The sequence below is a fragment of the Triticum aestivum genome, chromosome 4D, assembly GCF_018294505.1.
Source record: "Triticum aestivum cultivar Chinese Spring chromosome 4D, IWGSC CS RefSeq v2.1, whole genome shotgun sequence".
In the NCBI taxonomy this organism is placed as follows: Eukaryota; Viridiplantae; Streptophyta; class Magnoliopsida; order Poales; family Poaceae; genus Triticum; species Triticum aestivum.
Window position 1 is genome coordinate 500,773,432 of NC_057805.1, and position 72,089 is coordinate 500,845,520.

General features: G+C 48.5%; 1 protein-coding gene across 1 annotated transcript; it reads right to left on the bottom strand.

Moving 5' to 3' along the window:
- Positions 1-50,307: 50,307 nt before the first annotated feature.
- On the bottom strand, positions 50,308-53,689 carry LOC123100596 (protein SMAX1-LIKE 3-like). The gene is made up of 3 exons (XM_044522501.1): positions 53,140-53,689; positions 51,263-51,425; positions 50,308-51,150 (listed from the first exon to the last, which is right to left on the bottom strand). Exons 1-3 carry the CDS (start codon positions 53,655-53,657, stop codon positions 50,386-50,388), a joined length of 1,446 nt encoding a protein of 481 aa, XP_044378436.1. The 5' UTR covers positions 53,658-53,689; the 3' UTR covers positions 50,308-50,385.
- Positions 53,690-72,089: the final 18,400 nt, after the last annotated feature.

The following is a 72,089-nucleotide window of genomic DNA, read 5'->3' on the forward strand; positions in this document are numbered from 1 at the left end:
ATACCTCCTAGATAAAAATATCTATGTCAACTTGATGGGCATAATTTGTCATGAACACGAAATGCAACAAATAGTTTTAAAAGAGAATATACCACATCCGAATCATAACACAGACAAGGGCCGACGGGGACGGATATCAAAAATATGGCACTATGTATAACAAACAACATATGGGTAAGATAATTATACAAGTAACTATATATCTAAATCACACAAACATGATTTTTTTATATATAAAAAAGATAAGAACAAGAGGCTCACCACAAGGTGGTGCGGGCGACATGACGGTGCGGATGATCGACAGTGGTTAGGACGGAGACGGGAAGGCACTAAGTAAACCACACCTACATATGCAAACTAAGAGTTATTTTGAGCTCAAATTGCATATAAATCAAATAAACTACCACATATAATTCCTCCCAAATGACTAAAACCCACAAATTAATGACTATATAAAGCATTGCAAGAGCTAATCTAGCAGTGAGAGATGAAAGGACAAAGTTGCTTACCTTTGTGATCACTTGAATGGATGGGGGCCTTCAAATCTTGACAAAATTTGTAAAAATGTGTGATGAGCTCAAGGGTAGAGGGGAAGAACAGAGAGGAGAGGGGAAAGGGGAAAAACAAAGCAAGCTAGGGTGGACGAAGGGTTTATATAGGACGCCCTTTAGTACCGGTTCGTGGCAAGAACCGGTACTAAAGGTGCTGGAGGGGCCCCAGTCTGACAACATCCTGCCACCACTCTCTTTAGTACCGGTTTGTGGCACGAACCGGTGCTAAAAGGTTGGCACGAACCGATACTAATGAGAGCGGCCCACCTAGCCATTGGAACCGGCACTAATGGTCACATTAGTGCCGGCTCAAATACAAATCGGGACTAATGAGCAAAAAATTTCACCCTTTTTCTACTAGTGGTGGGTTCAAAAAGGCGCCAAATCTATCGTCGGTGAGCCTGTTCCCGCGCTACCATGCTATTTACCATGCAAGCTTCCCGCCCGGCTAGTTTGGCCATGCGTCGGCTAGAAGAGGGACAAATCGTGGGCGTTTATTGGCAAAAAGCTTTGTACAAATGAAGTGTGTGGAATGACTTCGGTCATAAGTTTACCCTTGGGTGATGAGGTAAAAGTTACACAGAAGGGTGATGATGGACACTCGAGTGCGATAATTAATTCTGCGCTCTACAGTGCACACGGTGGAAGAAACCAGCTGTGTGCAATAATGTCGAAGAACGCAGTCGAGTTAGCTATACAGATCGTGTGCTATGAGATCGACAAGGTAAACTGATTCGAGAATGGTTAATAAAATCTAAGACCGTTGCATATTAAGGTCAAAATAGTTCTAGCAATATACGAGTCTCATACGATGCCATTTGAACGATTGTGCCATAAAAGCTCGAAATGTTACAAGATTCAAATTCCAGAGTTATATGGCTCAAATTCGAAGATTACAAGGTTCAAACTGATATAAGAAATGAAATTCAGCTCATCAGCTGCAAACGCTCACGCTGATCCGCTGAACATGGATATCAGAGAGGTTCTAACTAATATCACCGCTTCTAAGTCTGGCTTCGAAACCTCACAATTTTTGCAAAGGGGTCAGCCACTGAGAAGTCATGTATGGGGTTGACACGATGACTTCCGATTACTCTATCATCTGAAGTTCCAAAATGAAATTCAGCATTTTTGGAGCCTACTCCATTCTGCCACAGGCGCCGATGCTGATCAACAAACCATTCATTTTTGCGAAATAAATGTAGGGCAAACCTCATTTCCTTCAGCACCCTTGCTCTTAGAACAAAGAACCTAGCGAATATAATCTTCGGTAAGGTCCCTCGATAGGAGTTCAAAGTAATTTCTGAGAGATGCAGCTCTAGGCATTTGACGTGATTGTTATATTGTATCACATTATCCACCACTGGGCCTAATCTTATCTGCAAAAGAAGAATACGTGTTAGTGCCTACATGTAGTTTTCAACATTACTATAGGCCTAGCTATTTGGTTTGCAGGATTTGTAAAATGCACTAACATGCCATCTTCGATCTGACATGATTAACATGGGCATTTGATTACATTCTAGAAAAATGTAGGCTTCTTCACAAGAGGTTGGAGTGGATGAAAAGTTCCCTAAGAAAACTAGTACAGATGAATCCAAAGGAGAAATGCTTATTGATTGTAACCATATGGATCAAGCAACCAATATGGGGGGGCATGTATGTACTAAAATCCTCCAAAAGAACCTTCAGAAATCATAGTACATTGTCATTGTAAACTTGGAAAAAGGTGTCACAAATTGAACTCCCTTATGGTTAACATTTAACAGGAAAGGAACATCACCTCGATATATAGCTTCTCCAGGCACGGAAAGCATCTCAGGAAACTGACAACTTTCTCCAGGCCAGGCCCGATAGATTCTAGTGCTAAGACCTTCATTGTGCACAGTTTCGGGGTCAAGCTTGTCGGAATCATTTTCTGAATGACAGACGAACAAACATCTTCAAAATTAGAAATAATGTTAATTTGTAGAAGGAGAGGTAGAAGGTGGCTGTTGTACCTGAACGGGTGTGGATCAAATAACAAGTTCAGAGTATTTGTCAAACGAGTAGCCCACCACTGTCAATTTCGGCACAGAACTAACATTGATTCTTGTTGGACCTTCTTGATCAACTACAAGTAATCTCTCAAGTGCAAGTGTGTCCTGGATGACCATACTATGGTACACATCTTGTGATGTCTTCCTGCTGCACCAGCAACACACATAAATAGTCCGGAGAGTCATGGAGGTGATGTGGAAGGTACTCAACCCATTGATCGCATGAAGACAAAGGTACTTGAGTGCAGTATAGCCACGGAGCAGGCGCTCCATGTCACCCTTTGAGAGGCTGACGACGACGAGCTCGAGGTGCTTCAGTCGGGGTAGAATAAGAGCGGGTGCGTCATTAAGGGGCGGGAAATGGCAGTCCTGAACTTGGCGATGCGCAGCGTGGGCGCGAGGCGGAGTGCGGACGTTGGCAGCGACCACATATGCCCATCATCAAAATTAAGCTCCTCGAGCTGATCTAGGGCGGGGGATCGGAACCAGTCGTCAAGCTTGGCTCGGTCCTTGCCATTGGAATGGAACTTGCCCATTCTAAGGCCTTTGGTTGGGCCAAGGTGATTGCCGAGGATCTTGGAGAACACATCCAAGCTTTTGCGATAGCCATGGCAGAGCTCGTGGGTGTCGATGAGGTCGAGACGGCTGGAGTTCCATAGGGGGTGCCACCGCCGGGAAAGGAGGATTGTTCGTGCCCCATATTTGATTGGGAGGAGGGAGATGATGAATATCAACATATCATCGGGGAGGCTGCTGATTAAGTCTAGGCCTGCTGGAGTCGCTTGCGGTTCTAGCTCGCCCCGCCTCCGCTTGTTGGTAGCCCCATTCTCCACCTCCGGAGTGTCCTTGTCAGCAGCGCTTTCTGATAGAAATGGGAGTACAAGGAATATTTAGTTAAAACAGGGCAATAGAAAAGTGTATTGGTAACTAGAAGTTATTAGGTAGGAATATAGTAAGAAAAGGGAATAACAATTGGTTGCTTAAATACTACACAATTCATTTGACATTGCTGGGTAAGTCAACATATGTAGACAGTTGAAAAGAAAACTTACTTCGAACAAAGTCTGGATGGATAATTTTGTCGGGGAAGTTAGCATATATCTCATGACCAGGCCCTTTATGTGCAGTGCAATTTTAGTGCCAGCTTTTAGTACATAAAACTTTGCAATTTCATTCCGAAAGCCAGTGCCAAAATAGGAGTCACCACGTTCATCAAGTCTTACAGTAGCAATGATTGTAAGTCCATGGTTTGTGTGCAGTATGACATCCGTGGAGCCTTGATCTATGTAAAGGGAAAAATTGTGCACTACATAATTTGTTGCATAGCGACGGATGTCCTACAGAAAATGGTAGGATTGTTAAAGAAAATATGGTAACATGCAAATATGGGCCCAAATTGAAAGAACTGTACAACAGTTGAAATCGAAGGACAAAAATCTATAATTAAACAGATAGGGTAAACATGATGTCATGGAAAAATGAGAGTAATCGAAAGAATAATACATCATTAATTTGCCTAATATAGAAAGAAGAGGGGAAAATCCCCTTTGACGTATATGGTGCATGTGGCACCTTTTATCCAAATGTAGCAATATTTAGAATATGTTCAGGAAAGTAGGCCATGCCAAATGATTTAGGGTGAGATTGAACATTCCGCGCGCGTCCTCAAGTTATCTGGTACGGAGAGATGAAATCACTGGTGGCGGTCGCAAAGTCCTGAAGTGTTGGCGCACTGTACATTCTATGAATGAAAGAAAACCCTCAAATCAGCTCGAATAAAAATGAATTCATGGCGATTTCCGCCGGGTGATTAAAGGAGGCGGATGAATTGGGATAAGAGATGAGATAATATCTCATTAAATTAGTTACCTTGAAGTCCATGAGAAAGAACCTGACGGGGGTTGGGTGCGACATATGCCAATGGATGGCTTATCATGGTGGGAGCGAGTAGAACGTCGCCAGTGCCTGGAAGCGGGATGAGGCGTAGACACGAACGCCGGCGCACTTTACCCAGGTTCGGGGCTCTCCTAGGAGATAACACCCCTAGTCCTGCTCCGCGGGGTCTCCGCATGATCACTAAGGCACTAGTGGATACAATGGTGCTCCTCGAGCTGTATGCTAGAGGTAGCAGAAGGCAGGCACGCTCTCTCCTTCCTCTAGGTATGAGTCTAGTTCTAACAGGTTGGGAACCCTTTACATGGGTGCCCTAGGGGGTTTATATAGGCCTACCCCCCAGGGGTACAATGGTAATCCGGCCGGGTGTAGGACCCGGCTGTCAGTGTCTCTGGTCGCCGGCTTCTCCGTCGGCAGCTAGGGCCCGCCGCCCGTCGTGGGTACGCCACGTGGCGTTAGCCAGCCAGGCCAGCATGCTAGCCCACGCGCGCGATGGGACGCGACAACAGGCTGGGACCGCCACCACCGGCCCTCGGCACGCGAGCGGATCCGCTGCGGCTGAGGCGGGCGGTTGAGCTTCTTCGCGGAGTTACTGCGCGCAGTAACTCGCGCGGTAAACGCGGGGACGTGGGGTCGTGGGCACAGTTAATCCCACGATCCCACGCCTCGCCCCCTCGGCTTCATAGCCTACCGGCTATAAGTAGGGGGGAAGGGGAGCGGCGGAGCACGCGTGACCTCCCGCCCCGTCCTCGTCTCCTTCTTCCTCTTCTTGCCGCAGCACCCCCGAGCCATGCTGGCGTGCTGCTGCTGCTCGTCTCCGTCGAGCCCTTCCGCTCTGAGCCCTCTTGGCCCTGCACCGATCCCCAGTTACCCCGCCGCGCCATTTTCCTCGTCGAGCTCTCCATGGCACGCGAGCGGGGAGGAGACTGGGACGGGTCGAACGTCCACGAGGACCACATCGCCTTTCTTCGTGACACACGGCGCCTTCCCGGCGCGGGCTTCATGAAGGCGCGCGTGCCTCCCGAGCGGGTGATTTCGCCGGCGCCGGGGTAGAGCGAGCGGGTCGTCTTCCGCTCGCACTTCATCCGTGGCTTTGGCCTGCCGGCGAGCGGCTTTCTCCGCTCGTTCCTCGAGTTCTACCATCTCCAACCGCATCACATCACGCCCAACACTGTGATGCTTCTGTCCGCCTTCGTCACGATGTGCGAAGGGTACCTCGGCATCCTACCCACCATCGAGTTGTGGGGAGCGTTCTTCTATACCAAGCTGGGCACCTCCGCCGAGAGGTGGCAGCCCAGTGCGGCGCCTTCGTCGCAGTGCGCCGTCCATCTCCAAGGAACGCCTTCCCCTCCATCAAGCTGCCACAGTCGGTCAAGATGTGGCAGCAATCTTACTTCTATGTGGAGAATGTCAACCCGGCCGTCGACTTCATCAACCTGCCAGCCTATGAAGCTGGCCCACCGGCTGAGCCTCGGGCCAACTGGGGCTACAAGCCGAAGCCTGTGTCAGCAGACGGCGCCGCCGCCATCAACCGACTCCGGGTGCTGACCGAAACCGAAGGCCTCAAGGCATCCGACTTGCTGGCTGCCTTTGTCGCGCGCCGGGTTCTCCCGCTCCAAGGTCGGCCTCACTTGATCAGCCAGATGAGCGGGCATCGCGACCCGTGCCGGCTGAGCACCAAGGAGATGCCGGCTGCTGAAGTGGCGAACTTGGTGAACGAGATCTCCGACCTCAAGCTGGAGGGGTCCTGGCAGTTCGGCAAGCAGCCAAACTCCCGCGCGGACCCGCCGTGTGCCGTAAGTTCTTCAATCCTTTCTCCCTTTAGAACTTCATCTTGATTCTGTCTTGTTGTATCGAACGGTCCGCCTCTTGCTTTTTGAAACAGATCTATATGTCTGAGGCGACGGCCGCTGTTGTGGGGGCGGGTGGCCCCTACGAATCGGACCGAGCTGTGAGCGACGTGGACGACCCCGACCTGGGGGCGGCCGCCTTGGAAGATGATCCACAGGCGGCGTCTATGGAGCAGGCGGCTCCAAAGAAGGGGGCAGCGTCAAGACGTAGTCGGACGACTTCGAGGAGGAGGAGGACGAGCTGCGCCCTTCACGAGGCGCCGGCAAGGCGAATGCGGTCCCCTCCGCCGAGCTGACTGCTCGAGGCGGCACGCGAAAGCGTAAACAGGGCGCCGCCTTGTTCGGCAGCGCGCCGAAGGAGGCCAAGAACACGACCGCCGTGACTAGGCGGAAGGAGGCCACTGCGAAGGCGGCCAAATTTCAGAAGCTCCCGAAGGCGCCTCCCATGGTGTCGGCGTAAGTATATTTTCTCGTGCTTTTCTTCCCTGTTGATTCTGTCTGAGTTTCTTCGCTTTACTTTTCTTGACTTAGGGCCCCGCTCTCTGTTGAGAAGTCGGCCGCCGCCTCCGTCATTGGGTCGGCGGAGACCTCCACCACCACCCGGCGAATCGATCCGGCAGCCGACCTCCGGGAGGCGCAGGAGCGAAACGCGCAGGAGGTGTGCGAGGAGCAGGAAGCCGCCCGTCTGGAGAAGGCGAAGGCAGACAAGGCGGAGGCCGCCGCGCTGAAGAAGCTGGCGGAGGCCGAGGCTGACGCCGCAGCGAAGAAACGGCTTGAAGAAGTCGCGCGCCGCCAGGAGCCGCTATTCGTCGTCCCTCTGAACTCCGCGCCGCCACCGCCAGAGTTTGTAGCGCCGACTGGGGGTGCCGGCGATGAGCACCCGATCATGGAGAGGGAAGGCCGCGACGTCGTCATGCCGTACGTAGTCGTGCCTCCACCACCGCCGTCTGAGGGAGCGCGGGACAAGCAGCCGGCTGACCCGCCAGTGCCACTAGCCGAAGGCGAGATGGTGACGGGCCTGACTCCCGAGGTCCGCACACCATCGCGCCGCCGGTTTGCAAAGGCTGCTTCGGCGCCACGCCCGCTGGAAGTCCGTGCCGCGAGCTCTTCTATCCCGGACGCCGAGGCGACCAGTGTCACGCCCGCTGATTGGGTGCGGGGAAGCGGGACGGGCCCTTTGAACCAGGCGATCCTGGACGTCCAAGGCAAACTTCGAGCCGAAGCCGACGCCCTGAAGCGGTGCAACCAGGCGTTGCTGGAGTCGCGAGCAGCCATCCGAGTATGCTTCTTCATCTTTGATTCTTGTATTTCTTATACTTACCTGTGGGGGCGCGCCAGCGCACCCACTTGGTGTAGTCCCCGAGTTCCGGGCCGGCTACTCAGCAGGCGGCTCGAAACTATAATTGGCGAGCTCCGAGTACTAACTTCATCTGTTGTCTTCATTATAGGACTATCACAACCTCCGCGCATTCGCCTTCAACTCTAACGTCCGAGAGCTGGACCGGCGGGCTGCCGACTTGTCAAAAAGCCGGAGCAAGTCTTTGTTTTCTTTCTCTGCGGGGGCGCGCTGGTGCACCCGCAGGCTGTAGTCCCCGAGATTCGGGCCGACTGCTGAGCAGTCGGGCCGGATCTCCCCAGCAACTATTCTTCTTCTTTGTTGACATTGATAACTTCTTTCTCTGCGGGGGCGCGTTGGCACACCCGCGGGCTGCAGTTCCCGAGATTCGGGCCGACTGCTGAGCAGTCGGGCCGGATCTCCCCGGCGACTGTACTTCTTCTCTGTTGGCTGCTGACGCCTTTTTCTTTCTCCCCTTTTTTGCAGAGGCCAATGCTGCCCTGCAGCAGCAGCTGGGTGAAGCTAACACCGCGCTACGTGCCAAGGAGGCAGACTGCAGCAAGCTGGCCGAGGAGCGTGACCGGCTGACCACGCAACTGGCGGAGCAGGCGGAGCTTCTCAAGAAAGCCCAGAAGGAGGCGGAGGAAAAGGAGGCCGGCCTCCTTGCTGAGTTCGAGACCGAACGCTCCGCCTGGACCGATAAGGATGCTTTGCTGACTGCCAGCTACGGCAAAATTGAAGACATGGTTGACGGTAAGCTTTTTTCTTTCCTTGAGCCGCCGGCTGCTGAATGAGCCGGCTTCTTGCTTCTAACTTTGGCTCTTTTCCTTTCTGTTTGAGCAGACTTCTTCCCTGGTCACTCTGACACTGCCAATCAGGCCATTGAGGCTGACCGCGAAGAGCGGAGGGCAGAAGGTGCGCAGATTGCTGCCAACGCCCCCTGTACCCTCAGCGAACAACTTCTCAGTATCCAAGTCAGCCGTCGGCCGGCTCATCGGATGCTGCGTCGTCTTCAGCGCGTCGGGGCGCAGACCATCTCCACCTTGTGGCCAGACATGCCGGCTCCGCGCACTCCCAGCCGGACTGCCGACTGGCTGGAGGTGGCGGCCGGTCGTCTTGTGGCCTGGAAGGGCTCCTCGGCCCGGGCTGGAGCACGCCGGGCCTTGGAGTTCGTCAAGGCATGGTACCCTGGGCTAAATCTAGCCCAGTTGACCACGTTCCGACAGGAGGCCCAGGAGGAGCTGGTGGCGGTGGAGCGTGATCTTGTCAAGCGTGCCGAGGCGATCGCCAAGATGTCCTGATTCTCACGGAGGAAATCGACGAGCTCGCTTTCCTATTTGCTGTCGAGGTTTGCACCTATGACAGCGTGCCTCTCCGGGTGCTCCGGGTCCAAGAGTATCTTCTTTGTTTCTTTTGCCGGCTTAAATGAACCCTCAGCTTCCGACTCCTTGGGGTTGGGCGACATTTCCGGCTGCTTGCCTACCATCGCCATAACCCGGTAAAGGAGCCGTTTTTCAGCCGCGATCACGAGGGACTCGGCTAGCCGGCTGCTGTCTAATGCACAGGCAGACGACTTCTTGTAGTCCCAAGTTATGATTAGGATTCCCTTGGTGCTTGGCATCTTCATCTTGACGTAGGCATAGTGGGGGACCGCCATGAACTTGGCCAGAGCAGGCAGGCCAAGCAGTGCATGATAAAGGCTCTCAAGGTCCACTACCTCAAACCAGACTGGCTCCCGGCGAAAGTGTTCTTTGTCTCCGAAGAGGACGTCAATTTGAGTCTTGCCGATTGGTGAGCAGGAAAGGCCAGGAACTATGCCATGGAATACAGTCCGACTGGGCTGACGCTGCCTCTGCTTGATTCCTAACTTCTCCATAGTGTCTCGGTACAGGATGTTGATGCTGCTACCGCCATCTATCAGGACTCGGGAGAAGCGAGCAGCCCGCCTCTCTATGGCGAAAGTGGCATCCAAAACCAGGGCATAAGAACCGGGATTGGGCATCACCTCCGGGTTGTCGGCTCTGCTCCAGCTGATGGGCTTCTCGGACCAATGCATGAACTCGGGGGTCTCTGATGCTACTGCATTTACTTCTTGTTGTCGTTGTAGTCTGTTGTGCCTATCGTCGGCCACGCTGGTGAACACGACATAAGCTCCATGCTCTTCAGGGTATTCATCTTGTACTGCACGGACTAGCCGAACCGCCGGCTGCTGGGGAGGAGGAGGCGGCGGTCCGGCAGGCGGAGGAGGCAGGAGTCCATCACCCTTGGCGATCCTGGTGAGCCAGTGGCATTTCCGAGTGGTGTGGTTTGATGGCTTCGCGCCGCTGTGGAACTTGCACGGTGCATCAACAGTCTGCCCGTACGAGAAGGCGGGCATCCAGTTGGGCTTGCCGCCCATCTGACGCTTGGGTGGAGGTTGCCCTTCTGGCTGTTGATCTTCGACTGTCGCCACCTGCCGGCTTGTGGAAGCCGGCTGCGTGGCCTTGCGCTTGTTGTCGTTCGATTGCTGACGCCGACTGGTGTCGCCAGCCGAAGTCCGAGGAGCTTGAGGAGCCACTTTGCCAGATGCATCAACTTGGATTTCCGCCTTCATGGAGGAGTCGGCTATGGCTTACTTGTCTGCTATGATCAGCAGTTCATCGTGGGTCGCCGGCTCGTCGCAGAGAAGCCGGTGCTTGAGGAGGGTGCCTTCTCGGCACCCGGCAGTGAAGTACTCGATGGCCTGCACCTCGTGCACACCCTCGCAAGAGTTGCGCAGCTCGGCCCAGCGCGTGAGGTAGTCGCAAGTCGACTCGTTGGGGCCTTGGACGCACAAGGAGAGCTGGCAAGGCTTGGGCGGCCGCTTGTACGTGCTGGTGAAGTTGCGGATGAAGCCTTCGGTGAAATCAACCCAGCTGTTGATGTTGCGGGGCTTCAGGTTGTCCAGCCATGTCCGGGCTGTGCCCTGGAGCCATGTCCGGGCCATGCCGCCAGCATCGCGAATGGCAACAAGCGCCAGGGATCGGTTGAGGCGGTCGATCCAGTGGCGGGCATCGTTCTCTCCGACTACTTCTCGGCGCCAAGGCGGTCGCCGAGTGTCAGGTGATCAACAGGCAACGGGGAAGCGCGCCTCTCCCTGCGAGGGGAGGAGGAGGCGGGCAGTCATCCCGTCGTTCCACTGCTCTCGGTCGGCCGTCTTGGTCGCGCTCGATGGTGATGCGAGTCCAGCTGCGGCTGGCAGCCGGCTCCTTGTCTCTTCTACCGCGGACGCCACCAGTCGGCGTCCGGGATGTCGCGCCTTGGTCTCGGCGATGAGGCGGGTCATCGTTTCGCCGGTTGGGTGCTTCAGTGCAGCACCCGGCCTCTTGCTGCTCAGCAGCCGCATCAAGGAGCTGCTGGACGCGCTCCTTCATGTGGCGACGCTCGTCGCCCTCAAGCTTGTCTAGCTCGTCTGCTGCCGCCTGGGAAGCTCGTATGTTCTCTGCGGGTGTGGCATAGACGGGACGATCTGTCCCGAACGTGCCGGCGATGGTCGCGCCACGCTGCCGGATCAGGCCAATGCGGCTAGGCCCACCAGGAGCCGGCGTGCCGCCGACGGCACGGTCCATCTCACGCTGGTAGGCCTCCGAAAGGCGTCTCATCCTAGCTAGCCGGTTGGCGCTTTCGACAAGCTGGACACGGCGTGCCTCCAGCGTCTCAGCGTTGGCGTCTTTCGGGATGGGCGCAGTCAGGTCTTGCAGTGCCGCCTGCAACGGATCCTGGCCACCTCCGCCAGAGTGCTCGCCGTGGCTGATGACGAGCACCTCCGTGACGGTGCTGCCGCCGCTGTCCGCAGGAGGGAGCGCTTCATCGTAGACCACGACGTTGGTGGGGAACGCGTCAAGCGACGCCGCGTCAGAGTCGACAAGCATCGGGTCGGTGGAGCCAACCGACTCGAAGTCCACAGCAGGCTCGCTGGCGACATGGAGCTGATCGAGGAGGCTGACGAGGCGGCTCTCGGGGCCCTCTGTGCCCGCACCAGACACGGGCTCGTTGGAGAGGCGAATCTCGCCAACAAGATCGGCAAGGCAGCTTGCCGCACAGGCGACCTCCGCGTCGTGCAGCGTGTTGGCGCAGACGCCGTCTGGCGTGCCGGGCTGGCTGCGCTCGTCGGGAAGGAACAAGGTTCCCGTCTAGAACAGGTCTCCGGGAGACGGTGCACCTCGCCCCATGGTGGGCGCCAAATGTCGTGGGTTGGGTGCGACATATGCCAATAGATGGCTTATCATGGTGGGAGCAAGTAGAACGTCGCCGGTGCCTGGAAGCAGGATGAGGCGTAGACACGAACGCCGGCGCACTTTACCCAGGTTCGGGGCTCTCCTAGGAGATAACACCCCTAGTCCTGCTCCGCGGGGTCTCCGCATGATCACTAAGGCACTAGTGGATACAATGGTGCTCCTCGAGCTGTATGCTAGAGGTAGAAGAAGGCAGGCACGCTCTGTCCTTCCTCTAGGTATGAGTCTAGTTCTAACAGGTTGGGAACCCTTTACATGGGTGCCCTAGGGGGTTTATATAGGCCTACCCCCCAGGGGTACAATGGTAATCCGGCCGGGTGTAGGACCCGGCTGTCAGTGTCTCTGGTCGCCGGCTTCTCCGTCGGCAGCTAGGGCCCGTCGCCTGGTGGGCCCCGCCGACTGGTCTGGTACGGAGCCGACAGGCCGCTCCCGCCGCTCACGGGTCTTGCCGGCTGCTGATTACTGTAGCCGCGATGCTAATGACGCGTGCTTGGTCAAGGGAGGGTGGCTACAGTCCCGCCGCCTGGTGGGAGATCACTGTAGCCACACCGCGTCCCATCTGGTGAGTGGTGCACGGGCCCTGAGGAAGGGACGGGCCGCCTACTGGAAGCTGGCTTCCCTTAGGTCCGACTGGTCAAGCTTCCGTCGTCTTCCGGGCTCTTGCTGCCTAGTAGGGCCCGCTGCCTGCAGGCCGTACCGACAGGCCGTCGTGGGAACAGGGCTCCGCCTGCTAGCAGTGATGTCAGGGTTGGAGTGGCGACAGTGCCGCGCCGGGCGGAGATCTCCGCCTATACGGAGCACTGTGGCCACGCCCGGCCCTGGATACTGGGGTGATGGGCTACTCTGTAGCCTCACCCTGTCTTGTCTTCTTAATGAGGGCGCAGACTCTGAGGGCGCCGTGGGCCGCCTGCTAGAAGCCGACCTCTCTGGAGGCCGCCTGCAAGGAGTCGGCCCGTCTTGGTGCCGCCTTCTGGCAGCCGGCCATCAGAAGGCGGCGCTTCATGTTGATGTCCTGAGGGGCGCAGCTGGTCCCGATGTCTTGACAGGCTCAGGGACTCGGGTTAGGCTACCCATGGCCCATTACTCCGACAGAACTCTCAGTACGGCAGATTCCCCAACCGAGCGGAGCTGGGTCGACCGCGAGCAGCGTCGAGAAAGTCGATGGCGATAGGCGGCGGCAAGCAGAAGTGGTGAAATGCGGTGGGCTTTGCCGGCAGCCTGGCGACGGCGGCAGGCGTCGAGCTAAGTGTTTACCGCCGCGATAGGCGGTGCCATGGCATAGACACGGAGGAGCTTCTGCAGGTGTGAATGGGGAACGTACCGGTGGGGCCGAGGGGGTGGCGGGCGGGGTGAGGGTTTTTGTGACATGGGAATGGTGAAGGTTTTCTTTTTTCTTTTTTGAATTGGGTGGTGAGGGTTTTCTGTCCCACAAAGAATTTTGGGGGCGACGGTTCGCTAGAGCGAACCATGTGTGATTGACGTACTACCTCCGTGTGTGATTGACGTACTACCTCCGTCCTGGTTTATTGGTCCCCCGTTGTAATTTTTAGCAAAATTTGGCGAAATATTTAACATACTCACACATAGATAATAAGCATACATGTACATAAGCATAGTTCAACCATAAGTACATAGTTCAACCGTCACTAAGCATACTCAAGCGTACATAGTTCGATCCATCCCAAATCTCATCTCACATGCGGCCGGCACGATCCTGAAGCTTCTCCAGGTACTCGGCGTACGCGTCGTGCGCCACACTGCGAGAATACTTCTGCTTGAAGGAGCCAACGGCCCGTCCTCTTGCATGTGCCAGAACACTTAGATACGCGTCATGAAGCTTCTGGTTGCAAAATGGGCATCCATAGCCGTCGTTCCAGGTCCTAATACGCCTGTTATGCATTCCCGCATAAAGCTCCCTCAGTATTTGCCTCTTGTACCTCCTCTGGACATCTTCATCCTCACTGTCCACATCGTCAGACAGCACCTATAGGAATAGTAAAACAAATTTGGCATCAAATCAATGATTACATGCCATGAAGTAGGATTAGGAATTTATGGCTATTTAGTTATACATATCCAGAGATTATGGTTCGATTTTTAAGCACACTCATCTATGTACAGATCAATCTTGAAGAAAATAATGGCACAAACATATGTAGGTCATTCAAAATCAATTGTCAAGCCTTGGCTAGAAATTATTAGCATGAACACTAATCCTAGTCGGATTACTAGTAGAAATCATTTGCACAGATGAGACAACTAATCACTTATCACTTGTACCATTCAAACAATCAATACACTACACGGATCTAACGAAACTTACTCAGATTTCATGGATTGGGAGAACATAACCATAAGATTTCAATTCCAAAAAGGGGGAGGCAGGAGTAACCAGAGAAACCCTATGATCTATTTGACACATAAATGGGTATAGATGACTAACCAGCTGTCCGTCGTCATTGGAGTCGTCGCCGGAGTGGTCGTCGGAGTCGTCGTCGGAGTCGGTGTGGAACTCCGCCTCCGGCTGTGGAAGCTCGACGCCGTCGACGACATCAGGGTGCAGCGATAACTCACCGGCGGTGACGGCAACCTCTGTCTCCATCTCCACGCCGTGCTCCGGTGCATTAGCAGCCCCGGCGTCGCCACTCCCTCCGATGGGGCGCTTCGGCGGCATCCTCATACACTGACGGCTTTGAGGACTAAGAGCGGCGTCGAGGATGCAAGCGGAGAGAGAGGATTGTGTGTGCGTAGTGAGGATGGGCGGTGCGGCCGCTCGGGCGCACCATTAATATGGAGTAGTGGGAATTGTGGGAGAGAGGCGGGCCACGGTCAAACTGATGGCTCGCCTCCCGGTGAGCCTGCGCACCAGACTGCTGGCATGCCTACCAAAGTTTCACACAGCTACTTGCACGCCTCCCGATGACACTGCGCAGCGAGCACGCCTCCGTCAATTCACACACCTGCACGCACGCCTCCCCGTCTGCCTGCGCGGCAGACTGCTCGCATGCGTCCCGTCAACTCACGCCTGCTCGCACGCCACACGGGTCGCGCGGCGGCACGTATATTGTTTTTTCTATTTGGATGATTAATGTTGCCGCTTTATTGCTTAACCGAAGCATGGCACGTATCCATTGTTGGTCTAACGCTCAAGGTTTAAATAAATAATCCGTTTGGGATATTGGTTCCCAATTATTAATAATCTCCCGTCTGTAATTAAATAACGATTACATCAAAATTGGTCTCAAATTTGACAAACAAAGTACAATGCCACTTTGTATTGGTGTCCATATGACAACACGATAAGTTTCATGAACTTCAAATAAGTTTTGGATGTACTAGAATTTACAAATCAAGATTCTCAATGTTTGAAATTTGTTGCACGGGGAGTAAACATGCACCCAGTGAGACACATGTGATTTTGCAACATTTAGGTGCACTATCATGTGTACATGTAGCTCAAATTTGATTTTTGCACATTATACCCGTAGAAAATCAATCAATGTACTAAAACGTCTTAATTATCTCTGTGATTTTTTTGAAATTAAAACTTCCCTCCTTTGGTAACATGTATGTTCACCGCGGGATAATTAATTTAACATGCATCGTAGTCGCGGTGTGTGTGTGGTTGTGTGCATCTGGGGGTGGCGGGTGGCTCGCAGTACACTACGAGTTGTGAGCGACCGTATGGGTTGGCCGTTTTGTTAGGCAGGCCGGTGCCACATCAGAGTCATGAAATCGTTATTTAAAACATTACACAACCCTTTCATACATAAATTTTTTGGCCACATGCGGTCGATGGTTGTCCTACACGACACTCGATACTCGCGTGTGACGCTTTCTGTGGGCCAGCGAGGTCGTCGTCCATCACTTTGACGAACAGCCCGCAGTGAGGTTAATTTGACTAGCAAGGTAGAATCTTTTTTGTTTGTGTTATGGTGGTATATAGTACGCGTCGAAGAGGTGAGAGGGGACTAGCATATATACTATTCGTACGTGTCTGTGAACAAGTACACCTCACTCAGTGTCGGGACTTTTTGGTTACCAAGGCACGTGCCACATCAAAATTGTGAAATTGGTTATTCAAACATCACACAACACCTTTTTGGGCCACATGCATATCCTAGCTAGGACACTCACGTGTGACGCTTCCATCTGCGGGCCCACGAGGCCATCGTCAATGCATGCATGCATAACTTTGACCTACATCGGGAGAGGTTAATTAATTTCAACATCGATGAGGATTCTTTTGGGTTGTACATATATTACGGCACGAGCATATAGTATGCGGTGAAGAGGGGGGAAGGGGACCATCATATGTAGTACGCTTGATATGAACCTCACTCTGTGTGGGTGCATGGTTTACGATTTTTGAGGCATGTGGCACATCAAAGTTGTGCATTTTGGGTATTCAACATATATATGTTTGGCCCACATGCAAAGCGGTGGTGGTTGTCCTCTTGCACCCACTTAAGCGGTTATCAGCGATACCGATGCTTTCCATCTGTGGGCCCGCTTGGTCCGTCACTACTTTTTGCCTGACAACAAGAGAGGTTAATTTGACTTAGGAGGGGATTATTATTTTTGCTCTGGGATGACATGCATGATATAGTTTGAGCACACACACATGCATGTGTTGGCATGAATCCCTCCCATCGAGTCGAAGTGGCTAGTACAATGACACATCATGAACCGATCTCGCTCTGTGTGGGGAGCTAGTGTACGATTTTTGACACAGGCGCCACATCAATGTTGTGTATTCAAAGATGCATGCACGCATCACCTCCGTACATATGCATGTAGTGGTTTCCTTCGAACGATACACTGCCTCGCGTGGTTATCGGTGACAAGCCTATATATTCGTGGGCCCGCATGGACATCCATGATCACCTTGACCAACAACAAGATAGGTTACCATGGCGGATACTTCATTTGGATCGTGTTATCGTAGTATAGGTCATGGTGAGATTCAGTCCTAATTAAGTTTGAGCGCATATACTATGCACGCATGCATGCATGAATCCCGTCGTTGGCTTGAAGTGTGGTGTAACATACATATGCATCGTCAACCTAACCCTCACTCAGTGTGGGGATTTCTAGTTTGAAATCATGGTGCCACATCAAAGTTGTTCCATTGTTACTCAAAAACACACCTCTCCATACATATGTTTGGGCCACACGTATGCAGTGGTTGTTGTCGATGTCAAAACTGGCGGATCTCGGGTAGGGGGTCCCGAACTGTGCGTCTAAGGTCGATGGTTACAGGAGACAGGGGACACGATGTTTACCCAGGTTCGGGCCCTCTCTATGGAGGTAATACCCTACTTCGTGCTTGATTGATCTTGATGAATATGAGTGTTACAAGAGTTGATCTACCACGAGATCGTAATGGCTAAACCCTAGAAGTCTAGCCTTTATGACTATGGTATTGAGTCTCTCCTTTCCGGACTAACCCCTCCGGTTTATATAGACACCGGGGGAATCTAGGGTTACATAGAGTCGGTTACATAGGAAGGAATCTTCATAGTTGATCGCCAAGCTTGTCTCCCACGCCAAGGAGAGTCCTATCCGGACACGGGTGCAGTCTTCGACCTTCATGTCTTCACAGCCCATCAGTCCGGCCCATGGATAACAGGCCGGACGCCCGAGGACCCCTTAGTCCAGGTCTCCCTCAGTAGCCCCTGAACCTAGCTTCAATGACGAGGAGTCCGGCGCGCAAATTGTCTTCGGCATTGCAAGGTGGGTTCCCTTTTTTCTGAACTCCAAGATAGTCTTCGGATGCGATAATAGTATCCGGACCTGTCGCACACACCATACACAACCATAGAGAGAATATAATTTTACACGAGTCCAATCCGCTGACAAATTTTTGTAGCATGACATTATGTCCGACCGGTCATAATTCCGGACCGTTTTGTGTCCAACGCTCCACATCCCGAGACGCGGTTGCCATCGGCACGTCTTGTCAAAGCAGAGATTGTGTCCCCTTATCGCGGGATTCTCATCAATGCGGGCATGGGTAACCCAATCGTGCCGTTTATACAGCCCTTGGGAATAGGCGAGTTCTAAGGCGAGTGGGAGGCGTTCAATATTTACTGCCTTTATAAGGGGATAAGGATTCCCTCTTCCTCTCCCATGCCTTCTACTACTATTACTCCACACATCGACCGCTATCCAGCATGCATCTAGAGTATTAAGTTCAAAAGAACAGAGAAACGCTTTAAGTAAGATGACATGATGTAGAGGGATAAACTCATGCAATATGAAATAAACCCCATCTTGTTATCCTCGATGGCACCAATACAATACGTTCCTTGCTGGCCCTACTGTCACTGGGAAAGGACACCGCAAGATTGAACCCAAAGCTAAGCACTTCTCCCATTGCAAGAAAGATCAATCTAGTAGGCCAAACCAAACTGATAATTCGAAGAGACTTGCAAAGATAGCCAATCATACATAAAAGAATTCAGAGAAGATTCAAATATCGTTCATAGATAAACTTGATCATAAACCCACAATTCATCGGTCTCAACAAACACACCGCAAAAGAAGATTACATCAAATAGATCTCCACAAGAGAGGGGTAGAACATTGTATTGAGATCCAAAAAGAGAGAAGAAGCCATCTAACTAATAACTATGGACCCAAAGGTCTGAGGTAAACTACTCACACATCATCGGAGAAGCTATGGTGTTGATGTAGAAGCCCTCCGTGATCGACAACCCCTCCGGTGGAGCTCTGGAAAAGGCTCCAAGATGGGATCTCACGGGTACAGAAGGTTGCGGCGGTGGAATTAGGTTTTCGGCTCCGTATCTGGTAGTTTGGGGTACGTAGGTATATATAGGAGGAAGAAGTACGTCGGTGGAGCAACGTGAGGCCCACAAGGGTGGAGGGCGCGCCCAGGGGGGTAGGCGCGCCCCCTACCTCGTGCCTTCCTATTGATGTCTTGACGTAGGGTCCAAGTCCTCTGGATCACGTTCATTCCAAAAATCACGTTCCCGAAGGTTTCATTCCGTTTGGACTTCGTTTGATATTCTTTTTCTGCGAAACTCTGAAATAGGCAAAAAACTGCAATTCTGGGCTGGGCCTCCAGTTAATAGGTTAGTCCCAAAAATAATATAAAGTTGTATAATAAATCCCAATAATGTCCAAAACAGAATATAATATAGCATGGAACAATCAAAAATTATAGATACGTTCGAGACGTATCACGCATCCAACCCCACTTCGGGCTGTGGCTGAAAATCTTCAACGTGAAGCCGAAGGTGGTGGATGGCCAGCACACGGAGTGCCGAGGAGCCATGGTGAGTAAGCTGTCCAACGTCTCCTGGCCGAAAGGCACTTTTGTGGATATAGTAAAGGAGTGGCAGAAACAGTGGTTCTACGTCACGGAACCCCGCGGCACCACCTGGGCCGCAGCTGCCAAATTCCGCTCCGGCGCTCCCATGCGACTCACCTCCTGGGTCGAGAAGAGTCTGAACTGGTGTTCGCCCGATGAGCTGATTGCGTTGCAGACGCGCGTTCAAAGCATGATAGCCAAGAACGTCAAGCTTGTCGATGTAATTCAGGTGATGTTGGTTCGCCGGATCCTCCCGTGCCAGCGCAGAAGTCGCCCTCTGTGGGAGTTTAATCCGAAGAAGCATCAAACCCTGGTGAGGCTCTTCGAAACCACTCACGAAGGTGCCTGGAAGTTGCTCTTTAAGGGAAACGAGAAACCGCCGGCCACAGATTCAGACCGTGGGCACGACATTAAACACCTCGCCAGTGAGGTATGTTATTTTTAATGTATCGCCTACTTGTTTGTTTTGAGGATGATGTCTGATCTTTTATCATTGCTTTTTCAGGATTGGATGGAGAGGGCGAAGCGGATCCAGTGTCCAGCTCCACTGCCTGAAGAACCGGTCATCCCGCGTCTAGCGAAGATGCTGGTGCCGGCACCATATAAGGCGTCGGTGAAGAAGGCCAAGGGGGCCAAAAGTGGCCCTCGTCGCAAGGGCACTTCGGACATGACATCCGAAGACGAAGAAGCCCATTCCTTCGTCCCTGAGGACGATGACGAGGAAGAGGAGGAGGAGGAGGAGAAGAACCCTCCCCTTAGGAGGGAAAGAAGAAAAGGGGGGCCTCCACGAATCTGGAGGGAACGCCCAAGAAGGGGAAGGGCGCCCTTGCGGTCAACTCCGCGTGGGACGTTGACAGCAGTCCGGAGCGACGCCTCCGCACTAAGCCTCGGGCCGCATCGTAAGTACTATGACTCACGTATACAAGTGTACCCGGCCTCTCCTTTTTATTGTTTTGACGTGGTTAATTGTGCTATTGCAGTCCGGCCCGTGACATCATCCAGCGATCCTCATCTGGAGGTTCGTTGGATCCGGCGGAAATGGCCAGCATATCGCCGCCGCCCGCTTATTCCCCCGAGGCCAAGGACGACACCGAAGTGTTGTCCCGGAGGACCGCTCCGAGCCGGGGAGGGGCCCAGGACGCTGTCCACGAGGCGCCGCAAGGCGAGACCTCCGCTGCTGTACACATGGGGGAGCAGATCCCCATGGATACTGGCGAGGAGGGACGTATTCGGTTCGGCCCTCAGCCGAATACGATTCCGGGGACCGATACGGCCCCGGAATCCGGCGCGCGCCTTCCTTCGAAGGAGGGGGTGCGCCAATTCCACCGATGGCCCCTATCCAACCAGGGGCACTGGATAACCTGATGGAGGCGCTACGAGGCGCCTCCATTGTGGACAAGCACCGTGTCCTTGTGGGTACGGTGATCGAGAAGGTTCAGTCCGTCAAGAGCGGACTAAACGAGGCCTGCAACAATCTATTGACAGGTTTTGAGGTAAGTCATGTAGAAAGAGAACACCCCATGCTGACAGTAGCCCCTGAGACACTGTCCGGTGTTCGGAAAGAAAGGCCGGACAGAGGATCAACCCTTTGTAGGAGACTAATTTGATATGTATGAATGAGCAGGCGTCGCTGTTGGCCGCGACCTCGCATGCTACAGAAGTCTCTGAACTGAAGCAGAGGTTGGAGCGGGCCGAGAACGAGCTCGGCGAGGTGAAGATTCAGCTCCAGGAGAAGCAAGGTGAGTGACGACTTGCTGTGTATTCGGAAAGAATAAGCGGTGAGCATTGACCGGAGTGTCATAATATGTGTAGGGGCAGCGACCGAGGTCGAGGCCCTGAAAAATGCCCTGGCCGAAGCCGAGGGGAAGGCTGTCCAGCAGCAAGCCGCCCGTAAGAAGCTCAAGGCCCGGGTCAGCGAGGTCCAGCAGGAGCTCCAGGACGCGGTGAAGAAGTGCGAAGCCTTGGAGCGCGAGGCGTCGGTTCAAGACACCGAACTTACCAAGGCTCGCCAGAGCGCGGAGACTGCACGGAATGAGGCCCGGGGCGCACTCCAAGAGATGCAGGAGGCCAAGAAGGTCGCAGCGGGTAAGGCTTTTAACATGCAAAAAAAGTATGCGGAGAGGAAGTACCATTTACTAACCCAGATTCGGAGTTGCCTACCACGCAGCGTGTCCGATGCTGCGGAGTTCTTCCGAGCCAGACAAGGGAATTCCACGGAGAAGCTGTTCTGGTCGCAGTATGTTGTGCCAGAACATTCGGTGCCCTTTGCCGATCAACTGAAACAGCTGGTCGAGCTGCACAGGGTGGCCAAACTGGCCATGAAGGATTTAATATTCCGGTTGTGGCCAGCCGAAGCTATACCTAGCAGCTATTTTGGCCTCGTGAAGCAGGTGGTGGAAGCCTGTCCGCGGCTAGACATCGTCAAGCGATCAGTCTGCATCGAAGGTGCCCACATGCTCTTCGCCCGTTGCAAGATGTGGTGGGCAAAGATGGACGCCGTCGAGGTGGCCAGGGGGCCGCCAGAGGGCAAGGAGCACCGCACACCCGAGCGATATTTTGCGGATGTCCTAGAAGGGTCTCGACTTGCAGCAGCGCAGTGTGGGCAGGACATTGTTTTCGAATGAATACACTCGTGTTTTGTCCTTGCCTTGTATGATAAAAACAAAGCCGGTTTGTAATATAATGTTTGTTATGTTTTAATTGTTTCCTCCTGTGCGGCCGTGTTGTATGGAATCTGAGGGTTGGCCAGTCAAAGGCTTTTGCCCTCACGTAGATAGTACGGAGGTGTTCGGGATGGAATCTAAACAATCTTTATCCAATTATATGGTCCTTGAAGGAGTTGTTTAGCGCAACGAACCAGGCAATCGGACTATGCGGCTTAAGCGCCCTCACTTAGCCATAGGAGTTTTATAATAAAACATGGGCGCAGCCCCTGGTATACGAACCAGAGTGATGTCAGCGTCTGATCGAGAAGTACCGATCCTTCACGGAATGCGGAAAAAAATCTCCAACGATTTGTGACCTCCGGACAGCTGACCGGCTCTCGCCGCATCATGACAGTCAGTTTTCGGCTTTCTCTACTGAGGTGCTCATCCGGTTTAGACCGGGGCACAGTTGCAGTAGTTCTCCCTTTACTACCCTAACCGATGTAGCGGAACGTAGGGTAGCAAGCACAGGAGCCGGGTAACCCAACTATTGACCAAAGACATGATTCGGAGCCAATGCATATAATGCTAAATTCGGGGTGCCGAACTTATCTATAAGAAGTGTTTGGACTTTGTTGCCGTATTATGGGGCGATGGGAAGCCCCTGGCGAATATGAAACGTACCAAAGTGCACGGGTGCGAGAATATAAGTAATTAATGGCAAAGCAAAACAGAAAGAGAGCAGAGGTAGTATCTAGGGTGTTGGGGAACGTAGTAATTTCAAAAAAATTCCTACGAACACGCAAGATCATGGTGATGCATAGCAACGAGAGGGGAGAGTGTTGTCCATGTACCCTCGTAGATCGAAAGCGGAAGCGTTAAATCAACGCGGTTGATGTAGTCGTACGTCTTCACGATCCGACCGATCAAGTACCGAATGCACGGCACCTCCGAGTTCAGCACACGTTCAGCTCGATGACGTCCCTCGAACTCCGATCCAGCCGAGCGTTGAGGGAGAGTTTCGTCAGCACGACGGCATGGTGACAATGATGATGTTCTACCGACGCAGGGCTTCGCCTAAGCACCGCTACAATATTATCGAGGTGTAATATGGTGGAGGGGGCACCGCACACGGCTAAGAGATCAATAGATCAATTGTTGTGTCTATGGGGTGCCCCCCTGCCCCTGTATATAAAGGAGCAAGGGGGAGGCCGGCCGGCCCTTGTTGGCGCGCCAGGAGGAGGAGTCCTCCTCCTAGTAGGAGTAGGACTCCCCTCTTTCCTACTCCTACTAGGAGGGGGAAAGGAAGGGGGAGAGGGAGAAGGAAAGGGGGCGCCGCCCCCCTCTCCTAGTCCAATTCGGACCAGAGGGGGAGGGGGCGCGCGGCCCCTCCTGGCTGCCCCTCTCTCTCTCCACTAAGGCCCATAAGGCCCATTACTTCTCCCGGGGGGGTTCCGGTAACCCTCCGGCACTCCGGTTTTCTCCAAAATCACCCGGAACACTTCCGGTGTCCGAATATAGTCGTCCAATATATCAATCTTTATGTCTCGACCATTTCGAGACTCCTCGTCATGTCCGTGATCACATCCGAGACTCCGAACAACCTTCGGTACATCAAAACATATAAATTCATAATATAACTGTCATCGTAACGTTAAGCGTGCGGACCCTACGGGTTCGAGAACTATGTAGACATGACCGAGACACGTCTCCGGTCAATAACCAATAGCGGAACCTGGATGCTCATATTGGCTCCCAGATATTCTATGAAGATCTTTTATCGGTCAGACCGCATAACAACATACGTTGTTCCCTTTGTCATCGGTATGTTACTTGCCCGAGATTCGATCGTCGGTATCTCAATACCTAGTTCAATCTCGTTACCGGCAAGTCTCTTTACTCGTTCCGTAATACATCATCTTGCAACAAACTCTTTAGTTGCAATGCTTGCAAGGCTTAAGTGATGTGCATTACCGAGAGGGCCCAGAGATACCTCTCCGGCAATCGGAGTGACAAATCCTAATCTCGAAATACGCCAACCCAACAAGTACCTTCGGAGACACCTGTAGAGCACCTTTATAATCACCCAGTTACGTTGTGAAGTTTGGTAGCACACAAAGTGTTCCTCCGGTAAACGGGAGTTGCATAATCTCATAGTCATAGGAACATGTATAAGTCATGAAGAAAGCAATAGCAACATACTAAACGATCAAGTGCTAAGCTAACGGAATGGGTCAAGTCAATCACATCATTCTCCTAATAATGTGATCCCGTTAATCAAATGACAACTCATGTCTATGGCTAGGAAACATAACCATCTTTGATCAATGCGCTAGTCAAGTAGAGGCATACTAGTGACACTCTGTTTGTCTATGTATTCACACAAGTATTATGTTTCCGTTTAATACAATTCTAGCATGAATAATAAACATTTATCATGAAATAAGGAAATAAATAATAACTTTATTATTGCCTCTAGGGCATATTTCCTTCAATCTCCCACTTGCACTAGAGTCAGTAATCTAGATTACACAGTAATTATTCTTACACCCATGGAGCCTTGGTGCTGATCATGTTTTGCTCGTGGAAGAGGCTTAGTCAACGGGTCTGCAACATTCAGATCCGTATGTATCTTGTAAATTTCTATGTCTCCCACCTGGACTAAATCCCGGATGGAATTGAAGCGTCTTTTGATGTGCTTGGTTCTCTTGTGAAATCTGGATTCCTTTACCAAGGCAATTGCACCAGTATTGTCACAAAAGATTTTCATTGGACCCGATGCACTAGGTATGACACCTAGATCGGATATGAACTCCTTCATCCAGACTCCTTCATTTGCTGCTTCCGAAGCAGCTATGTACTCCGCTTCACACGTAGATCCCGCCACGACGCTTTGTTTAGAACTGCACCAACTGACAACTCCACCGTTCAATGTAAACACATATCCGGTTTGCGATTTAGAATCGTCCGGATCAGTGTCAAAGCTTGCATTGACGTAACCATTTACGATGAGCTCTTTGTCACCTCCATAAACGAGAAACATATCCTTAGTCCTTTTCAGGTATTTCAGGATGTTCTTGACCGCTGTCCAGTGATCCACTCCTGGATTACTTTGGTACCTTCCTGCTAGACTTATAGCAAGGCATACATCAGGTCTGGTACACAGCATTGCATACATGATAGAGCCTATGGCTGAAGCATAGGGAACATCTTTCATTTTCTCTCTATCTTCTGCAGTGGTCGGGCATTGAGTCTTACTCAATTTCACACCTTGTAACACAGGCAAGAACCCTTTCTTTGCTTGATCCATTTTGAACTTTTTCAAAACTTTGTCAAGGTATGTGCTTTGTGAAAGTCCAATTAAGCGTCTTGATCTAGCTCTATAAATCTTGATGGCCAATATATACGCAGCTTCACCGAGGTCTTTCATTGAAAAACTCTTATTCAAGTATCCCTTTACGCTATCCAGAAATTCTATATCATTTCCAATTAGTAATATGTCATCCACATATAATGTCAGAAATGCTACAGAGCTCCCACTCACTTTCTTGTAAATGCAGGCTTCTCCAAAAGTCTGTATAAAACCAAATGCTTTGATCACACTATCAAAGCGTTTATTCCAACTCCGAGAGGCTTGCACCAGTCCATAAATGGATCGCTGGAGCTTGCACACTTTGTTAGATTCCTTTCGATCGACAAAACCTTCCGGTTGCATCATATACAACTCTTCTTCCAGAAATCCATTCAGGAATGCAGTTTTGACATCCATTTGCCAAATTTCATAATCATAAAATGCGGCAATTGCTAACATGATTCGGACAGACGTAAGCATCGCTACGGGTGAGAAGGTCTCATCGTAGTCAATCCCTTGAACTTGTCGAAAACCTTTCGCAACAAGTCCAGCTTTATAGACACTAACATTACCGTCGGCGTCAGTCTTCTTCTTGAAGATCCATTTATTTTCAATGGCTTGCCGATCATCGGGCAAGTCAACCAAAGTCCACACTTTGTTCTCATACATGGATCCCATCTCGGATTTCATGGCCTCAAGCCATTTTGCAGAATCTGGGCTCACCATCGCTTCTTCATAGTTCGTAGGTTCGTCATGGTCTAGTAACATAACCTCCAGAACAGGATTACCGTACCACTCTGGTGCGGATCTTACTCTGGTTGATCTACGAGGTTCAGTAATAACTTGATCTGAAGTTTCATGATCATCATCATTAACTTCCTCACTAATTGGCGTAGGCGTCGCAGAAACTGGTTTCTGTGATGAACTACTTTCCAATAAGGGAGTAGGTACAGTTACCTCATCAAGTTCTACTTTCCTCCCACTCACTTCTTTCGAGAGAAACTCCTTCTCTAGAAAATTTCCGAATTTAGCAACAAAAGTTTTGCCTTCGGATCTGTGATAGAAGGTGTACCCAACAGTCTCCTTTGGGTATCCTATGAAGACACATTTCTCCGATTTGGGTTCGAGCTTATCAGGTTGAAGTTTTTTCACATAAGCATCGCAGCCCCAAACTTTAAGAAACGACAACTTTGGTTTCTTGCCAAACCACAGTTCATAAGGCGTCGTCTCAACGGATTTTGATGGTGCCCTATTTAACGTGAATGCAGCCGTCTCTAAAGCATAACCCCAAAACGATAGCGGTAAATCAGTAAGAGACATCATAGATTGCACCATATCTAGCAAAGTACGATTACGACGTTCGGACACACCATTACGTTGTGGTGTTCCGGGTGGCGTGAGTTGCGAAACTATTCCGCATTGTTTCAAATGTAGACCAAACTCGTAACTCAAATATTCTCCTCCACGATCTGATCGTAGAAACTTTATTTTCTTGTTACGATGATTTTCAACTTCACTTTGAAATTCTTTGAACTTTTCAAATGTTTCAGACTTATGTTTCATTAAGTAGATATACCCATATCTGCTCAAATCATCTGTGAAGGTGAGAAAATAACGATATCCGCCACGAGCCTCAATATTCATCAGACCACATACATGTGTATGTATGATTTCCAACAAATCTGTTGCTCTCTCCATAGTTCCGGGGAACGGCGTTTTAGTCATCTTGCCCATGAGGCACGGTTCGCAAGTACCAAGTGATTCATAATCAAGTGGTTCCAAAAGTCCATCAGTATGGAGTTTCTTCATGCGCTTTACACCGATATGACCTAAACGGCAGTGCCACAAATAAGTTGCACTATCATTCTCAACTCTGTATCTTTTGGCTTCAATATTATGAATATGTGTATCGCTACAATCGAGATTCAATAAAAATAGACCACTCTTCAAGGGTGCATGACCATAAAAGATATTACTCATATAAATAGAACAACCATTATTCTCTGATTTAAATGAATAAACGTCTCGCATCAAACAAGATCCAGATATAATGTTCATGCTTAACGCTGGCACCAAATAACAATTATTTAGGTCTAAAACTAATCCCGAAGGTAGATGTAGAGGTAGCGTGCCGACCGCGATTACATCGACTTTGGAACCATTTCCCACGCGCATCGTCACCTCGTCCTTAGCCAATCTTCGCTTAATCTGTAGCCCATGTTTCGAGTTGCAAATATTAGCAACAGAACCAGTATCAAATACCCAGGTGCTACTGCGAGCATTAGTAAGGTACACATCAATAACATGTATATCACATATACCTTTGTTCACCTTGCCATCCTTCTTATCATACAATAAAATTCAGTATCATGTCTTGACCATATCACATCACAACATGCCCTGCAAAAACAAGTTAGACGTCCTCTACTTTGTTGTTGCAAGTTTTACGTGGCTGCTATGGGCTTAGCAAGAACCGTTCTTACCTACGCATCAAAACCACAATGATAGTTTGTCAAGTTGGTGTTGTTTTAACCTTCGCAAGGACCGGGCGTAGCCACACTCGGTTCAACTAAAGTGACAGAGACAGACACCCGCCGGTCACCTTTAAGCAACGAGTGCTCGCAACGGTGAAACCAGTCTCGCGTAAGCGTACGCGTAATGTCGGTCCGGGCCGCTTCATCTCACAATACCGCCGAACCAAAGTATGACATGCTGGTAAGCAGTATGACTTATATCGCCCACAACTCACTTGTGTTCTACTCGTGCATAACATCAACGCATAAAACCAGGCTCGGATGCCACTGTTGGGGAACGTAGTAATTTCAAAAAATTTCCTACGAACACGCAAGATCATGGTGATGCATAGCAACGAGAGGGGAGAGTGTTGTCCACGTACCCTCATAGACCGAAAGCGGAAGCGTTAAAACAACGCGGTTGATGTAGTCGTATGTCTTCACGATCCGACCGATCAAGTACCGAACGTACGGCACCTCCGAGTACCGCACACGTTCAGCTCGATGACGTCCCTCGAACTCCGATCCAGCCGAGTGTTGAGGCAGAGTTTCGTCAGCACGATGGCGTGGTGACGATGATGATGTTCTACAGACGCAGGGCTTCGCCTAAGCACCGCTACGATATTATCGAGGTGTAATATGGTGCAGGGGGGCACCGCACACGGCTAAGAGATCAATAGATCAATTGTTGTGTCTATGGGGTGCCCCCCTGCCGCCGTATATAAAGGAGCAAGGGGGAGGCCGGCCGGCCCTTGTTGGCGCGCCAGGAGGAGGAGTCCTCCTCCTAGTAGGAGTAGGACTCCCCTCTTTCCTACTCCTACTAGGAGGGGGAAAGGAAGGGGGAGAGGGAGAAGGAAAGGGGGACGCCGCCCCCCCCTCTCCTAGTCCAATCCGGACCAGAGGGGGAGGGGGGCGCGGCCCCTCCTGGCTGCCCCTCTCTCTCTCCACTAAGGCCCATAAGGCCCATTACTTCTCCCGGGGGGTTCCGGTAACCCTCCGGCACTCCGGTTTTCTCCGAAATCACCCGGAACACTTCCGGTGTCCGAATATAGTCGTCCAATATATCAATCTTTATGTCTCGACCATTTCGAGACTCCTCGTCATGTTCGTGATCACATCCGGGACTCCGAACAACCTTCGGTACATCAAAACATATAAACTCATAATATAACTGTCATCGTAACGTTAAGCGTGCGGACCCTACGGGTTTGAGAACTATGTAGACATGACCGAGACACGTCTCCGGTCAATAACCAATAGCGGAACCTGGATGCTCATATTGGATCCCACATATTCTACGAAGATCTTTTATCGGTCAGACCGCATAACAACATACGTTGTTCCCTTTGTCATCGGTATGTTACTTGCCCGAGATTCGATCGTCGGTATCTCAATACCTAGTTCAATCTCGTTACCGGCAAGTCTCTTTACTCGTTCCGTAATAAATCATCTTGCAAAAAACTCTTTAGTTGCAATGCTTGCAAGGCTTAAGTGATGTGCATTACCGAGAGGGCCCAGAGATACCTCTCCGACAATCGGAGTGACAAATCCTAATCTCGAAATACGCCAACCCAACAAGTACCTTCGGAGACACCTGTAGAGCACCTTTATAATCACCCAGTTACGTTGTGACGTTTGGTAGCACACAAAGTGTTCCTCCGGTAAACGGGAGTTGCATAATCTCATAGTCATAGGAACATGTATAAGTCATGAAGAAAGCAATAGCAACATACTAAACGATCAAGTGCTAAGCTAACGGAATGGGTCAAATCAATCACATCATTCTCCTAATAATGTGGTCCCGTTAATCAAATGACAACTCATGTCTATGGCTAGGAAACATAACCATCTTTGATCAATGAGCTAGTCAAGTAGAGGCATACTAGTGACACTCTGTTTGACTATGTATTCACACAAGTATTATGTTTCCGGTTAATACAATTCTAGCATGAATAATAAACATTTATCATGAAATAAGGAAATAAATAATAACTTTATTATTGCCTCTAGGGCATATTTCCTTCATAGGGCCCCTTGACTTGGGACGTGAACTGTTTCCATTGTAGTTGGGTTAATGCGTCAAAGCGCATTGATACACATAGTGCGAGAAGCAACCGGCTATTTAACATGCCATAACCAAAGGAGAGCTGCATTCGGGTACTGAAAAATAGGTAGAGTGATCGTTGGATTATCCTCTAGGGCTTCCCCTGTGCCAATCTGGTGTACTTGTCCTTTGACAGGACCAGTAATCAGGCAATCGAAGGAGGCATGTATAAAAGAGACCTAAAAAAGGAAATAGTAAAGTTGAAAGTGAGTCCGGGATCGGTGTAGCCGAACTGTGGACTACAAGCTAGTTGTGCCTCCGTCGATGCCCATGGGATTTTGAGTGCGTAATTATGTACGCGTGGTGCGAATGCCGCTACCTCATCGGGACTGGGACGGAGTCCGTATTGCTAATCGAGCTCTTGACGAGCCGAGCTGTCCTGTTGCAGTGTGGTCCGGATCCTCTTGGTGGTGTCCAGGGGCTCGGCAGCCGGATTATAGTTCTGCTTGAGAAGGCCGCTCTGTACCTCTGCTACTAGGGCGGTTGTGTGCTCCTCTGTACGGAGGGAGCGTTCGGTGTTTCCATTGACTGTTATGACGCCGCGTGGACCGGGCATCTTGAGCTTGAGATAAGCGTAGTGTGGCACCGCGTTGAATCTAGCAAACGCGGTTCGTCCGAGCAGTGCGTGGTAGCCGCTGCGAAAGGGGACGATATCGAAGATTAGCTCTTCACTTCGGAAGTTGTCCGGGGAACCGAAGACCACTTCCAGCATGATTGAGCCCGTACAATGGGCCTCTACGCCTGGTATGACTCCTTTAAAGGTAGTCTTTGTGGGTTTGATTCGTGAGGGATTAATGCCCATCTTACGCACTGTATCCTGATAGAGCAGGTTGAGGCTGCTGCCACCGTCCATTAGGACTCGTGTTAGGTGAAATCCGTCGATGATTGGGTCGAGAACCAGTGCGGCCGAGGCGCCATGGCGGATACTAGTTGGATGATCTCGACGATCGAAGGTGATCGGGAATGACGACCACGGATTGAATTTTGGGGTGACTGGCTCTACCGCGTAGACGTCCCTGAGTGCGCGCTTGCGCTCCCTTTTGGGGATGTGTGTAGCATATATCATGTTCACCGTTTTGACTTGAGGGGGAAATTTCTTCTGCCCCCCAGTGTTCGGCTGTCGGGGCTCTTCGTCATCGTCCTCACTTTGTGATCCCTTTTCCTTGTTCTCGGCATTTAACTTGCCGGCCTGTTTAAAAACCCAACAATCTCTGTTGGTATGATTGGCTTGTTTGTCTGGGGTGCCATGTATCTGGCACGGACGGTCGAGTATGCGGTCCAAGCTGGATGGTCCCTCACTGTTCCTTTTGTAGGGCTTCTTCCGCTAGCCGGACTTGGAGCCACTGAATCCGGCGTGAACTGTAGTGTCATCGGTGTTATCGCCATTGCTTCGGCGTTTGTGTCTATTGCGCCGGAGCTTGCCGGTGCTGTTTTTGGCCTCGGAGGGGCCTGCCTCGCTTGCTATGGTTTTGCTACGAGCCAGCCAGCTATCCTCACCTGCGCAAAAGCGGGTCATGAGTGCCGTGAGGGCTGCCATGGATTTCGGCTTTTCTTGGCCGAGGTGGTGGGTGAGCCATTCGCCACGGATGCTGTGTTTGAAGGTCGCTAGGGCTTCGGCATCGGACACTCAACAATCGGTTCTTTTTGGTTAGGAACCTAGTCCAGAATTTTCTAACTGATTCTCCAGGTCGTTGAACTATATGACTTAAGTAATCGGCGTCTGCTGGCCGGGCATAAGTGCCTTGGAAGTTGTCAAGAAAAGCTTCTTCCAAGTCCTCCCAGCTGCCGATGGAATTTTCAGGCAGGCTATTTAACTAGTGTCTAGCTGGCCCTTTAGTTTTAGTGGGAGATATTTGATGGCGTGGAGATCGTCTCCTCGGGCCATATGGATGTGGAGAATAAAATCCTCGATCCATACTGCGGGATCGGTTGTTCCGTCGTATGATTCAATATTGACGGGCTTGAACCCCTCGGGGAATTCATGATCCAGTACTTCATCTGTGAAGCAGAGAGGGTGTGCGGCGCCTCTGTATCGGGCCACGTCGCGGCGCACCTCCGATGAAGTCCGCATGCGGTTATCGGCCCGGGCGTGACTAGGTTTGTCACGTCCGAATAGGTAGCCGTCGTCGCGAGTCGAAAGGCGTCCTCGCGATCCGTAGATTGATCTGGTGTGTCCTGCTCTACTGTCCAGGTCCTGTCGAAGGTCGTATGTATAGTCCCGAGCTGTTTTGTCTCTGTTTTTACGAGGCGGTGGGGCGGGCTGCTATTCGGCATGAGTTGCCGTTTTATCCCGACCGCGGGGTGGTCGGTCCGCCGCACTATCCCGGCCACGTGGTGGTCGTTCCGCATTGCGCGAGGGAGGTATGGGTTCCGGCGCCTCCTCATCGAACTAAGGTAGCAGTCTGTGTTTCGGGTAAATCTTGGCTGGATGCTTGAGGCCGTATTCTTCGGCTGCCAGGACATCAGTCCATCTGTCAATGAGTAGGTCTTGATCAGCTTGAAGCTGCTGCTGCTTTTTCTTCAGGCTTCTTGCAATAGCTATTAGCTGGCGCTTGAAGCGCTCCTGCTCGAGGGGCGCCTCAGGCAAGATGAAATCCTCGTTGCCGAGGCTCTCCTCATCCTCGGAGGGTGGACGGTAACTATCGTCATCCGGGTCGTTGGGCATGGCCTGTTTATCAGGGTTAACTTGCCCGTTGTCTTGTTCCTCCTGTTCGGATGTTGCTCCAACAGGGTCTTCACTGTTTTCGGCGTCGTCTGGAGTACTATTTTCTCCGGTGCCAGTGTTGTTGCATTTTGAGCAACGTGACTTAGAACAGGGTTTAGGGCGCCGGCGCTTGGACTGTGTCTCAGAAGGTTTATTGGCAACCGGGTCTTCTTTGTCATCGTCGCTAGCTTTTTTAGGTGTGTCAACCATGTACACATCGTACGAAGAGGTGGCCGTCCAACGTCCAGTGAATGGCGGATCTTGGCCTTGCTCCTTGTCGGCATCGTCGTCCATACCGTCGATGTCTTCGGAGCTATAATCAAGCATGTCGGTTAAGTCCTCGATAGTGGCTATGAAGTGGGTGGCGGGTGGGAAGCGAAATTCTCCATCATCAGCCTTTAGTTCGAACCGGACATAGTTCGGCTGTGAGTCCCCCGCCAAGGACAGGTTTTTTAATGAATCTAGAACATCGCGCAAGGGCGAGTGTTGGAAGACGTCTGCGGCGCTGAACTCGAAGATCGATGACTGATCCAGCTCGGTGTCCGCAGGCGTACGCGGTTCGGAACTTATAGCCGGAAACGAGCCCGGAATTCCGTTAACGCAGATATTCCCAGGTGTTGAGTCTGTGTGCGGCTCCAACGCCGCGGACTCCGTGGCTTCGGATGGCGCGATTTGCTCCGGATCTAAGGCCGTAGCAGTTACAGGAACCATCTCCTGAATATGGTCTGATGACAGATTTAAGTCATGTTCATCGGAGCGAGGGGGAGCGATCACCGTGGTCTCAAATCCGTTGAAGATCAAATCTCCACGGATATCCGTGACGTAGTTCAAGCTTCCGAATCTGACCTGGTGGCCAGGGGCGTAGCTATCGATCTGCTCCAGATGGCCAAGCGAGTTGGCCCGTAGTACAAAGCCGTCGAATACGAAAACCTGTCCGGGGAGGAAGGTTTCTCCTTGGAGAGCGTCACTATCGATGATTGAAGGGGCCATCAAACTTTTCGTTGACGGCACAGTGGAACTCTCAATGAAAGCACCAATGTCGGTGTCAAAACCGGCGGATCTCGGGTAGGGGGTCCCGAACTGTGCGTCTAAGGTCGATGGTTACAGGAGACAGGGGACACAATGTTTACCCTGGTTCGGGCCCGCTCTATGGAGGTAATACCCTACTTCGTGCTTGATTGATCTTGATGAATATGAGTGTTACAAGAGTTGATCTACCACGAGATCGTAATGGCTAAACATTAGAAGTCTAGCCTGTATGACTATGGTATTGAGTCTCTCCTTTCCGGACTAACCCCTTCGGTTTATATAGACACCGGGGGAATCTAGGGTTACATAGAGTCGGTTACATAGGAAGGAATCTTCATAGCTGATCGCCAAGCTTGCCTCCCACGCCAAGGAGAGTCCTATCCGGACACGGGTACAGTCTTCGGCCTTCATGTCTTCACAGCCCATCAGTCCGGCCCATGGATAACAGGTCGGACGCCCGTGGACCCCTTAGTCCAGGAGTCCCTTAGTTGTCTTCGGGGACTAGCTACTTGCGTGATTATTGGCGAGCTAGCCCATTTGCGGGGTCGCATGGACGGCCATCACTTTGACCAACAACAAGAGAGAGGTTGTACGACCAAGGTGGATTATTCTAGCTTGGTCCGTTTTACGATCCATCTTGGTGAGATATATGCCTCTCTGGCCCGCCGACTAAAAGTGTGTGTGGGGGGGGGGGGTTGCTACTTCGCATTTTGCTAGGTGAAGCTCGGTTGGGAGGGGGCATGCATTCATAGCTTAGGATTCCTTCGTGGCGACATGAGGGGGGTGGGGGCTGCTAGCTACTTTGCACTTTGCTATGTGAACCTCGGTTGGGGGGAGGGGCATGCATATTCATAGCTTAGGATTCCCTTTGTGCCGACATGAGGGGGGCTGCTAGCTACTTCGCACTTTGCTAGGTGAACCTCGGTTGGGGGGGAATGCATTCATAGCTTAGGATTCCCTTCGTGCCGACACGAGGGAGGGGTGGCTGCTAGCTACTTCACACTTTTCTAGGGTGAAGGTTGGGGGGGAGGGCATGCATTCATAGCTTAGGATTCCCTTCGTGCCGACACGAGGGAGGGGGCTACTAGCTACTTCGCACTTTGCTAGGTGAACCTCGGTCGGCGGGGGGCATGCATTCATAGCTTAGGAATCCCTTCGTGCCGACACGAGGGAGGGGGGCTGCTAGCTACGTTGCACTTTACTAGGTGAACCTCGGTTGGGGGGGCATGCATTCATAGCTTAGGATTCCCTTCGTGCCGACACAAGGGAGGGGGGCTGCTAGCTACTTCGCACTTTGCTAGGGTGAACCTCGGTTGGGGGCATGCATTCATAGCTTAGGATTCCTTTCGTGCCGACACGAGGGAGGGGCACTGCTAGCTATTTCGCACTTTGCTAGGGTGAACCTCGGTTGGGGGGGGCATGCATTCATAGCTTAGGATTCACTTCGTGCCGACACGAGGGAGGGGGGCTGCTAGCTACTTCGCACTTTGCTAGGTGAATGAACCTCGGTTCAGGGGGCATGCATTCATAGCTTAGGATTCCTTTCGTGCCGACACGAGGGAGGAGGGGGGCTGCTAGCTACTTCGCACTTTGCTAGGTGAACCTCGGTTGGGGGGAGGGGCATGCATTCATAGCTTAGGATTCCCTTCGTGCCGACACGAGGGGGGTGGGGGCAAGAAATACCGTGCGCTTAGCGAGAGAGGTGCCACATTGAAGTTGCATTTGGTATTTGAAAATCAAACCACCCTTTTGATACATAAATTTGGTCCACATGCAAGTGTGTTCGTGTTCTGACCCTCTCCCGCGTCATTTTTCGCCAAATTTATGAACATTAGACAAGTCGGATGACGCAACAGACACGGTTCACTCAAACTAACCGTGTGCCACGCCGGTGCACCTGTCACGCACACATCCGCACAGTACATTGGGCTCCACGAGGCTCCCCCTCTCAAAAATATCTGCCCGCCTCGAGGGTTTTTCTGTTTCATAACACATGGTTGTTATCTCCGGACCGTGTGCGATGTTTCTTGTTCCCAATCCCGCCTGCATCCCTAGAAAATATCTACCAGCCTCGAGGGTTTTTCTGTTTCATAACACACGGTTGTTATCTCCGGACCGTGTGCGATGTTTCTTGTTCCCAATCCCGCCTGCATCCCTAAAAAAATATCCCGCCTCGAGGGTTTTTCTGTTTCATAACACACGGTTGTTATCTCCGGACCGTGTGCGATGCACTATCATCAAAATTTTCATTAGCTCGGCATTTCACTCCCGCTTTGACTCCCGCGTAGTAAAATTTTCAGTACCCGCGTCATTTCCTCAAACACCCCCCCCCTTCCACACACACACACACACACCAAAACCTCCTCGGGCGTGCGCACATACACACACACACCCTCCCTCGCTCGAAACCCTAGCAAGGTTCCCGCCGCCGCAAGGCCTCCATTGTCAACATCTGCCGGTTTGCCCGTGGAGCTTACCCACCGATCTCCATACCCAGGCCGCCCTGAGTTTCTTAGATGACGCCTGCCAAACGCCCCCTTTCCCACAGATCCCCATCCCCATCCCCCACTCTAGAGCATTGCAGCCTAAGCCCGGCTATGCTTCCCGTGGAGCTCGAGGAGCAACTAGCCCAAAAGAGGTGTATAGCGGTCTCTTTGCCCGACGTTGCCGAGGAAGCTGACGACCATTACTGGCGGCAGACACTCAAGCAGTGGGCTAGAGTATGCGGGCATGTCTCGGCCGCCGGCTACGACATCGAGGTCATCGACAGCGACGGCCTGAGGCGGGCTGTGTCACAGGTTAAGTGGCCCACCCCCAACCCCTCGGGTTCAACTGCCGTCGATCTCATCCATGGCCCCGCTGCTGATCTCCTCTGGCTCGTTGTCAACAATTTGCCATTCCACAATGCCATCGAGCCCCTTTTGTCATTTCTGAAGGACACGTTCTGCGACGCTGGCTTGGGAACCACAGCTTCCAAGTCAGACCTCATCGAGGACGACCACAAGGAGGGCACCCTCTCCGGCTCTTCCAATGGGAAAGAGACCATCTGCTCTTCCAAGGGGAAAGCGCTCGTCTGCGACATTAGGGAGGGCACCCTACAGCCGTGCTCTTCCAAGGGGAAGGATCCCATCTGCGACAAAATGGAGCGCATCCAGGGTCCATGCTCTTCCGACGGGAACGAGCCCATCTGTGACAAGTGAGGAAACCCATGATTTGTTTTGCCGTGCCTCTTCACAGGGGGGAACCCATGATTTTTTTTGTCGGGTCCCTTTTGTAGTGTCGTAAGAATATGTCTAGTTTTAATTGCTATATCTGGTTGTTTGCAGTATGCCTTGTTTATTTCAGTTGTTCACAATGTGATGCTCTATATGTGCAATTATTTACTATGCAGTACATTTCATCAATCCTGTTTTAAGCATACCGATAGGAATGCATATATTTGCTTGCTGTTAAGCCTGTTATAGCTAGCATATGCCTCTTTTAAAGTTTTTTGATTGTTCGGTTGTTTGTAGTTAGCATATGTTCAGTTTCAAATGCTATCTTTGGTTGTTCGTAGTATGCCTTGTTTATTCCAGTTATTCACAAGGTGATTATCTATATGTGCAAGTATGAACTGTGCAGTTCAATTAATCAGTACCAGTTTCAACAATACCACTATGAATGACTACATTTGGTTGTTGCATCTTGTAGTTAACACGCCCTTCAATTTTTATTTAACCATAAACAGTGTACTTAGACCGGCACAATACTAGTTTGAATGACTATGTTTGCTTGTTGTTAAATGTTAGGCCTGTTGCAGTTAGCACACCTTTCCACTTGTTTTGCTTTACTAGCGTGCTTAAACCTGCACACTGAAGCTATCTTTTGGAGATTATTTTGTGTGCCATGTATAATTTTGGTTGATGTTTAGCCTTTTGTGCTTAACATGCTTCTTGATGTACCTACACAGGACAATTTAGGGAACAACTGTTGTTTTCCATCGAGGTTAGTTTCATCCCATGGCTTATATCTGCTCACTGTTCAGGATATCGGTAGCTGGTACCATATAGGCCGGCGGCTGATAAGGGACTAATCGATGAATCGGACTTTTAACTGAATATATCTGCAACCCATTTTTCATTAGGTTAACTAGGGCCATATGTAATATATCTGAGGCTACATAGCAACATGCACTGTACTTAATGTCTAAATATGCAATCCTAGGCTACATAGCAACAAGTAAGAGTGTTACATTAATGTTCTAATGATGTCTAGATATACGTAGAAGAGCAGCAGCAACAGCAACAACACAACCTTGTTTAGATACTCAACTTAACTAGAGGTTAGAGTTAGTTTCTAGCTCATTACTAACCCTGAACTAACTCCATCCAAAGACTTTTTTGGATGGTCGGGTTAGATTGACAATAAATGCACTAGGAGAACTAGCTCCAATTAGCACCTCTTGGGTTGGATATTTTTTGAGTGGGTTATAGATGCAACTAGCTCAAACTAGCCCTCATGTTTAGATATACTTTAGGGATATTTGAGCCCGAACTAGCTCAAACTAACTATAAAACATGGATACAGCAGTAGTTAATCAGCCGATAATTTGTAAGAATGAACTAAACTCCTTCCGGCCCATAATATAAGATGTTAATTCATCTAATATGTGAGTATATTGGATGTTAATTATAAGATACTCCCTCCATTCCTAAATATTTGTCTTTTTAGAGATTTCAAATGGACTACCACATACGGATGTATATAGACATATTATAAAAGAGTCTTGTACTACATCATTGTGCAATTGTTGTTTAGCTTCTAATATTAACTTGGTGCTTTTAGGTACATATGTCATTGGTAAAGATCCGCGTTTCGACCCTTTCTGTGTATAGGGAAATGAGATATCGATGAACCAGCATCAAGTGAGGAAGCTGATAAAGATTGTTAGTAAAATGGGTCCAAAGATGGCAATTAAACTATTTGTTTACACTTTATCCAAGACAACAGAGAACTGCAGGATGGTAAGTAAGAACTCTGCAGCCTTCTTTTTACTGCCCATAATGAGTTGTGTTAGATAACAATGTCTGAATCTTTTTCCTTTGCAGTGGTTGCCAAAGCAGTTTACTCAAGATTACCTCTCAAACTACATGATTGGTGGGCATGCAAAGGTTAAAGTATTTCTACCAGAACACGATGATTATCTAGATGTTTTCATGAAGACCGTGAAGGATGGGCGGTCGGCCATCACAAGGGGTTGGACTAGAGTCGTGCGTGCCTTCTGCATGGAGGAGGGCACAATATGGGCATTCCGCTTCACCTTGTTCAGCAACCAGAATATATTTCGCCTCTTTCTTTACCGTCTTTAATAGTACAAGTATACAACTGTGGTTCATCATTCTTTATTTGGTTCTTATGTAATTCTTGAACATATGTACCTATGAATCGAATAATGCATTGGTTGTTTGAACCTGATGGATATGAATAAAGCTGTAGCATACATTCAAATTCAAATCCAAATCCGGTACAATTTGGAAAAGCAGCAATTAAATTACGGTGAAATTACGCTCTCCAGGTTGTTACGGCACACACGGTTGGTAAAACACAAACGTTTGCGATATACACCATAATCCGAGATGGTTCACAGAGAGGAAACGTGTGCAAGCATGCACACAGTTGCCGTTTGCAAAGCGTGTGCGATGTCAGACAATATCACAAACGGTGCGGGCAAACTAAACGTTTGTGTTAGTTGCCTTATCATACACGATTCGCAACCATGAACTGTTTCTGATGAAGTATGCATCGTAAACGTTGCACCACAGAATAGCGTGTGCGATAGTTGTCGTGTACGACGATGTTACGACGGTCCGACGTTTCGTAATCCTGTCCGACACTCGTACGACGATTAGCTAATCTTCTTACCGGTGAACCGTTTGTGATGGGCCATGCATCATACACGTTCTATAATAGTGAACCATTTGTGATGGGCCGCGCATCGTAAACGTAGCACCACAGAATACCGACTGCGATGGCAATGCGAGTAGAAACGAGTAGGAGTACTGTAGGGGCCCTATCCCCGACGGTTTCTGGGTCGTGTGGGAAGGACCCCCTATCGCCCACACTCACTTTGTGACGGTTCCAAATGCCGTCGCGGAAAGGGGTTAAAAACCGTTTGTTTAGGACCAACGCGTACCAGTGTGATATTCACTATCCATAGCTTCTTTCCACTCTTTTTGTGCAAGTGCATCGCTAAGATGTTCAGGTTCACCAACTCTAGTAAGAAAAGCATGTTTGCGACTATCATACCTTATGGTGCCATCTTTATACTCTTTAGGCTTTAATATTCCAGACTGTGATCTAGTACTACGCTGAGAAACTTCAGATATACGGGCAGAAGTCCTTGGTGCAAGGATTATTGGTGCAGTATTTTGATTTTCTGAAGTACACAACTCAGATGCAGAAGATCCTAAAACAACCAGCTCAGCCGTAGAAGATCCAGGCACAACCTTTGGAGGAGATCCGCCACCCTGGTGCTCCAGATCCAAGGCGTCCGACATGCCAGGGAAAATCCGCCCCATACTTGGCGTGCAATCCGGATGGCTCTGCGTGGCACCTGCGGGTGACGCCCGCTCAGGAGTGAGGCAGGACGCCAAATCGGCGGGCCCTGCGTCTGTCGGCCTGTCTCCTGATGATTCATCCCGCCCACGCGTGGCATCTGGTGAATTGCGAAGGCCACCCACGCCTGGGCTGTTGGGCTCTCCTTGGTCGGCCACAGAACCGGTGGCCAGCCCAACACTGCACTTGGCGTCAAACTGGGTGCTGCTGCGTGAGACAGGAGATCCTTCTCGGATCGCACATCACCGAGACTGTTGCGCTGGACCGAGCCATCATGAGATCCAGTACTGTTTTCGTCCGTTTCTGCACACATAAAATCGTGCCTAGAAATAGCATTGTTATCATCAGCAGCATTATTTTCATCCAAATTTCTATTGGACTCATCTCATGATCAGTTTCAATTAATTCGCTCCCGTGATCATCAGGAGAAGTCAAAGGATCAGAAAGAAGTGAAATTTCTTCAAGAAGAAGAGCGTCTGCATTGGGATGAAGTTGAGAAAAAGGGAAAATAGTCTCATCAAAAACGACGTCACGGGAGATATAAATTCCTCATGTGGAAACATCAAGACACTTGTAGCCTTTGTGAAGATTACTATAGACAATGAAAACACATTGAGTTGACTGAAACTCAAGTTTGTGGCGATTGTAAGGTCGAAGATTGGGGTAACAAGCACACCCAAATATTTTTAGAGAGTTGTAATCTGGTTTTGATGATACAGATTCTCTAAAGGAGTTGAATTACCAATGACTTTACTAGGAAGATGGTTGATAAGATATGTGGCAACAATAAAAGCCTTGTCCCAATATTTGAGTGGCATAGAAGCATGAGCAAGTAGAGACAACCCTACTTCGACAATGTGACGGTGTTGCGCTCGGCAGAATCGTTTTGTTGATGAGCATGTGGGCAAGAGACATGATGTTGAATGCCCACACTTCAAAAGAAAGAGTTGAGTTTCTCATAATCCCCTCCCCATTCACTTTGGACTACAAGAATTTTCCTATCAAAGTGACGTTCAACAAGTTTTTGAAATTCTTGGAAAATAGCAAAAACTTCAGATTTGTGCTTAAGCAGGTATATCCAAGTGAACTTGCTATAATAATCAATGAAGGTAACATAATTTTTTTCTTCCAAAAGAATCTCTGGCATGACCCCATACATCACTGAATATAAGCTCTAAAGGAGCATGTGAAACACTAACAGACCTAGGATAGGGAAGTTGGTGACTCTTGGCACATTGACAAGCCTCACAAACAGACTCTATTTTCTCTACCTAACAATGGAAGATTGTCCTTATTAACTACTTGCTCAACTATAATGGAAGACGGATGTCCTAATCTTTGATGCCATCTTGCCAAGGAGGGCTTGGCGACGAAGTAGACTTGACACCGACGCTTGCGACTAAAAGATCTTGATGTGATGGGGTAGAGACCGCCAATGCATCTACCGTGATGGAGGAGTTCCCTCGTTGCCCGATCCTTAATGAAAAAAATCAGGATGAGTTTCAAAGAAGACATTATTATCAGACGTTAAACGAGACATTGATGCAAGATTTTTTTTAGCTTGAGGGACATGAAGAACATCTTTTAGAACAAGATCATGTTTGGAAGTAGGGGAATTAATGAAAGCATGACCAATATGATGTATGTCCATACCTCCACCGGTTTGGGCAGTGTTCACTTAATCGTTGTCGTAGTATCTTTCACAAGTTGCAAGCTTCTCAAGCTCACTCGTGATGTGATCAGTTGCTCCAGAATCAGCATACCACATGGTGTCTCCTTCTCCTCCTTGTTCTCTCAAGGCAGCAAGAACATGGCGCTGTTCGGGCACATAATTCTCATCATACCTATGCCAACAATCAAGTACCTCACGTCCAGGCTTCTTGCAGAGTTGACACCTAGGTCGGGGCCGGCCGACGTTGTTGCTGGAGGGACGTGAGCCATTGTTGTTGATGCTCCCACGCCCATTGTTGATGTTGTTGCCGCGGCCACGGGTCATGGCGTTCATCGATGACTGCCGCACACTTGTTTCTTGCAGCAAGTTGATGTGGGATTCAAAAGTTAAAAGTTGATTGTAGAGCTTGGTGACTGGCTCGACGCGAGCAGAGAGAGCCGAGACTACCGAGTTGTACTCAAGGTCCAGGCCCTTCAGGACGAAGTAGACGATCTTCCCATCAGAGAGAGCAGTACCAGTGCAGGCAATCTCGTCCGTCAGGCCCTTGATCTTGGCGAGGTACTCCGGCATGCAAAGGTTGCCCTTCTAGAGGTTTGCAAGAGCTATGCGGGTGTTGAAGAGCTGCGATTGCGTTTGCGCAGTGAAGGAGTGGATGGCTCTTCACACCTCAGCCGGTGTCTGGAGCGTTACAACCTGCGGAAGAACCTCATGAGAAAGAGACCCCATAAGGTATCCTTGGAGTTGTTGCTGTTGAACGTACAAGATCGTCAGAGCGAAATTGACGATCTGCTCTTCCTTCCCATGCTTGGTGATGGTGACGGTGGCAGGGGGCGCCAGGCTTGCGGCATCAAGGTAATGATCCATCTGTGCACCCCTTGATTTGGGGTAGCACGATGGCCTTCCATAACAGGAAGTTTGTCCTCGTCAGTTTTTCTAAAGGAGGCGGCCCGAGGGAGCTAGCTACACTGCCGGAGGTTGAAGACGAGGCATAGGTGGCGCCGGCGAATTGGGAGGTTAGGGAACTCATGGTGGACGTGGCGAGCGTGGAGATGATGGAAGCAGCGCTGGAAGCAGCGGTTCCCGACATGGCTAATCTCGACGGCGGCTAGGTGGATTTTCTCTCGGGCTAGGTGGGCTTTCTCCCAAGTTGCTAGATGCATGAGGATATGGCTCTGATACCATATAGAGATTGGGAAAGCGTTGAACCCTTCGATCTCGGGCCTCTGTATATATTGATCAATTGTCATGGCTTACAAGTTTTGGGAGATCACTAGGGTTCCTCTTCAGATTTGTACACGAGAGGGAAATAGAAGATTACATCGAGAGGGAGTAGTAGACATAAGAAGAGATAGAAGTTTGAAACATACATGCACATCTCTATCTAGCTATCTAACAGCCTATTGACGAGTGACCAGTGAATATCCTTGGGTGCGTGCATGTGTAGACAAATCTGTCCAACATCATATGATATGTCCGGGCGAGTCAACTTCAAGTATTAGAGGGCGTCGCCAATGGTTCAATAAAAAGTACCATCGGCATAGTCCTTTTCTGTAGTGGCTGAAACCTTTGGTTTTGTGTCAACTGGTGTGGCTGCCGGTGTACAATTGGACATGGCTGCTCGGTCCAAAAGTTCTTCAGCGTAGCGGTCTTGAGAAAGAAAGAAGCCAGTGTGTGTCCGGTGTACATGGATCCCCAAGGAAGAAACTTAGAGGCTCAAGATCTTTCATCTTGAACTCAGACTGGAGCTGCTGTATGATGGATCGTAAAGACGCCAAGGATGAAGCTGTCAGAACAATGTCATCTACGTATAGCAGTAAATAGGTAGTTTGTGATCCATGTCGAAGAACAAAGAGTGAGCTGTCTGATTTGGTGGTGACAAAGCCAACACACTGCAGGAAAGTACCACCGTGTGTACCATGCACGCGGTGCTTGACGAAGACCATAGAGAGACTTGGAGAGTTGGCAGACATGGTCTGGATATTGAGCATCAACGAAACCTATAGGTTGTTGTGAAAAAATGCGCTCCACAAGGACACCATGGAGGAAAGCATTGCTGACATCCAGTTGATGAACGGGCCACTGTCGAGAAGCGGCAAGGTGAAGAACAATGTGCACGGTAGTGGGCTTGACGACGCTGAAGGTTTCGCCAAAGTCAACTCCAGGATAGTTGGCAAGATGGGATGATACTCCGGTGTCGAGGAACCAGTCCGGGCTGCCGCCACTGCCACCTTGGAGCGACAGGTTATGAAGAGCAGCGTGAAGAGGAGCCTGATCCCATGGTGTAGTTTGTGGCGTCAAGGGACCAGGAAAGTATCCTGGATACGCCATGCCTGAAGGAGCCATAGCTGGGTACACCATACCCGGATATTGCATGTCCTGGTTGCCCATGTGCGCCACATGAGCCTGTGGCGGTGTCGGAGGAGGGCGGGGGCCTAGGATCCCTGAGCCAGGAGCACACCGGGAAGATGGTGACCACGCCTGAAACATGTCGGAGATAGGGTAGCCGCCGAGCAGCCACCCAGTAGCAGAGGAGTTTGCTGGAGCAGCAGGAACAGGAGCACCGCCGGCCTGCTGCGTTTTCTTCTTGTAGCGGTAGCATCCGCGCCCGCCGTTGCCAGCAGGAGCATTGGGGCGTGAGGCCGGTAGCTGGGCAGGGGCTGGAGCTTGGACCACCGCTGTGCGAGGAGCTCCACCTGCATAGAGGGCGGTGGGGCGATGTGCTGAGCCGGCAGCTGGGCAAAGCGCGCCAGACGCCTCTCCTCTTGAAGTAGAGCAGACCGAGCCTTGGCGAAGGTAAGGCCGGTCGGGTTGATGGTGAGGGCGGCGATGCAGTGACCAAATTGGCCATTGAGGTCGTTGATGAAGGCAAGGAGAAGGTCCTAATCGCTGACGGGAGAGTCGACGTCGCGGAGCGTGTCGGCGATGCACTTGAGGCGGCTGGAGAACGCGGTGATGGACAAATCACCTTGCGGGAGGATATGGAACATGTGCTTGCCATAGATGGCGTGTTGAAGATGATTGTCGAGGAAGAGGTTGTTGTGGGCAATCCACACGCGTTCGGTCATGTCCGAGGGCTGGATGATGATGTCGAGATGTCATGAGAGATCGGAGTGTACAACCATGAGACGATAAATTGGTCAATTTGTGTCCACTCCACGTCATGGATCATAAGCTGAGCATTGACGGTCCCGTTGATGTGATCAACGAGGCCGAGCTTGTGGAAAGTCACGTTGAATTGGGTTTGCTAGATGGTGAAGTTGGACTCCTCGAAGTCGAGGATTGTGGGAACATGCGATCTGATCGACAGGAGCTGGATGGCTGCAGCAGAGGGGCTGAAGGCGTTATGGGCAGGACCGCCGAGGTCGGCTAAGGGGTTGCCACCGCCGCCGTTGGCATTGGAAGAAAACGACAACGACATGGTGATGGGGTGGGAGGTGGCGGCTGAAGAAGAAGCTAGGGTTCGGCGGCCTTGGAAGGAGAAGCAGCGGAAGAACTAGGGTTTAGGAACGTGGGTATGAAAATTAGTGAGATGTGGAAAAACTTCAGTTTTTTTATGGAGAGGAAATGTCCATGCATAGTGAGAATAATATAACCGGATATACTAGGAACAGGAGACGTCCAAACGTCACAATGTAGAAGTTCAAAAGCACGACTAGCCCTAGACACTGAATTATCGAACGGGAAACGGACATGTTTGCCTAGCCTACAAGCATTACAGGTTGTAGGGGTGATTTATTACACGAAAAATCAAAGGACGCAAGAGTGCGAGACATGGAGTCGCGCCCTGGATGGCTAAGGCGTTGGTGCCATGTTTCTGTGGAGATAGTGGCGACAAAAGCTTGTGGAGGAGCCAACGAGCCGCGATGAAGTGGATAGAGGTCGATGTCACTGTCACATCGCAGAATCACCGCCCGAGTTTGACAAGTCCATCAAATTCAACACTAATTGGATTTTGACGAGTTAAAGCACGAACGGAAATTAATTTTTTTATAAGATTTGGTGTAAGAATACTCTAGCTAATGCAATCAAAAAACCGATCTGATGAAAAGAGACTAGTCAATATATTATACGCCAAACACTTCCCCTCACGTGTGGCTTCTTCGGGCCTAAATATGGACCAAAAAATGGCTGTAATTTAATTGCGTCAGCCGGATCTTGAACTCAAAATCTTTTAGCTTTGATACCATGTTGGCTTGGAGAACTCAACGCCTTGTATTGCTTGGGTTCAGTGTGTATTTATATACACGTAAAAGATAGACCTAGTTGCCTACTCTATCTATACCACGACTGAGAGTACAACAAGTATACACGTTCAAACCATGGGAAGATGAGATAGGAGTCTAGGAATATGCATGAAGAGTTATCTACTCTTAGAGCATCTACGGTCGGGTCTCTCGTACCCGTCTTAAACGCCCAGGTAGGCTGTCCGGTCAGTGACCGGTCAGAAAAATTCGACCCAACCGGACCTCTCAAACGGGCCTCAAACGTCCGGATTAACCGGCACCCCTCATATCTAGCCGAAATATTGGGCGGATATGGGGCGGCCCGGGCACGCCCGGACGCGTCTGCCTGACAGGTCCGACCCACCATGGACCCCACAAAAACCCCCAAACCGGGCGGCGAGCTCAAACCCTAGCTCAGTCTCTCCCTCTCTCGCTTCGTCCGTCCACTCCTCTCTTACTCCGGTTCCGATCCTTTCCACCACCATGAGCAGCTCCGGCAGCGACTCTGGCTCGGAGCTCGGGCGGTCCAAAGTGAAGACCGGTGGCAGCTCCGGATCTGGAGCATCGCCGCACCTCCCGCGCCGGCGCAGCGCAGACGCTGGAGCTGGACCCTCCCGACCCGCGTGCAGCGACGCCCGGTCAGAACAGTCTGTGCCAGCCCCGCGACGTCTCCTTCCCCAGCCGGCCGCTCCTCCATGCGCCCAGCGCTGGGTGCTTGTGCTCGCGCCTCCAGCCCGCACGCACACTCCGGAGATGGAGGCACGCGCCGCGCGCCACGAGAGGCGGCGTGCACAGCGGTGATTCATCTGTGCTCCCTCACGACGGCGGAGACAGACGCTCGCCGCCTCCACGGAAGGACGCCAAGGCGCTCCGGCTAGCCATTGAGCAGTCGGAGCGCGAGGCGAAGGAGGCAGCAGCGGAGAAGGCTCGGGTGGCAAGGCTGAAGCGGGAGCAGGACAGGGCGGTCCGTCGAATGAAGGGGCTTATCGTCCTATCCGACTCCGACTCTGACTCCGACGACAGCTGCAGCTCGTCGTCCGACGACCAAGACCCTTCACCAGCCGCGGACACCTACCGGCGACCGGAAGGGCAAAGGCCTGGCGAGGAAGTGGTGATTCCGGCCCTCCTCCTCCTCAATGTTTATATCGTTTTAGTTGTAGAAGTTTATGAACTTGTCCGTGGACAAACTATGATCTTTTGGATGTGGTGAAGTATGTTTATGTCCGTTTGCAGCCGATCTTGTGTTCCTTTGTAGCTCAATTTTGTTGTCTGTCGTTTGATCATGTAGAATAAACCAATGTGTGCATGGATAGTATGGATATAAAACGCCGGATATGAAATACGCACATGCAAGACGGCAAATATGAGAGGTGCCCGATCAGTGCCCGCGGACGCATCCGCGAGCGTTTGAGAAGCCGGATTTGTCAAATTCTGTAGATGCTCTTACAGGGTCACCTGCGAGTGTCCCCGCCACCCCGTCAGGCTCTGCCGCAGCACGGCCGCTTCCTCCTCCCCCGGCGTGTGCGCTTGCCCGCCGGCGGGCCACATACTAGACAGATCCTCCTACGGTACCTAGCTAGCTACTCTTCGGGTGTAGTAGTGTAGATAGACAGACGGGACGCACGCAGAGATTTAATAGCGTGCGTGCGTCCTTGTGCAGCCCCACACCCCCTCTCTGCGTAGTTATGCAAGTGAGGCCGTGACGTATGTACGGTAAGATATGTGGAGGACTCCCTCGCGTCAGCTGATCTTCAGTATGTAAAGGGCATCTCCAAATCCGCCCATACAATCGGACACTTCAAACATATGTGGACACGTCCGAATGTGTCCGTGAGATATTTATTAATATTTAGGATTTCTCTTTTACACATAGTAAAAATAAAACAACTAGTCGGATTAGGTGGACGTGGGGGCATCTGTGTCCCATGTCTTGTTCTTCACTTGACGTGAGCACATTTATGTTCCATGTCCTACTATTTCTCACTGGAGTCCGCCCTTCGGCTTTCGACGTCGTCGGTTGAGATGAGGTCGAGGATCGAGTAGGGCGGTCAGGGGCAGCTCCAGTGTAGGGTCGTGTAGGGGCGGCCGCCCAAGTAAATTTTTGTAACATAGGGCACCCCTACTGCTTTGGCCAGTGGCCGCCATGGGAGTCGAGAGATGCTCTCCCGTACGTTTCGGTCGGAGGTGATGTCGATCAAGAAGACGAGATGAAAAGAAAATGATTCGTTTTGTGTCTTGTGAGATGGGCCAGTTAGCTACCGAGTAAAGCCTAATAAAACAGACGAACCAACCTGTGGTTGGATGGTTAGAGGAACAGTGGTATTCCAGCCCACCAGGGTTCAAGTCCTGGTGCTCACATTATTTCTGGATTTATTTCAGGATTTTCGGTGATGCGCTTTCAGTGGGAGAACACGTTCCCGTCGACGACGAGGTGCCTACAGTGACTTCGTAAATCTCTCAAAAGTGCTTACAGGGGTAAAAAAAATGTGCGTGGGTGTGTTCATAGAGATGAGTGTATGCGTGTATGAATGAGCGTGTGTTAAAAAAAGCCTAATAAAACATAAGCCCATTATTTTATTCTTCTATACACAGCTTTCCGTTCCCAATTCTCTCTAATTTTCAATCCATCAAAAAACCTAGCATCAGGCGATCACGCTGGCCCGCCTCGCCGGCTTGCTGCGGCGCTGCCCAGCTCCAAGTCCAAGCAATGGCATCGTCCGCACGGACTACATCGCCACCGCCTCCGTCACGCACCCTGCTAGAAACTGCGAGCGAGCGGCCAATAGAAGCAGCAAGTTCGTTCGCTCTCCCCTAATCTTGTCCTTTTTGTCCTATCATTCTTTAATTTCGTATCACATTGGCCTAATTTTTGGAAGGTTACAACTGAAAATTAATTAATTAGGAAATTTGATGTTTTAGGGGTCTTATTCTTTTTTTCAGAGCTACTACTGTAAATTAGTCCCGACCACCAGTTTGGGATAATAAAGAATGAAAGATTTAACCAACGCGAGTCTAAGTTAGACTTTATATGATTTTTCTAATTGCGTTATATATATATATATATATATATATATATATATATATTTATTTATTTATTTATTTATTTTTATATATTTATATTTATATTTATATTTCGGCTAGTTCTTAGAATGAAACTAGTTTGAATAATAAATTGTGTTGATTGTATTGCCTGAATGCATACCACTTGACTAATTAATTAGGTTGATTATCTTTTTTGATTGCATCATGGCTTCGATTTTTCCTTCCGTTCAAAGTCTGCCCCTCTCTCTCTCTATTGTGTTTAAAGTTTGCTCCTGGTAACTTCAAATCCTAGATCCACCACTTAGGACGGTCCAGCCTCGTCATTGTTGTTGTCCAGTGCAAATGACAGCGTTCCCGTCTGCCACCGACTGTGTCGCCTCCGCGTCCACTTCCGACGTGATCTCCTCGAACACGCTGTCATGCTCCGCCTCATTGACGCGGAGGTGCCACCGCTCGCATCGGATGGTGCCTGCACTGACTCGTACAACACCCCCATTCATCGATGAGGTCTTGGTTTTCCGCGAGCATGGAAGTGAGGGCCTGCTTGTTCGCATGCTCGCCGGCGACCTGGCCCTCCGCGGGCTGGTGGTCCTCGTGGAGCGTTATGTTGTCGAAAATGATCCATTGGTTTTATAGTGATCCATTGACTAATTTTATAAGAGAACAAGCACTTCATCCGCGTTCCGTGACGAGTCGGTAATAGTCGCTATGGAGGAACAAATTGAGAATTCTGGAAGGGGAAAATCCTATGGAAGACAATGTTGACATCAACACGGTTGATAACAATGTTAGTGACCATAATCTCATATTTTATTCATCTGTTCCATAATCTGCTAGTATAAACCAGATACTTGTTTTTACTATGGATGTTTATGAACCAAGAATTAGGGTAATCTTAATAACAAGACAAGGGATATTTCATATATAATATGTGTATGAAATCATATTTCCATATTTATATTAAAGGCCTCCATGTGCTTTTTTCGCCCCAGAGACCCCCGAATTGACAATGTCTCAAACTAAGTTGCAAAGCCGCCGATGTTCTAGAATTACAGCACAAGCAGGAGGTTTTAGAGGGGTTATTAAAATGGTCCGGCCAAGGGCTTTGGTCTGAGAAAATGCTCATATTAGAATTGATAAACTCTACTCTAAACTATGCTACTTGGTCTGACTAACACCTGCCATCCATTTTCAAAAGAGTTGAAAACACCTAGAATGGTCTGAAAGAAGATTATCCTCTGCAGCTCTGCTAATTGAAAAGGAAAACACCATCCACAACATTTAGGAACCCCTCGTCGTCAGCCAAATTGTCTTCCTCCTCTTCCCCATCCACTACACAAACGTTCAGATCCCAGCAAAGACGACGACGTGGTCTCACTTCAATGTCCGTGGCATCATCTTTGTCCTCGTTGTTCTGTCGTCGCTTCACCCGTGGGGAGGAAGCGGAAGCCACAGACGCCGACTCACACAGGTCAGAGCTCAGCACCAGGATGACATCCTCCAGACCGACCACGTTGCCGTTGCATCCCCCCGCCATTGTTCCTCCTGCGATTGCATTCTTGATGAGTATTTCTGAATTGCGATCCAGTCGGTCGACTTCGTCTATCAGTATAACACGGTGAGGGTTCTCCTCGATCGCTTCGAACAGCCTCGCTCCAATGTCGCCGCCATTGTGCGGTGATCGCTGCCTCTTGATGGCGAGTTTGCCGGTGCGCGCGGGGATGTCGGTGCTACCCTGCAGGGCGGTGAATTTGGCGTAGGAGCCAAACACAAGCCTCGCGAGCTCCAGAGCAACCGCCATCTTGCCGCTACCGTCCCTTCCTCGGAAGAACAGACAGGTCGTTGCCTTGTTCCCCGCCCTCCGTCTCGTCACGCCGGATCGGCACCGGAGCACCGTGCTGGATATGCCGGGAACGATGTTTGCATGCCGCGGAACTCGCTGCTCAAGCGCGTCACACAGGATCCTGAGATTTTGCGCGGTGAGCTCCGTGAACTTCGGCCGGCTGCAAGCACCCTGCATGTGCATGTGTCACGGGTAATCAGATCGTCAGTTCACGACTTCATGCATGAGAGATACGGAGTATTACACACATATGTATCTATCTGAATGTGTTATGCGTACGTACGTTTGCTTGAAGACTCGTGCCGCAGTATGTTGTACTGGTGTATGTTGTACATTTGTGGCGGTGGAGCCACGGAGGCAGGATCGCCGTCGTTGCGTCTACCATCGTGCCGCATAAGAAAGCCGGCTGCCCTGATCCTGATTTTGCTTTGTTCGCTTGACATTCACTGCAAGAAAACAGGGATAATTAGTCTATTTCTCAGCCCATGAGAGATAGATAGATAAATCATTCGACTAATTAAGTACCATGCATGCGTCTACATTGGCCAAATGGCAGTCTATTGTTGCCTTGTTGCCAACTAGAATTACCTCTAGCTCAGACTAGGATAGTACTATCTCCATTCGAAGATACATGCCTTCATACAAAGGGTGCAATATAAACGTTTCAACTGTGAATATGAACATATAAAAATATATTAATAATGGTAAAGTAAAAATAGAACTATCATAGAAATATATTTTCTTATCAACATACTACCTCCGTCCTGATTTATTGGTCTTCTTTGTATTTTATGTCAAAATTTGATCATAGATTTAACTGAAAAAATGTTAATGCATGTCATAAAAAAATTATATCGTTGAATTCGTATTTGAACATAGTTTTCAATCATACCATTTTCTGTGACATGTATTAACATTTTATTAATTAAATCCATGGACAAAATTTGGCGCAAAATACTAAGGGGGGCAATAAACCAGGACGGAGGTAGCACATGTATACAATGTTACAGCCAAAGATACACAGGCCATGTCAGTATCTAAAACAAGAACAATTTTGTGAATAGAGTGAATAATCTTTGACAAGGGAAATAATTTCTATTATTATGTAAGTGGACTAGTGCGAATTATTTCGGCAAAAAACTAGTGCAAATTAACTATAGGAGAAAACTACGGAGAATAACTAAAGCCATAGAAACGTTCTTCCTCGACGTTTTTTAATTTGCCGGCTAGGCAACTAGTATTTCATCATCAAAACCGTTACTATAATGCCATCAACACAAACAAAGTGTTAGAGAACTATTATTTTAATTTGCTAGTCTTGTTTATTTTCTTAAGCACGCGTCCATGTACCATGAGATAAGGAGAGTGTTAGCAGTATAACAGAGAGTTGAGGAACCACCTGCGAAGTGAAAATGACGAAGGTGGTGGGAGGATCGAGGAGGATAATTGTCAAAGTTAGGGTGAGGACGAGGTGCCCGTGGGACATACTCCCTCCGTTCCATAATGTAGTGCCTATAGATTTTCTAAAAAGTCAAACTTTGCAAACTTTGACCAAGTTTGTAGAGAAAAACATTTATATCTACAGTAGCAAAAATATATGATGTGAAACTACATCTTATAATGAATCTAGTGATATATGTTTCGCACTCTAAATGTAAATATTTTTCTTTACAAACTTGGTTAAAGTTTGTGAGGTTTGACTTTTCAAATAATTTATAGGCACTACATTATGGAATGGAGGGGGTATAACAAATTAACAAGCCCAAGGCGATGATTACACTGTTGTATTGGGGAAGAGATTGGTGCTTGCAATAGCAAGGTGGGGAGAACAGAAATACTAATAGGGTCGTCCAACCGTTTAAGGAATATAGAGATTTACTAGAAAAGCACCACACCGCTGATGTACAAACCTGATGCACGTCCCGAACCTAATACTCCCTCCGTTCCTAAATACTTGTCTTTCTAGGCATTTTAAATGAATATCACATACAAATGTATGTAGACATATTTTAGAGTGTAGATTCACTCATTTTACTCCGTATGTAGTCACTTGTTGAAATGCCTAGAAAGACAAGTATTTAGAAACGGAGGAAGTAACTTAAACGCCAATCATAAACGTGCATGCATGCATGCGACACTCTGGATGTTGTAGTAAAGTACCTTCCGCCCGGGACGACGTCGGCGACGACCGGCGTGTGAGGTTCCGGGACGGTCTGAAGAGAAAGAGATGCTTGTCCACCAGCCCTAGCCTTCATGGGAACCGGACTGGGAGAAGGCGTGACGTCGGAACTTGCCCTATTTAACTGCTCTGACGAGACGACGCTGGCTCTGACCTGGGAGCTCGACAAGCCGGCCGAGCGCATGACGCGGTCGACGCTCGGGTCGTCGAGGAGGGAGATTACGAGCTGCTCGAGCTCGACCTTACCGCCCGTGCGCCCCCGATGCGCCTGCGCCTGCGCCCGCTTCAGCGCGGCCACGAACGCGTTCGACGGCGCCGGCTCGACGCGGTCAGCGTCGTGGGCGACGGCGGACGCTGCCCTGACTCCTTTGGCCAAGGGGAGGCGGCCGAGCGCCACGCCTAGGCAGAGGTCGAGCGCGCTGTGCTGCAGCAGGTGGGACTGGGACCTGGCGCAGGCGGCGCGGAGGATGCCTGCCGTTGCCGGGGACGCCAAGAGCATGGCGCTAGCGATGTGGAGCGGGGTCACCTGCGCATGGCCCCGCCGCCCCGCCAAGCTCACCGCCTGCTGCACCACGGCTGCCGCCGACTCCCCCAGCGCGTGCGCTTGCCTGCCGGCGAGCCTGAGCCACATATTTGAACGATCGTCCTACGCTGCCCTTTTTTGTTGTTGTTGTTTTGCGACAGTCCTACGCTACCTAGCTGCTACTGCTACTCTTCGGGTGTAGCCAGACAGACGTGACGCACGCAGAGATTTAAGCGCGTGCGTGCGTCCTTGTGCGCCCCTACCCCCTACTCTGCGCAGCTATGCAAGTGAGGCCGTGATCGAATTATGCGGTTGTCGTGATGGACTACTTGGGCTACGTACGTACGGTAGATATGTCGAGTACCCCGTCCCGTCAGCCGATCGTCACTATGTAAGGGCATCTAGGGCATGTACAATGGTGCTTTCTTATGAGTGCCACGTAGGATAATTAAATGATGAAGTGAAGAAAAGAGAACTTTTAAAAGAGATGATCTCTTAGCACATATGTCTCACCACATTTTTAGGAATAGCTAGTTATTGAAGATAAGGCTAAGAGATGACCTATTGTAGACATTTTTTCTTGTCATCTCTAAATTACATGCAAGATTTAAGATAAGACTATCTTATCAATCATTGTACATGCCCTAAGGCCCCATCTCCAACGCCATGCATCAAATTAGACACGTCAAACGTCCATGGACACTTCGAACTTGTCCACGAATAGCCGAAATGTTTAGGATATCTTTCACAAAGTAAAAATAAAAACGACCCTAGCAGTCTTGGTCGGACGTGGGCACGTCCGTGTCCCATGTCTTGCTCTTCGCCGGATGTGGGGCAGGTCCATGTTTTTACGTTCTACTCTTCCACGCCGGAGTCGGATGCCTGGCCGTCGATGTCGCCGGTGGAGGTGAGGTGAGGCTAACACTCGAGCAGGATAGTCCGGCCTCGTTGTTGTGAGCAGGCGCAAACGACGCAGAGCTGTCGGCGTTGGCAGCGTTCCCTTCCGCCACCGCATGTGCTGTCCATGCCTACGCCTCCACCACGATCTCCTCGAACAAGCGGCTGCGCTCCGCCTCAATTACGTGGAGCTGACATCACTTGTGGTGGATGGTGCGAGCGCTCTGCACTGACTCGTACGTCGCCCCCTGTTCATCGATGAAGCCTCGGTTCTCCGCGAGCATGGTCGCCATGGCCTGCTCGTTCACCTGCTCATCCACGATCTGGTAACCCGCGAGCCGGTGGTACTCGAGAAGCGACAGGCTACACCGCTACTCCTCCCGCAGCATCCGAAACGCGGAGACAGGCGGCGCCTGCTCATCCGCCTACTCCTCCTCCCGCACGTCCTTCATGAATGTGGCGCGGAGAGTGGTGTGTTGGTTGGAGCGGAACGAGCGAGAGGGGGCTCGTGTGGGCCGGGGGTGTCGAATGCCCGCAAACCTCCTACTAGTTTGCTTCCGGTTTGGTGGGATTCAGACATGTGGATCAGCGATGAACATTAGATGCACGACATTACATGACACAAAGTATCTAAGCCGCGCTGTCCGGATGTTTGCGGGGTTTTTTATGGACGACATTGAACATTGAAGATGCCCTAATATATACTCCCTCCGTTCGGAATTACTTGTCTCGGAAATGGATGTATCGAAAGCTAAAATACGTCTAGATACATCCATTTATGTGACAAGTAATTCCGATAGGAGGGAGTACCCCGCAGATCTTTTGTCGTCACTGTGCCCTCTGGCACAAGATCGATGGTACAACATCCCTCATTTATTTACATGCAATGCAATCATGGCAGAAAGACGTATTAATGGTGGACACGACCAACTGATTATTGCCGAACATGGGAAGGACACCAACTATTAATTTCCTAGACTTCCTAGACTGGTACTCTCTTCGTTTCTTTTTACTCCGCATATAAGATTTCGTTAAAGTCAAACTACACACAGTTTAACCAAATTTATATAAAAATATATAAACATCTACAATACTAAAACTATATAGTATGAAAATACGTTTCATGGTGCATCTGATAATATTGATTTCATATTGTGAATATTAAATTTTTTAATATAAAGTTAGTAAAACTCTATAAAACTTGACTTTGACCAAACCTTATATGCGGACTACAAAGAAACGGAGGCAGTACTGCACTATATACTCCTTCCGTTCCATCCAACGTTCGATCAGCGAGTAAGACACAAGCGCATTTCGAGAATCAATTTGACCAATAAAATGTGGGCTATGTGCGACAAAAGTAGTATTGTCAAATTTGTATTTGATTTTTTTAAATGGTCGAACTTTGGTGTCCGATGTCTTGGTCAAGGTGTTCTTGCCCGGGTTCCTTTACAATGTTATGTTCCATGTGTCTCTGTTGATAGTGTCTCCTGAGCCACTTCTGCGGTCGTGGGGTTCTATGCTTCAGGATTTGTCCATATGCGGTCATGTTTGTAACGGTTTTCACCTGCTTTTCATTAATTGACCTAGAAATTCTTCTTAACGGTGCTCCCTTATTCAATCTATGTTTAATAAACCTTACATTATTGGAAATCATTCATGTTTGCTTAGTTGATGCCACAGTGGATACATGACTTACAAAACTGGGTTATGTTTCTTATTTTGAAAGGTAAACTGGGTTATATCAACCTAGGTTTCACGTTCCCTACTCTGTTTGTAAGAATACTAGGAATAACCTATTTGCATTTTGAGATATGATGGATATAAGCCCATCGTATTTATGGATTTTCCTCTTTTCATTTTTTTATCTATTTTCCACAGTTCATAATGTTTTGTTTTCTGTCTCATTTTCTGGACCAGGTTTAATTGACATGCATATAGTATCAATTTTTTTCATCTAAACCCAGTTGTGACCGAACTGTGCATTTGCTTGTAGACTGTTTGGTTGATCTCAACAATTTCCTCCCTACCCTAAATCTGAGGCTATTGTTGAGGAGGCAGTAAAAGGCGTAATAAAAGCAAGAAAACGGAATAATCTTCGCTGAATATGTTAAATTATTTCCTTTGCTTTTTATATTTCATCACTGGGGAGCAGCTTGTGACGCCCGGGTAATCAAGCTACAGTAACCCTCTGGTATGATGCCACGTCACCACGATTACTGTTGCTAATCTCGTGTTAGTTCAGAACCGATCCAAATTCAAATTTGAATTAAAGTCAAACAATAAAAGTTTTCAATTCTCAAAACTAAAATGTTCTTATTGTGACAATTAAATCATCGATAGTATTGGTGGAGAAACAACATTTTTATAAAATAATTAATTACTCTAACGTGATTAGAACTGCAGCAAAACAATTAAGTGAATACCTTTTTTGATTAATAAAATTCTAAACTAATTTATTTCGGGGTAAAACATTTATGGCAGTGGGTGGTTCTCAAACATCAATTTAGGAGTTGTTATCATTTTTTTCTAAGCTAAAAACAATGTGTATCTAAAATAAAACAGAACAGAAAAATAAAAATAAAAAGAAGAAAAGGAAAAAAGGAAAAAAAAGAAAGAAAGGAAAAGACACACCCCCCCCCCCGCTGGGCCTCGGCCCAGCTGGCCTCTGGGCCACCAGGCCAACCCACCTGGCCGGCCCACCCCGCACCCTAAACCCTAAACCCTTACACGAACCGGGACTAAAGGCCGCGGCCACATGGAGCTCCACCTTTAGTCCCGGGTTTTTTTTCAAATTTCTGAATTATTTTAACCTCTAATCTCTAATCACCACCCCTCATCACTGCTCAATTTATCCTCTAATCTCTAATCACCCCTCATCATTCCAAATCATCTAACTTCCCAGACGGTCACCCATCCTCTCACTACTCCAGCCTGAGCACGCTTAACTTCCGGGTTCTATTCTCCATCGTTTCCAAGCCTGCACATGTTGTTTTCCTGACAATAATAAGATGTCAATCCTATTAACCCTCAGGATTTAGCTTGAGCATGAAGTGACACATTTCACTGTTTGAGTTTGAAACTATTGTTTTAAAAAACAATAATTATTTAGTAACACTAATATTTCTGGAATAATTAGTTTGACCATTGTTTGACCACAGTTTGACCAGATTTGACCAAAATTCAAAAAAACTGAAATAATTATTTAGTAACACTAATATTCTAGAATAATTAGTTTGACCATTGTTTGACCACAGTTTGAATTTTTTTGCCTTTTTTTGCCTCTCCAGATCTTAAAAGCCCCGTAACTTTTTTCTGTTAGGTTTTTGAGGATTTTGAACTGTTAAATTCGGATGTAACTTTTCGAGTAGATGATTTTTCATATAAAAAACTTTTTCATCCGAGTTCGTATGCAAAAGTTATGCCCATTTTAAGAAATTCCAGAGAGATTTTGCAAATAAAGTCGAAATTCATATTTGTTAATTTTCCCAACAACTAGACCACATATCACATGGAAAACTTATTTTTTTTTTGCCATTTCCATCATTTTCTTTTGTTTTTTCTAAAACTGAAAAGGCGGTCCAGGGGGGTAGAGTTTGAAAATGGGACCTTTAGTACCGGTTCGTGCCATGAACCGGTACTAATGCCTCAAAGCCCATTAGTACCGGTTGGTGCCACCAACCGGGACTAATGGGCATCGCACCCTTTAATCCCGGTTCGTGGCACCAACCGGGACTAAAGGGCCCAGGTGAACCAGGACTAATGCCTTAGCCGCACGAACCGGGACGAATGCTCACATTAGTCCCGGTTCGTGACTGAACCGGGACTAATGTGAATACTGCCCTGTGACCAAAGCTCTGTTTTCTACTAGTGGCCATAACCTCCCCCACCCCCCCCCCACTCACCCGCCGACACCCCCACACCCCCCCCTCCGAAATATCTTCCCCCTCTCTCTCCCGATTGGATAGGGATCGAGAGGAGGAGGCCGCCGACGCCGCCTGGTGCCGCCTCGCCGCGACGCCGCCGCCTTCACCTCGTCGCCTACCCCGCCGGTCTGCCTCCCGCTCCGCCGCGTCGTCCCCGTCGACCACCCCGGCCCCCACTGCCCCGTCCATACTCCCCGCCGTGAGCCGCGCCCCTCCTCTCCTTCCCCTGTTCCCGCTCGCCATCCCCCGCCCGCGATCACCGCGTCGTGGCCATGACCGTCCGTGTCCGAGCTTCGGCCACCGCGTCGTCCATCCCCGCCATCGACTCTGGCCGTCCCCGGCCAAGCCACCGCCACCAGTCGACGTGCGGCAACGCCTGCGTCCGACCCGCACTCGCTGTGCCGCTCGAGGCTGCGCCCGCACCGGTGCCTCGCTAGTGCCTAGCGCCCGTGGCGACCGCACCCTTCTCTGCACGCGCCCGCCTACTCTCCCTCCCGTTCGCCGCTGTCCGCTCGTCGCCAGCCCCCCCCCCCCGCTTCGCCCAGCCGAGCCCGCAGCCACCCCCCTCCGTTGACGCCCCATCTCCGGCCGCTGCGGCCTGGGTCTCCCCTGACCAGCGCCGTGGCCGCCGGCGCCCTGCTGCGCTGGGTCATGGCCTTTGCCCGTTAGCGGGCGCCCGCAGCGCCCATGCACCCGTAGCGCCCGCACCCGCTGGACCAAACCCACATAGGCCTCTGGGCCACTGCCAAGCGGGGCCCACTGCCCAGAACATTTTTAATAAAAAAAGAATTAAAAAAAATAATAACAATAATAAAAATATTAATTAATTAATTAATTAAAGAATTAATTAACTTAATTAATCATAATTAGTATAACCTAATCACTAGTTAACTTAATTAAACCCTGTTTAGCATAATCTGTCAATGACACGGGGGCCCCACCCCTGTTGACCAGTCAAACATTGACTGGTCTGTTGGGGAACGTAGTAATTTCAAAAAAATTCCAACGCACACGCAAGATCATGGTGATGCATAGCAACAAGAGGGGAGAGTGTTGTCCACGTACCCTCGTAGACCGAAAGCGGAAGCGTTAACACAACGTGGTTGATGTAGTCGTACGTCTTCACGATCCGACCGATCAAGTACCGAACGCACGGCACCTCCGAGTTCAGCACACGTTCAGCTCGATGACGTCCCTCGAACTCCGATCCAGCCGAGTGTTGAGGGAGAGTTTCGTCAGCACGACAGCGTGGTGACGATGATGATGTTCTACCGACGCAGGGCTTCGCCTAAGCTCCGCTACGATATTATCGAGGTGTAATATGGTGGACGGGGGCACCGCACACGGCTAAGAGATCAATGATCAATTGTTGTGTCTATGGGGTGCCCACTTGCCCCCGTATATAAAGGAGCAAGGGGGAGGCCGCGGCCAAGGGAGGAGGCGCGCCAAGGGGGGAGTCCTACTCCCACCGGGAGTAGGACTCCTCCTTTCCTTGTTGGAGTAGGAAAAGGGAAGGGAGAAGGAGAAAGAAGGAAGGGGGCGCCCCCCCTCCCTAGTCCAATTCGGACTAGTCCATGGGGAGGGGTGCGGCCTCCCTTTGGGGCCTTTCTCTGCTTTCCCGTATGGCCCATTAAGGCCCAATACGAATTCCCGTAACTCTCCGGTACTCCGAAAAATATCCGAATCACTCGGAACCTTTCCGAAGTCCGAATATAGTCGTTCAATATATCGATCTTTATGTCTCGGCCATTTCGAGACTCCTCGTCAAGTCCCTGATCTCATCCGGGACTCCGAACTCCTTCAGTACATCAAGACATATAAACTCATAATATAACTGTCATCGTAACGTTAAGCGTGCGGACCCTACGGGTTCGAGAACTATGTAGACATGACCGAGACACCTCTCTGGTCAATAACCAATAGCGGAACCTGGATGCTCATATCGGCTCCCACATATTCTACGAAGATCTTTATTGGTCAAACCACATAACAACATACGTTGTTCCCTTTGTCATCGGTATGTTACTTGCCCGAGATTCGATCGTCGGTATCTCGATACCTAGTTCAATCTCGTTACCGGCAAGTCTCTTTACTCGTTCCGTAATACATCATCCCGCAACTAACTCATTAGTCACAATGCTTGCAAGGCTTATAGTGATGTGCATTACCGAGTGGGCCCAGAGATACCTCTCCGACAATCGGAGTGACAAATCCTAATCTCGAAATACGCCAACCCAACAAGTACCTTCGGAGACACCTGTAGAGCACCTTTATAATCACCCAGTTACGTTGTGACGTTTGGTAGCACACAAAGTGTTCCTCCGGTAAACGGGAGTTGCATAATCTCATAGTCATAGGAACATGTATAAGTCATGAAGAAAGAAATAGCAACATACTGAACGATCTAGTGCTAAGCTAACGGAATGGGTCAAGTCAATCACGTCATTCTCCTAATGAGGTGATCCCGTTAATCAAATGACAACTCATGTCTATGGCTAGGAAACATAACCATCTTTGATTAACGAGCTAGTCAAGTAGAGACATACTAGTGACACTCTGTTTGTTTATGTATTCACACATGTATTATGTTTCCAGTTAATACAATTCTAGCATGAATAATAAACATTTATCATGATATAAGGAAACAAATAATAACTTTATTATTGCCTCTAGGGCATATTTCCTTCAGTCTCCCACTTGCACTAGAGTCAATAATCTAGTTCACATCGCCATGTGATTTAACATCAATAGTTCACATCACCATGTGATTAACACCCATAGTCCACATCGTCATGTGACCAACACCCAAAGGGTTTACTAGAGTCAATAATCTAGTTCACATCGCTATGTGATTAACACCCAAAGAGTACTAAGGTGTGATTATGTTTTGCTTGTGAGATAATTTTAGTCAACGGGTCTGTCACATTCAGATCCGTAAGTATTTTGCAAATTTCTATGTCTACAATGCTCTGCACGTAGCTACTCTAGCTAATTGCTCCCACTTTCAATATGTATCTAGACCAAGACTAAGAGTCATCTAGATTAGTGTCAAAACTTGCATCGACGTAACCCTTTACGACGAACCTTTTGTCACTTCCATAATCGAGAAACATATCCTTATTCCACTAAGGATAATTTTGACCGTTGTCTAGTGATCTACTCCTAGATCACTATTGTACTCCCTTGCCAAAATCAGTGTAGGGCATACAATAGATCTGGTACACAGCATGGCATACTTTATAGAACCTATGGCCAAGGCATAGGGAATGACTTTCATTTTCTTTCTATCTTCTGACGTGGTCGGGCTTTGAGTCTTACTCAATTTCACACCTTGTAACACAGGCAAGAACTCTTTCTTTGACTGTTCTATTTTGAACTACTTCAAAATCTTGTTAAGGTATGTACTCATTGAAAAAACTTATCAAGCGTCTTGATCTATCTCTATAGATCTTGATGCTCAATATGTAAGCAGCTTCACCGAGGTCTTTCTTTGAAAAACTCCTTTCAAACACTCCTTTATGCTTTGCAGAATAATTCTACATTATTTCCGATCAACAATATGTCATTCACATATACTTATCAGAAATGCTGTAGTGCTCCCACTCACTTTCTTGTAAATACAGGCTTCACCGCAAGTCTGTATAAAACTATATCCTTTGATCAACTTATCAAAGCGTATATTCCAACTCCGAGATGCTTGCACCAGTCCATAGATGGATCGCTGGAGCTTGCATATTTTGTTAGCACCTTTAGGATTGACAAAACCTTCTGGTTGCATCATATACAACTCTTCTTTACTAAATCCATTAAGGAATGCAGTTTTGTTTATCCATTTGCCAGATTTCATAAAATGCGGCAATTGCTAACATGATTCGGATAGACTTAAGCATAGATACGAGTGAGAAACTCTCATCGTAGTCAACACCTTAAATTTGTCGAAAACCTTTTGCGACAATTCTAGCTTTGTAGATAGTAACACTACTATCAGCGTCCGTCTTCCTCTTGAAGATCCATTTATTTTTATGGCTCGCCGATCATTGGGCAAGTCAATCAAAGTCCATACTTTGTTCTCATACATGGATCCCATCTCAGATTTCATGGCCTCAAGCTATTTTGCGGAATCTGGGCTCACCATCGCTTCTTCATAGTTCGTAGGTTCGTCATGGTCTAGTAACATAACCTCCAGAACAGGATTACCGTACCACTCTGGTGCGGATCTTACTCTGGTTGACCTACGAGGTTCAGTAACAACTTGATCTGAAGTTTCATGATCATCATCATTAACTTCCTCACTAATTGGTGTAGGAGTCACAGGAACAGATTTCGGTGATGAACTACTTTCCAATAAGGGAGCAGGTACAGTTACCTCATCAAGTTCTACTTTCCTCCCACTCACTTCTTTCGAGAGAAACTTCTTCTCTAGAAAGGATCCATTCTTAGCAACGAATGTCTTGCCTTCGGATCTGTGATAGAAGGTGTACCCAATTGTCTCCTTTGGGTATCCCATGAAGACACATTTCTCCGATTTGGGTTTGAGCTTATCATGATGAAACCTTTTCTTATAAGCATCGCAACCCCAAACTTTAAGAAACGACAACTTTGGTTTCTTGCCAAACCATAGTTCATACGGTGTCGTCTCAAACGGATTTAGATGGTGCCCCTTTTTTTTACGTGAATGCAGCTGTCTCTAATGCATAACCCCAAAACTATAGTGGTAAATCGGTAAGAAACATCATAGATTGCACTATATCCAATAAAGTACGGTTATGACGTTCGGACACACCATTATGCTGTGGTGTTCCAGGTGGCACGAATTTGTGAAACTATTCCACATTGTTTTAATTGAAGACCAAACTCGTAACTCAAATATTTGTCTCCGCGATCAGATCGTAGAAACCTTATTTTCTTGTCACGATGATTTTCCACTTCACTCTGAAATTCTTTGAACTTTTCAAATGCTTCAGACTTATGTTTCATCAAGTAGATATACCAATATCTGCTCAAATCATCTGTGAAGGTCAGAAAATAATGATACCCGCCGCGAGCCTCAACACTCATCGGATCGCATACATCAGTATGTATTATTTCCAATAAATCTGTTGCTCTCTCCATAGTTCCGGAGAACGGCGTTTTAGTCATCTTGCCCATGAGGCACGGTTCGCAAGCATCAAGTGATTAATAATCAAGTGATTCCAAAATCCCATCAGTATGGTGTTTCTTCATGCGCTTTACACCAATATGACCTAAACGGCAGTGCCACAAATAAGTTGCACTATCATTATTAACTTTGCATCTTTTGGCTTCATTATTATGAATATGTGTATCACTACGATCGAGATCCAACAAACCATTTTCATTGGGTGTATGACCATAGAAGGTATTATTCATGTAAACAGAACAACAATTATTCTCTAATTTAAATGAATAACCGTATTGCAACAAACATGATCAAATCATATTCATGCTCAACGCAAACACCAAATAACACTTATTTAGGTTCAACACTAATCCCGAAAGTATAGGGAGTGTGCGATGATGATCATATCAATCTTGGAACCACTTCCAACACACATCGTCACTTCACCCTTAACTAGTCTCTGTTCATTCTGCAACTCCTGTTTCGAGTTACTACTCTTAGTAACTGAACCAGTATCAAATACCGAGGGGTTGCTACGAACACTAGTAAAATACACATCAATAATCTGTATATCAAATATACCTTTGTTCACTTTGCCATCCTTCTTATCCACCAAATAGTTGGGGTAGTTCCGCTTCCAGTGACCAGTCCCTTTTGCAGTAGAAGCACTTAGTCTCAGGCTTAGGACCAGATTTGGGCTTCTTCACTTGAGCATCAACTTGCTTGCTGTTCTTCTTGAAGTTCCCCTTCTATCCCTTTGCCCTTTTCTTGAAACTAGTGGTCTCGTCAACCATCAACACTTGATGTTTTTCTTGATTTCTACCTTCGTCGATTTCAGCATCACGAAGAGCTCGGGAATTACTTTCGTCATCCCTTGCATACTATAGTTCATCACGAAGTTCTACTAACTTGGTGATGGTGACTAGAGAATTCTGTCAATCACTATTTTATCTGGAAGATTAACTCCCACTTGATTCAAGCGATTGTAGTACCCAGACAATCTGAGCACATGCTCACTGCTTGAGCTATTCTCCTCCATCTTTTAGCTATAGAACTTGTTGGAGACTTCATATCTCTCAACTCGGGTATTTGCTTGAAATATTAACTTCAACTCCTGGAACATCTCATATGGTCCATGACGTTCAAAACGTCTTTGAAGTCCCGATTCTAAACCGTTAAGCATGGTGCACTAAACTATCAAGTAGTCATCATATTGAGCTAGCCAAACGTTCATAACGTCTGCATCTGCTCCTGCAATTGGTCTGTCACCTAGCGGTGCATCAAGGACATAATTCTTCTGTGCAGCAATGAGGATAATCCTCAGATCACGGATCCAATCCGCATCTTTGCTACTAACATCTTTCAACATAATTTTCTCTAGGAACATATCAAAAATAAACACAGGGAAGCAACAACGCGAGCTATTGATCTACAACATAATTTGCAAAAAATACTATCAGGACTAAGTTCATGATAAATTTAAGTTCAATTAATCATATTACTTAAGAACTCCCACTTAGATAGACATCCCTCTAATCCTCTAAGTGACTACGTGATCCAAATCAACTAAACCATGTCCGATCATCACGTGAGATGGAGTAGTTTCAATGGTGAACATCACTATGTTGATCATATCTACTATATGATTCACGCTCGACCTTTCGGTCTCCGTGTTTCGAGGCCATATCTGCATATGCTAGGCTCGTCAAGTTTAACCTGAGTATTCCGCGTGTGCAACTGTTTTGCACCCGTTGTATTTGAACGTAGAGCCTATCACACCCGATCATCACGTGGTGTCTCAGCACGAAGAACTTTCGCAACGGTGCATACTCAGGGAGAACACTTTTATCTTGAAATTTTAGTGAGAGATCATCTTATAATGCTACCGTCAATCAAAGCAAGATAAGATGCATAAAAGATAAACATCACATGCAATCAATATCAGTGATATGATATGGCCATCATTATCTTGTGCTTGTGATCTCCATCTCCGAAGCACCGTCATGATCACCATCGTCACCGGCTCGACACCTTGATCTCCATCGTAGCATCGTTGTTGTCCCGCCAACTATTGCTTTTACGACTATCGCTACCGCTTAGTGATAAAGTAAAACAATTACATGGCGATTGCATTGCATACAATAAAGCGACAACCATATGGCTCCTGCCAGTTGCCGATAACTCGGTTACAAAACATGATCATCTCATACAATAAAATTCAGCATCATGTCTTGACCATATCACATCACAACATGCCCTGCAAAAACAAGTTAGACGTCCTCTACTTTGTTGTTGCAAGTTTTACGTGGCTGCTATGGGCTTAGCAAGAACCGTTCTTACCTACGCATCAAAACCACAACGATAGTTTGTCAAGTTGGTGCTGTTTTAACCTTCGCAAGGACCGGGCGTAGCCACACTCGGTTCAACTAAAGTGAGAGAGACAGACACCCGCCGGTCACCTTTAAGCAACGAGTGCTCGTAACGGTGAAACCAGTCTCGCGTAAGCGTACGCGTAATGTCGGTCCGGGCCGCTTCATCTCACAATACAGCTGAACCAAAGTATGACATGCTGGTAAGCAGTATGACTTATATCGCCCACAAATCACTTGTGTTCTACTCATGCATAGCATCAACGCATAAAACCATGCTCGGATGCCACTGTTGGGGAATGTAGTAATTTCAAAAAAATTCCTACGCACACGCAAGATCATGGTGATGCATAGCAACGAGAGGGGAGAGTGTTGTCCACGTACCCTCGTAGACCGAAAGCGGAAGCGTTAACACAACGCGGTTGATGTAGTCGTGCGTCTTCACGATCCGACCGATCAAGTACCGAACGCACGGCACCTCCGAGTTCAGCACACGTTCAGCTCGATGACGTCCCTCGAACTCTGATCCAGCCGAGTGTTGAGGGAGAGTTTCGTCAGCACGACGGCGTGGCGACGATGATGATGTTCTACCGATGCAGGGCTTCGCCTAAGCTCCGCTACGATATTATCGAGGTGTAATATAGTGGAGGGGGGCACCGCACACGGCTAAGAAATCAATGATCAATTGTTGTGTCTATGGGGTGCCCCCTTGCCCCCGTATATAAAGGAGCAAGGGGGAGGCCGTTGGCCAAGGGAGGAGGCGCGCCAAGGGGGGAGTCCTACTCCCACCGGGAGTAGGACTCCACCTTTCCTTGTTGGAGTAGCAAAAGGGAAGGGAGAAGGAGAAAGAAGGAAGGGGGCGCCCCCCCTCCCTAGTCCAATTCGGACTAGTCCATGGGGAGGGGTGCGGCCTCCCTTTGGGGCCTTTCTCTCCTTTCCCGTATGGCCCATTAAGGCCCAATACGAATTCCCGTAACTCTCCAGTACTCCGAAAAATACCCGAATCACTCGGAACCTTTCCGAAGTTCGAATATAGTCGTCCAATATATCGATCTTTACGTCTCGGCCATTTCGAGACTCCTCGTCAAGTCCCTGATCTCATCCGGGACTTCGAACTCCTTCGATACATCAAGACATATAAACTCATAATATAACTGTCATCGTAACGTTAAGCGTGCGGACCCTACTACTACAGGATTGATCTTTTGTAACACGTTGATGTGCTACTACAGCTTAGATATTGTGTTACTGAAGCACACAATAACACACTTTTGTATGTGTTCCTGTAGGCTATGTTACTATGTGGTGTCTATTGTAGCACATAAGAGTTGTTCCTATATGTATTTAAACGTGTTACTAAGTATTGTTGCAACACACGCCATGTGTGTTACCGAAGGCCCTGTTAACACTTTTTTAGAACTATAGGCACACACTTTGTAACATGGTTAGTAACACGCTTTAACAAAATTGCAACACAATTATTAATGATTCGCATTAATTACAATAGGCCTTTGTAACAGGTTTTGATATTTCAGCAACATATTTTCTTTATTGTAGCAATGCAACAGTAACAATTTTTTTTATATATATTGTAACATCTCTAGTGGTGATTGGTAGCCAACCTAGTAACACATTTTCCTAACTATAGTAACACGACATAGTTAGTCCAATGTGCTATTGGAACCATTTTTTATGAAATATTGCATCAATACATTTTTGTTTTTATACTTTCTCATAGTGAAAATCGATAAGCATATGACACACAGTGTATACTATATAAAAAGGCCATGGACATAAAGCTTGCATATATGCACGAGGATATAAAATATCAATATGGTCCATGCCATTCCATAGCATTTGTAACAATAAACATATAGAAGATCCATATTTTAGGGAAAAAAATACATTTCTCAACCCATTAATGTAAACTATAGTATGCGAAAGATTTCCTATCACTGATACCATGTGACACCCCTATTCATGTTCACTAGAATGTGCCCCTCGAATATTTCTTGCATCAATATGTCCTATTTGCATCTCGATTCCTCATAAGCAAAACCATCCAAATCAACTCAACCACTGAACCTCTCAATCTGCAAAAAAAAAAAAAATCAGTTACGACTACATTAAGTATATCATAAATTTAATTTAACAAAACCCAAGAAGTTAAACATTGACCTACACATGATGAAGGCCGAGCAATTGTTAATCCAGAGGTGAAAGTATCGCCAATTGTCCTACAATTTTCCCTTTCCCTTACCAAGAGCTCACATTCCTCAATAGGTTGATCAACTTGCACTTCTATGAACTGCCGACCTAGCTCAACACCACCAACCATTTTTTTTGAATTGCAACCCAAAATGCTAGCATGTGCCACATGCCTTTTGTTTGGATATACTGAGGACTTCAGAATCACTTTTGTGCCAACCTGAAATGAGGTTCAAATTATAATATACAGTAATAAAAACCAATTTTGTGAACATGAATCTAGTATGAACACGCTATTTTTATTACCTCCATGGAAGGACTACGTTTCTGCTTAGAGGACACATGGACTACAGACTTGTCTTGAGTGCTTTGTTTGTGTACTCTAGTCAAATTTCCATCCATATTCTCCCTGCTCTTTCTCATCTACAGATAAACATAAGAGGAAAAATGATTTATCCTTGTGATTTTGCAATGCAAAGTTCACAGTACATTTTATTCATCAAATATTACATGTGCCAACATCATTTTATAACCTCAGGAGAGTCCATTCCATGCAAATCGAACTTAAAATGCAGAAACTCATTCATTCAGCATTATACAAACAAATATGAGTCAATAGTATCAGTATTGGATTGCACTTGAATGAGAAATCGCTAGTACAACATGATATTTTAACTAAAAGTGCGTGAATAACAAATCACGCCATCAATAATTCATATGGAAAATGTTTCCTATCACTGCCTAGGAAGCAGATTTCTCAAGAGATAACCATTACCTCTCCATAAAAAATAGGATCGAAAACAGGATGGGCTGGTGATGATGGTGCTTGATATGAGAGTTTATTGCAGCCCGCATTTTCAAGATGATGCTTCTATACAACAATGTAAGTACATTAATAAGTTGTAGTCTATCCTTTATAGCATGAGTAACAAGAAGATTCTAACCTGTTTGCCTGACAGAATGTCATTATCTTCGTGCGTGCCATGTCGATGTGGGTGAGTTTTATTCTGCATTTTACATGAATAGGCATTAATTCGTTATTAGACACTTATAAAGTGTAGTAATAAATAAACAAATTTACCATTGTTGTATCTCTGGGTTTGATCACTACGTATTCTGCATTGGGTCCATTGGCATGAACTCTCTACAAAATGAAATATTTATAAAGAGAGCTGAAAATGAACTAACACATGTCGAATATATTGACAATACCTTCATAGGACAGGCTAATTTTCCAATTTTCCACAGCCATCTACAATGACATATTGTTGTTAAAATCTAGGATTTATTCATACAGAATTGGAGGAAAATTACATGATAGTATGTAAGTGTTTTACACGATGGAGGATACATACTGCTGGTCAAGCCACCACCAAGGTTGTTATTTCTCTGACCAAGCTTAGTTTTAGTACACAGTGCACATACTGACTTCCTAAATCAAGGGTATAAACTGAATACTGACTGTATAAGATGTACTATGAATTTCAGGGTACATAAATTTTAAAAATCAGTACTAATCAGAGTTCAGAGTACAAGATCTTTGGCCCCAATCTAACTACTGCATATATCAATAATAATCAGAGTTCAGAGTACAAGATCTTTGGTCCCAATTTTTGTCTAAGTACTGCATATATCAGTACTACTCTGAGTACTATGCATTTCAGAGTACTGATCTCAGAGTACTATCAGTACTCTACAAGATATACTATGAATTTCGGAGTACAAGATCTGGGGCCCCTAATATTGTATAACTACTGCATATATCAGTACTAATCAGGGGATTACAGCCTACAAAATCAGGGGGTTAATGACTGAAACCTTAAACTGCAAAAGGGGGGAAAAGCAGCCAACATCTCACGTATATATAGATGCTAAGGTCAATGGTAATATTGCCAGCATTCATGTTGAGAATACTAATGTGATAGGCTTGTAGCACACAAAACTGCAGAGGAATAAAAAAAATTCAGAGAACATGGTACTACTTCTGCAGTGCACAAAAACCAGACTATAAGTCGTATCTCAGTTTAACATAGTGGCTAATGATTACAGCCCATCCTCCATTCTTATCCTAAATTAACCACAGGTTGATTTACTGCCTGGTACGCACAAACCTAATACCAGATTCAGAGAGGAAAACAAAGGGAGGAGGAAAGGGAATCAGTCAGGCATAGAAGGGAGAAAGCAACGAAATGGGAGTTTAGATCGATACCAGCCGCGAGAATGGTGTAGTCCTTCTGGATTTAGTTCCAGAGTTGAGGATCGACGATGTCGTTGCCACAACGATGCAAACCACTGAGGCAGATCTGGGCAGCGATGGTTTCAATCGGGCGTTGACGGACGGGCAGGCGCGTGGGTAGCCGCTGACAGGTGGCGTCGGATGAGGATGCAGCGAGCGTTGGAGGGGCGGCGACGGAGGCCGCCGAGGTGTGGCTTTGAGGGCGGCGCGAATGATGCAGATGGGATTAGCGATCTAATTTATTTAGCGCTTTGTTAGTTAACCGGAGGGAAAATTAAGCGGGACTAAATTGGGAGCTCTGGAGGAAATTTTTGTCCATCGAGAAGTGGAGGAGGGAAATTGAGATCTGGAGGAATTTTTTGCGGGAATAATCCGGAGACTGTTTGGCAAAAAAAAATTAGATCTATAAATAATTCGAGAAATGTTTAAAATGGAAAAAATGGAGCATATTTTGTATTTATTTCATTACTGAGAAGGAAATAATATATAGTTATAAATAGTAATTTCTTTATGAAGTGAATATAACAATATAATTTTGTGAATTTGTATAGCAAACGTGGTAAAAAACAATTACTTACCTTCATTCGTACTGCCACCTCCAAGTCCGGCGACTCCGAGGTGGTGGACTGGTGGTGCGCATCGATTGACGCCTCCTGATATGGATGTTGCGGATGTTGCGTGCCCACGCCGCCTGTGGGGTCCGACGACCTGGCCGGGAAAAAGAGATTCATGTACGTGCGAAGAATTGATTGATGATCCGTCATTGACTGTAGAGGAAGGTCGATTGAGGAGGGAAGCCCCCGCGCCTGCTGCAATGTGAGAAGACAGGTGAAGTACAGGTGCTCCCAAGGGACTCCGGCGGCGAGAGAGCAAGGAACCTCCGAACGACGTGACGTGCACGCATATATAATGATCTGACCTATTCGCTTCGCCTCCTGTATCCTCAGAACAAAGAGATGCTCCTCGCAATAGTGGCACCGGCGGTGTCGAGCAGAGAGATGCACTTTCCCACCATCTATGGTAAGGCAACATGAGAGACAAGTGAGTTTGTGGAGTCACGCTTTTGTAGGGAGTGATGAGAGTAGTGCTCTCTTCTAGAGTACCACGGGGAAAGGTATTTGCAATCAGAACCGATGATTGCTTTATATTCACCCAGTTGTGTTTGTGATTTAATTGATGGAATAGAAATAAGGCACTGAGACGGCTACAAGCACTGAAGCGGGTCAAACCTTGTTGTAGTAGACAGTCGGGAAGTCGTCGTGCTAAGGTCCCATGAAACCAACACACCAGAAATCCACACATCCACTGACGATGCTAGACGCATCAACAGAATGAGGACTAGACGGGGAGACCTTTATTCCATCTTCAGGGAGCCACCACCGTATTGCTTTCCTGAGTAAGACACAAACCCTAACAAAACTCGAAAAAAATCTAAAAATGGAGCCCTACCACCGCCAAGGGTCGGCATCCACTCCGCCCCATGACCCTAAGGCCACCGGAGACGGGGTGGACCGGCGCTGGTGGGAGGTAGAGGAACCCTAACTTTTTAGGGAGTGGGCGGCTGGCTAGGTCGTACACGGGTAGTTGAAACCAATGATTTGCTCTAAACTGACCGGTTCACTTCAATCACCACAA

What these genes read in the sequence shown, in the direction of transcription:
- LOC123100596 (XM_044522501.1), bottom strand. Translation starts at nt 53,657, where the DNA reads ATGCTCTTGGCGTCCCCGGCAACGGCAGGCATCCTCCGCGCCGCCTGC. An exon ending in GACGTCGTCCCGGGCGGAAG is followed by an intron (nt 51,426 to 53,139) that starts GTACTTTACTAC and finishes GTTTTCTTGCAG; the next exon opens with TGAATGTCAAGCGAACAAAG. An exon ending in GCACGAGTCTTCAAGCAAAC is followed by an intron (nt 51,151 to 51,262) that starts GTACGTACGCAT and finishes ATGCACATGCAG; the next exon opens with GGTGCTTGCAGCCGGCCGAA.